This window comes from Aythya ferina (genome assembly GCF_964211825.1).
Source record: "Aythya ferina genome assembly, chromosome: W".
NCBI lineage: Eukaryota > Metazoa > Chordata > Aves > Anseriformes > Anatidae > Aythya > Aythya ferina.
In genome coordinates this window covers 15,738,038-15,810,126 of record NC_140313.1, presented here as the reverse complement: position 1 = coordinate 15,810,126, position 72,089 = coordinate 15,738,038, and the positions used below count along the sequence as shown (strand labels likewise).

At 47.2% G+C, this 72,089-nt stretch overlaps 1 protein-coding gene across 1 annotated transcript; it reads right to left on the bottom strand.

Annotated features, from left to right (window-relative positions):
* Nucleotides 1–30,166: 30,166 nt before the first annotated feature.
* On the bottom strand, nucleotides 30,167–70,752 carry LOC311426303 (very low-density lipoprotein receptor-like). The gene is made up of 2 exons (XM_084502658.1): nucleotides 69,268–70,752; nucleotides 30,167–30,555 (listed from the first exon to the last, which is right to left on the bottom strand). Exons 1-2 carry the CDS (start codon nucleotides 70,726–70,728, stop codon nucleotides 30,463–30,465), a joined length of 1,554 nt encoding a protein of 517 aa, XP_084358784.1. The 5' UTR covers nucleotides 70,729–70,752; the 3' UTR covers nucleotides 30,167–30,462.
* Between the last annotated feature and the right edge of the window lie 1,337 nt (nucleotides 70,753–72,089).

The window sequence follows — 72,089 nt, the reverse complement described above, 5'->3', positions numbered from 1 at the left end:
CACAATTCTGTCACAGACACTTCTCAAATACAGCACTAATATACTGAGGACAAAACCAAAAGAAACCATGCAACTTTCCACCATGAAGCTTCCCAAGTCTGTTAATTATAGCATATCAGTAACTATCAGTCACGCAGGTATTGTTGCAAGTCAAAAAGTGTGATGAGCTTAAAATTATTTACATACACGTGTATATACATATTCATTCCTATATAACTCCTATATAACATTTACAGGCATAATTTTGTGCATGCACAAGTGAGTGAGGAATAGAGAGAAAGCATGTGTGATATATTACTTATTTAGAAATTAAGTAAACAGTTTTAGGAACTGCACTACAGTTACTGATATGACTGTGACCACATCTCACCTGCCCTCAGTACAAGCATAGCAGATAAGTTCTTTTTCTCTGACCTCAGAAGGACTTTGGTAGACCTGATAAAACTGCCAGTGTTTTATCCAACTCATTTCTCTGCATTTCCCAAATAAAAGTTGTGCTTTTCTTCAGCATATAGAATAATTTTCCTATATCTAAACTGAAATTTTTCAGTACTTTCTCATATATAGGCCCAGTCAGCTGCCTGACTATAATAACGACAGCAGCAAATTATCATAGCAGTGGAGCAACAATAATTTACGTCATCTGATCATTTTTCACTGAACCTTAATATTGCAATATATCCTAGATACGGTCTAGAAAGTAATGAAAATTTACTGAAGTTTCTACTCTGCCTCCTAATGAACCAATTTCATTAAATTAAGAACATACACTTTAATTCACCCAAAAGATCCTGTAAATGCTAGGAATGTTTGTCTTGCATAGTCACAGCTAACCTCCAGGGTCAATGGAACAAGAACTGGCCTTTCATATGCATGAGGCAGCACAGTGCGTGTGTCCCTTACATTCCTAAGTATTCCTAAGTATTAAGTATTCCTAAGTAATTAGAACCAGTGATTGTTCCAAAGGAGAAGAAAAGGAGGAAAAAAAATGACTCCTTTCTCCAATACTTTGTCCCCACCCCCACTTTCTCAGCATTACTCAAAGCACGCTGTATGGTAGAGCAGAGATACCAGCTGGCTGTCAGGTCAGCTTTCCCTGCCCAGGAGAAAGCAGCATCCAGCGAGAGGGAGGCAGCAGAAGGGGAGAGCGGATGTTGCCAAGTCTTTTGCCTTGTGGAGGGGGGCTAAGTGGATACAACCCTAAGCAGGAATGACTCGAGCACAAAGGTTAGTCGCGCTATTTTCAATGTCCTTCTGTGAGGCACCAATAACCATGGATCCCATACTAGTTTTACTCTACTTACTCCAAACAACTCACCTTTATTCATCCATCCCATTACTGTAAACTCAAAATAGACTTGCTGTCTCCAGTTGATGAATACAGGCCAAATATGGTGGCTGTGCTCTTTGGCTGCAGTTTGAATGTTGAGAGCAAGAACATTTCATTCAGTGTAGGATCGCCAAGTGCTTGTTGCAGGAAGTTTGTTATCACTCTCTTGTTGGAATATGAAAGAAGATCAATAACTGAAAAATAAAGTTTCAACAGCAGCTTAAATACAATAATGAGCAGAGAAGAACTCTGCCTGAAGGTTGTTCATCCCCATGCCACCCTGTAGAAGATTGCACATTCTTCTCTATTTCCATATAGATACTCTAAAATTACACAAAATGTCCTTCCTAAAATAAGGAATATAAAAACAGAAGTGAATAATATGAAAATATTACATAGATTTTGTTGCAACTGACTACCTTTCTGTGACTCTTTTTTTTAAAGGAATTATTGATAATTTAGAAAAACAGAAATAGTCTTCAATTTGATGTTCTCAAATACTTCCAGGTAGGTCTCCAAGATTCATGTCTTTTGCGATGCACCTCAACAGAAAGCTTTTCAAACTATTTCTGCTTTCATAAATTCAAATGAATATTTTCATTACATTCAGAATCCAGCATCAACATTTTCAGACAGATTTCCAGTGTGCTTATCCTAAGAAATATTTCGATGACATTTGCAGGGCATCAATTAAAATGCTAAAGAGCCAGGTAAGTAATAAGATATTAATAGCCTCCGTCTCACTTCACTGACTTCTGAGAAGACATAATATATAAATAAGACTCATCTTTCCCTTCTGGCACAGATAACAAAGAAAGACAGGCCTGACAAAAAAAAATAACCCTGAAGGCATAGTGAAAGCTGTTTCCAATTTTTCTTTTTAATTTTCGCACAATATATCAGCAAAGAGTCTAAGTATTATAAGTATGCCAGCTATCCCCCTCATAGCACTGAAACAACAAGCTGGGTTATTCCTCGGTGTTCCTAAATCTATGATGTCTCCAAACTCAAACTATTACATGAGGCTTCTTGGTAAACTCCTATTCCAGCCTGCTGCCATCAGAGCAGTATATACATTATATCCTTCCAATGAAGACTGATAAATGACTATACACAAGCACTATTTAAGTATACAGGTATATTTAGTAGTTGCATACCACTGCCACTCCAACAGGCCTATCAGAGCTGGGACATCCTTTTCCCTCAGAGACGGACCATCACCTACAAAGCTGGGACCATCCCACTAACCCAGTGTTTCCATACTGAAAATGAGCTGAAGGGCACTCAAGAGTGCTCAGAGGACAATCATATGGGCACATGGTCCTACCCACAGCCATATGGTAAACCTTATTCCCTTAAATTAGAGCCCATCTTTATGCTGCTTCCATTGCTCTTTCTGAAGCATCCATTCATTTGGACACTGATGTCATTTCCAAAAAAGAAGTGAAGATGTTTTTCCATTCATCTCATAAAAGAATGTAGATCTTAGCTCAAGTCTATACCCATACTGAGTTCAAGGATTCTACAATTCTACTGAGAGTTTTCATAGAATCACAGAATCATTAAGGTTGGAAAAAACCTTCAAGATCATCTGGTCCAACCATCTCCCTACTGTTATAAATGGCTCAGGATTCAAATTAGGATTAAAATAAAAATAGGATTTATTGAAAGAATATAAAGGAATAGAGGTAAGCAAACAGCGCTGGGTGCACCGGGAGTCTCCGCTCCACCAGGACGCACACCAGTTACATCAAGCAGCTGATTTTTATGCTCCTAGACTAATACATATTCATTACTACTTCTAAAAAAAATAGATTATTAAAATTAGCTTCCGGGGTGCAGTCCCTCCTACTGGAGCATGCGCAGTCTCCTCTGGGGTCTCTTCTGGGGGTCTCTAGGGGTCTTTCATGCTGAAGGCTCGTAGTCTTCCTCTCCACCTTTGTACTTACTGGGCACCATACCAAGTTTACGGAACATCTTCTTCAAGTCTTGTCTCCCAGCCGCCCTTCAGCTTCTTTCTCCTTCCTCTTTATCTCTTGCCCCCCCCCTAACCAGATACCAAAGATCCACATAGTATCCCATAACAGTCACTAGTTGTTATCAGTTGTTCTGAAACTCCCAGACACACGAGTAATTAAAACATTCTTCCCCAGCCATTCACAGACACATCTATAGCAGTGTTAGAAATAGAAGTCCGGAATAACAACAGCAAACAGGTTCATAAATTTAAGAAGTGATAAATTGACTAGAATGAGGGGGAGACTGGGACACACTGCATCTGTGGTTCAAGAATTAAATTGCCAGTGCAGGGCCCAGAGGCAGACAGGATTCAAACAGAATTGTTCTTTATGGACACGAATTGTTAAAACATTCCTCACACTACCACCAATGTCGCCCACTAAACCACGTCCCTAAGCACCACATCCAACCTTTCCTTGAACACCCCCAGGGATAGTGACTCCACCACCTCCCTGGGCAACCTGTTCCAATGCCTGACTACTCTTTCTGAGAAGAAATGTCTCTTTGTTTCCAACCTGAACATCCCCTGGCACAACTTGAGGCCATTCCCTCTAGTCCTATCGCTAGTTATCTGCGAGAAGAGGCCAACCCCCAGCTCCCCACACCTCCCTTTCAGGTAGTTGTAGAGAGCAATAAGGTCTCCCCTGAGCCTCCTCTTCCCCAAACTAAACAACCCCAGTTCCCTCAGCTGCTCCCCATAGGACTTGTGTTTCAGGCCCTTCACCAGCTTCGTAGCCCTTCTCTGTACACGCTCCAGGGCCTTGATGTCCTTCTTGCACTGAGGGGCCCAAAGCTGAACACAGTACTCGAGGGGCGGCCTCACCAGAGCAGAGTACAGGGGGACGATCACCTCCCTTTTCCTTTTGGCTACACTGTTCCTGATATAAGCCAGGATGCCGTTGGACTTCTTGGCTACCTACACACACTGCTGGCTCATGTTCAGGTGAGCATCGACTAGCACAGCCAGGTCCTTTCCTCTGCACAGCTTTCCAGCCACTCTGCCCCAGGCCTGTAGCATTGCATGAGGTTGTTGTGGCCAAAGTGCAGGACCCGACACTTGACCATGTTGAACCTCATCCCACTGCCCATTGACCCAACCTGTCCAGGTCTCTCTTCAGGGCCTTTCTACCCTCCAGCAGATTGACACTTCCCCCCCAGCATGGTGTCATCTGCAAACTTACTGCGGGTACACTCAATTTCCTCACCCAAATCACCCTACGCAAAAGGGATTGGGCCCTTGGCCTGCATGTCCTTGTATATTGTTGTTAAACAAGTAAGAAACATACCTAAGATGAATTGGACAAATTCTCTCCCTTTCACTCAGTTCAGATTTACAGCACCCCAGGACAATCATGGCTCCCACTGAAACCAGTGATCCAGACAGCGGCGGCGAAAGGCCGGGTATTTCAGCACATTTGGTCCACAGAAAGCAAAACAGTTCCTCAAACAAAAGACTGAAATGCAACTCACTACTCTGTACAACACCATTTTTCAGGCAATAACCATTACTATACAGCTGTGTCCTCAAATGGAGCACTGGAAAACAGCACTTAAGACTGACAGGAAAAAAGTTAGCTATCACATTTTGTTCAGTCCTTCTAGTTCTATTGGTTGATTTCATACAAAACACAGGAGTATTATAAAAGTAATGATTAGACACCAGCAAACTTCTGTCTAATCTTACAGAAAATTTTAATTGATTTCTTTAAATTTGTATATTTAAATGAATGCTCAAATTAGTCTGCTTGATAGTTGCATTCCATAAAGCATGCTGCCTGATCTAGATCCTTCGGCAGCATGTTACTGAACCCTCTCTCGGGGTATCTTCACTAATAGCATGTAGAGGTGTGAGAATCTATCCTTTGCTTTAACTTACACGTGTGCTAGCAAAAGTGGCTAGCAGAAGAACAGTGGGATTAAGAAAACCTCATTCTCCACCCTAAGTAGAGCTGGCAGGCTCAGCACCAGGACTGCTGTTTAACGGGGAGGGGCGTCGGCAGGCCTATTGGTTGGGCTGCCCCGGGCTGAGGGGGTGGGAAGGGGCAGGGCCTGGCCGCTGTGGGGCGGAGGGGGTCAGGGTGCAAGGTGGGAAAGGGTCCGCCCGCGGGGCCCCAGCCGGGGATAGCAGGCGGCTGGGTGTGTGTTGGGGGGCGACAGTCTGGGTATGGCCTGTGGCATTTTCAGTAATTTCTAATGTGTCTGAGATATTTACAACAGCTTTTTCTAATTGGTGGTTGATGGAATCCTGTGAGTCTCATCACGAGGGGCTTATTCGAAACAGTATGTGTTTGTCTCCATAAGGTCCGGACTATTCCCAGAGGTGGTTCAGTGAATATACCCCCTCGAGGGCTAAGATAGCCCCCAATACAGTGACCCTTCCAATTTAAGGGTAAGCTTTTTCTAGCATGCCCATCTCCACATAGCCAATAGAATCCTTTTTGTAGCTTGCAAATTTGCATGAGAGAATTGAGGCCGTGAGATCCTGAGTTCGTATCCTTTTTATCAGCACATATTGTGACTCCTACACCATTATCTCTAATTTTAGTAACATTTCTGCCATACTACAGTTGTCAGGTTCCAGGGCTAAATAACTAAGTGGACCTGTACCTACGCATGGGGTTTTATCGTTTAAGCATCTGGTGTATATGTTAACATTTTTGTGTGGGAGTAGTTCAAATCTCTCTCCTAGATGTTCACGATCATCCTTGCCAAATGGACATGTTCCATTTCTTAGGTGCGCAAAGGTCAATGTCCAATTCATAATTCTAGGTTGCCTCTAGGCAGCACTGTGCATACCCAACAGTCAGGAAGGTTGAAACTATTACTCACTGCCTGAGTGAGTTTCACATAGGTATTGTGCACCCACTGTTCAGTTTCCTTGACCAATGATACCATTAAGACCGTGAGAAATGTAACCTTCCAGGTCACACCTGAGTAACCTTCCATGGGGTCTTGTGTGCCTTTTTCACTCTGGTGTAATGGATCCAGGCATTCTGCTCCTTGATTCTGATCGCTGTGACCTGGAACGGTCCTTCCCACTGTGGTTTCAAGGTCTTCTCTGCAAGAGACTTTATATACACATAATCTCCAGGTTGTCTATTGTGCACCGGTCCATCTAACCCTCTACCCGGAGTCCCACTCACATGCTTTCCAATTTCATTAAGCTGTTTACCTAAAACCACCATATAGGAGGTCATAATTTCATCCCCAGCTTGCATGGATATTCCTCTTTGTATGCCATAGGGTCGCCCATATAATATTTCAAAGGAGCTTAGCCCTTCCTTTGCCCTTGGTCTAGTTCGTATATGCAAAAGGGCTAAAGGAAGATACTGAGGCCAGGCCAAATTTGCGTCTTGTCCTAATTTCACACTTTGTTGTTTGATTAAGTGGTTCATTTTTACTACTTGGCCACTCGACTGAGGACGATATGTGGTGTGAAGTAATTTGTTGTACCACTTTTGCCCCTGTCAGAGGATATAGTTGCTGAAACCACAAAATGAGATATTATTTCTTGTATCTTAATTACCTCCCCAGCCTTGGCTGTTCTAGTCGGGAATGCTTCTGGCCATCCTGAAAATGTGTCAGTTAATACCGACAAATACTGATACTCCCCTTTTCTTGGGAGTTCAAAAAAAATTAATTTACCACTGTTTGGAGCTTGATTACTTTTATACCTGTCTAACAATGGTATACAAATTAGGCCCTATTCATTTTCTATTTAAAAACTCTTATACTACTTCAGCTCCCCAGAATGCTTTATTATGTTTTCCAATCACCATTCAATTTAAAATGGTATCACAATTCTCCCATCATTTATTTACATTAAACCTGCAGGTAACATTTTCTGTTTACATCTTAGAATATTATACTTCATTTTCTAAAGCTTTTGTTAATGCCTGGTTTTCTGTTCTCGGTACTAGTGCCAAAATTTGACTTTCAGATGCCTGTTCTGCCACCCCTTTGGCTCCTGCATCAGCCAATCTATTCCCCCTTTCAATATCAGTATCCCCTGCTTGATGTCCTTTAGTGTCAACTTTAGTAGGCAGGTATACTGCTCAGAGCAATTTCAGTATCTCTTCTGCATGTTTAAAAGTCCTCTCTCCTTCCAAATTGCCCTGTGTGCATCCACCACACCCAAGGCATATTTCAAATCTGTCCAAATGTTTGGCAGTTCAAAAGCTCTTATCAAGGTGATGATTTCCACCTTTTGGGATGATGTTTGTTCGCCTCCTGTGAGGCGAAGTCCCTGGCAGATGAAGCTGCTTCCATCTATATACCAATCCTCCACGTCTTCTAGGGGTGTATCCTTTAAGTCTGGTCAGCTGGAGCATACCATGTCCATGGTCTTGATGCAATCATGAATGGGTAATCTGGAAACTCTGTTACTGAGGAAAGAGGCTGGGTTCACAGTATTAGTGCCGAAAAAAAAAAAGTAAACTAATAGTCCATTATACACATTCCTTTTCTTCAGTAGCTATCATTTGCGTATTGCAACAGTGTCCCCTTTTCCCGAAGGGGCCTTTCAAGCTTCAAGATCACAGTTCCCGAATATGGTGAGGCTATTCTTGAACCCCTGTGGTAACACTGTCCAAGTAAGCTGTTTTCCATCCTCTATTAGGATTTTCCCATTCAAAGGCAAAGAGTTTCTGGCTTTCAGTTGCCACAGGCAGGCAGAAAAAGGCATCCTTTAAATCTATTACCATGAACCAAACTTGACTGTTTTTCACATTTTGTAATTCCAATCATTTTTTCCAATTTAAATTTCAAGCATTGCAAAAAATGCCTTTTCCTGTAGTGTCTTCCAAAGACACTAAGTAGCATCCTAGTTTAATGCCGTCAGCGCTGTAATAAATGGCTAAGTCCCAAATAGGGTTACAATTAAAGTTTACAATTTATTAAATGCACAGAGGTAAGCAAACAGCGCTGGGTCCTCCAGGAGTCTCTGCTCCACCAAGACGCACACCAGTTACATTGAGATGCTGATTTTTATGCTCCTAGGCTGATACATATTCATTACTACTTCTAAAAAAAACAGGGTTATTATAATTAGTTTCCAGAATCCAAACCCTCCCACTGGAGCATGCGTATCAGTCTCTGGTGGTCCCTCTGGGGGTCTCTCGTGCTGATAGTCTTTCTCCCTCTTGTCCTTCTCCTTTGTCCAACTTGGCTGTGTGTCAGAGACTTGTGCAGCATCCCCTGCAAGCTTTGTCTTTTAGTTGTTCTTCAGCTTTCCCCTTCTCCTTAATCTCCTGGCCAGATATCAGAGACTTGCATAGTGTCCCATGCAATAGTCATAATAGCAGTTATTCTGAACCCCCCCCAGATATCATAGACTTCAAGGAAAAGCCTACAAAAACATTGCCCTTCAAGCTCTCTATTGACACAAAATGCTCAAACATTCCTTTGTAAGATACAAGAACTATATACATTAACCACTCTGTTTTTCTTAGACTTGTGGTTATACAAGGGTATGTAAGACAGAAGGTCACATTCATCATACCATGCGGCCCTAGCATTGTTCCATATTGACACGAATCAGATGAACACATTTCATAGCACTCTATTGCTACTTAAGATTCTCCTAACTCCCTCTCTCAGGGTGACCGCCAGGTGCTTCTGCCAGTCAGGAGCACACAGTGAACTAACAGCACGCAGTGAACTTCCCAACCTGCTGTGCTCCCCTCCTCATCGCATGTGTCCCTGTGTGCCCCCAGCCCCGCAGACAAACCTCTGCCACATCAGAAGAAACCTTTGAATCCATAGCTGCTCCCCTGCCAGCTTGCTGCCCAGCACACAGTTGGAATAGCTGGAGCTGTCTGATGCTATTTACATCACAAGAACAAGAGCAACAATGGGGGGAAAATATTATGTTAAAGAGCAAAGTAGTGTTGATTAGTGTTCAGCCACATCCGGTGGTGCGTACAGCTAACAAGCACTGAAGAGAACAGCCCTCAGGGGGCTCATTGTGTGCAAGGCAAGACACAGCACGCTGCGCAGGGAAGGGTCTGCCTGCATGGCTGTGCAGGGCACAGGTGTGGGCTCCTCTCCAATGCATGCAGTAGGATTTTCAAACACCTTCAGCTGGCCTATATTCCACCTACCATTTAGTGGCCCTCACATGTGGCGTATACCCTATACCGTTGAACACGCTGTACTCCTTAGCCTATTCGTGTAAGCATTGACCCACTCCTTCAGTTGCCTGTTTCTTTCCCTGTGTGTTTCAAGGCTGGAGAGCACTTCCCCACATATCCAATGTGTCCCAGCACAATGTGCTCCCACATCCTCACCCCACTACTCTTACGTGTATGTCTCCATGCAATAAGAAGTGCCTCGGTTTCACTCCCACCATTCCTGCCCATGTGGTGGAAGTGAGAGCATGATGTGGTGGTACCAGCAGGCTGTCAGAGAGCAGCACAGCAGAGTGAGAAAAACAGAGCAGTGGGAGCAGAGCGTTACAGAGCAGGAAGAAAGGAGTAGGGCTGGAGGTAAAGACATGGAACAACAACAACAACAAAAAAAAAAAAAAAACAAGTGAGGACTTACAGTGCCACAAGCTTCCTAGAAGAAAGTTCCAGTCCAGGACTTGTCCCTGAGCAAGAGGATGGAGATAGCACAGAATTTTTGGAGAGGCTAATACCTGGACCTAGAGCAGCATTGATATTGCTCTACATTCTATGAGCATGAAGGAGAAACCCTTAGTCACCAAAAAGCGTTCTTCGAAAACACAGGTTTAAACACCCAACACATAAACATCTTGAAGATCTGCAAAATCATCACAGCTGCATATTAAAGTATTCAGTGACAACAGCTGACAGAAACAAAAAATGCTAAAAGGATGGTAAAGTTTTGCTTTCACCTATCTAAGGGAAGACTATCAATTATTTACAACCATTTACTCTATAATTTCTTTATCAGAATGTAGGAAACATTTTCTTGAAAAGTTCCCTTCTCTATCAAAAATATCTAATACATCATTTTAACTTATTTTCCACTTCTGATTTAGTTACCGTAGAGTGTTTTGGACTGATACAAATCAACTCTATGGGAAGAAGATCTTGTTTGTAGCATTATATACTCATTAGTATTAGATTAGTGAGAGCCAAATTCTGTTGTTGCTCTACCTGCTTTCTGGTTGTGCTTATTCACCAAGAATACCCATTGAAGCAAAATGTGGCAAACAGAGCATGCTGCATAACAAAACAAAGCAGAGTAAGTTCACAATGTCTTTGTTTAACTCCATGTTTAAATGAACCTAGCCAGTACATAAAAAGGTCACTGCAAGTTTTCAAGTTTTCATTTCTACGTTCAGTTTCATTACTAGAGTATGTTACAGTCCGAAGGAGATTTTGTGTTCAAGCACAACCTTCTTTAAGGGATTTCACAAAGTATAATGTTTATCTGCTGTCTGGATGGGACAATTTGACCTTCTAACAATCATTTTCAATAACAACAATAGAATATTATCTATTGCTTTTTCACTCTTATGTATTCCCTGAAGAACAAACTCCAGCTTACCTTACTGGATGTTAATATTTTGGACAAGAAACAGAAAGTGGTTATTGGGCATGGGTTGAGATAAGTAGGAATGCTAGTTGTGGGAGGTTTAGTCCAATGGTAACTATTATTAGTCTGAGTTGGCTGGGTGTTGAGAAAGCAATAATTTTTTTAATGTCATTTTGGGTTAGGGCACACATGGCAGCGAACAGGGTTGATAGGGCACCTAAGCATAGGCAGGTAGTTAGGGCTGTTTGGTTGGTGGCTAGTATGGGGTGTATGCGAATGAGTAGGAAGATTCCTGCTACTACTGTTGTGCTAGAGGGCAATAGGGCTGACACGAGGGTGGGACCTTCTATCACTGCAGGTAAGTTATGTGTGAAGTCCGAATTGGGTGGACTTTCCTGTGGCAGCGAGGATTAGTCTCATGAGGGAGAGGGTTGGGGTTTGGTGTGGGTACATGGTTTGGTGGATTTCTCAGGTGCTGAAGGTTGAGGCCAGTCATGCTGTCCTGGTTTCAGTTAGAACAGAATTAATTTTCTTCCTAGTAGCTGGTGGAATGCTGTGTTTTGGCTTAGGATGAGAAGAGTGCTGATAACACCCCGATGTTTTAATTGTTGCAGAGCAGTGCTTATACCGAGCCAAGGACATCTCAGCCTTTTGCTCTGTCCTGCCAACAGGCAGGCTGGGGGTGCAGTAAGAGCTGGAAGGGGACAGACCCAGGACAGGTGACCCAAACTAGCCAAAGGGGTATTCCATCCCATCTGACGTCATGCTAAACAATATATAGGGGTGGCTAGCCGGGGGGAGGGGGCCGGACTGCTCGGGGTTAGGCTGGGCATCGGTCAGCAGGTGGTGAGCAATTGCATTGTGCAGCACTTGTTTGTACATATTAGTAGTAGTAGTACTATTATCACCATTGTATTATTATTATTGTTATTGTTATTGTTATTATTATTTTCCTGTCTTATTAAACTGTTTTTATCTCAACTCACGGGCTTCACTTTCCATTTCTCTCCCCCGTCCCAGAGAGGGAGGGGGAGGGTGAGCGAACAGCTGCGTGGTGTTTAGTTTGAATCTACTTCAATCTTAGCAGCCTGATCCACCTGCTGGTTGTTTTGATGTTCTTCAGTAGCCCGATTCTTGGGCACATGAGCATCTACATGGCATACCTTTACAGCCAGGTTCTCCACCCGAGCAGCAATATCTTGCCACAATGCAGCAGCCCAGATGGATTTGCATCTGCGCTGCCAGTTGTTCTGCTTCCATTGCTGTAACCATCCCCACAGGGCATTTGCTACCATCCTTGAATCGGTGTAGAGATAGAGAACAGGCCATTTTTCTCGTTCAGCAATGTCTAAAGCCAGCTGAATGGCCTTCACTTCTGCAAACTGACTCGATTCACCTTCTCCCTCAGCAGCTTCTGCAACTCATCGTGTAGGACTCCATACAGCAGCCTTCCATCTCCGATGCTTCCCCACAATACGACAGGACCCATCAGTGAACAGGGCATATTTCTTTTCATTCTCTGGTAACTGGTTGTACAGTGGGGCTTCTTCAGCACGACCCACCTCCTCCTCTGATGATATCCCAAAATATTTGCCTTCTGGCCAGTCCATAATCACTTCCAAGATTCCTGGGTGACTGGGGTTTCCTATTCGAGCCCGCTGAGTAATCAGTGCAACCCACTTGCTCCATGTAGCATCAGTTGCATGATGTGTAGAGGAGACCCTTCCTTTGAACATCCAGCCTAGTACAAGCAATCGGGGTGCTAGGAGGAGCTGCGCTTCAGCACTGACCACCTCCGAAGCAGATCAAACTCCTTCGTATGCTGCCAATATCTCCTTTTCAGTTGGAGTATAGTGGGCTTCAGATCCTCTGTATCCCCGACTCCAAAACCCCAGGGGCCGACCTCGAGTTTCCCCAGGCTCTTTCTGCCAGAGGCTCCAGGTGGGGCCGTTCTCCCCGGCTGCAGTGTAGAGCACATTCTTTACATCTGGTCCTGTTCGAACTGGCCCAAGGGCTACTGCATGAACTATTTCCTGCTTGATTTGTTCAAAGGCTTGTCGTTGCTCAGGGCCCCATTCAAACTCATTCTTCTTACGGGTTACTTGGTAGAGCGGGTTTACAATCAGACTGTAATTTGGGATGTGCATTCTCCAAAACCCCACAACACCTAGGAAAGTCTGTGTTTCTTTTTTGCTAGTTGGTGGAGACATAGCTGTTATTTTGTTGATCACATCCATTGGGATTTGACGACGTCCATCTTGCCATTATATTCCTATAAACTGGATCTCTCGTGCAGGTCCTTTGACTTTATTTTGTTTTATGGCAAAACCGGCTTTCAGAAGGATTTGGACTATTTTCTTCCCTTTCTCGAAAACTTCCTCTGCTGTGTCACCCCACACAATAATGTCATCGATGTACTGCAGGTGTTCAGGAGCTTCCCCCTGCTCTAGTGCAGACTGGATCAGCCCATGGCAAATGGTAGGGCTTTGTTTTCACCCCTGGGGCAGCTGATTCCAAGTATATTGGACTCCCCTCCAAGTGAAAGCAAATTGTGGCCTGCACTCTGCTGCTAGAGGGATGGAGAAAAATGCATTAGCGATATCAATTGTGGCGTACCACTTGGCTGCCTTCGATTCCAGTTCGTACTGGAGTTTCAGCATGTCCGGCACTGCAGCACTCAGTGGTGGCGTGACTTTGTTCAGGCCACGATAGTCCACTGTAAGTCTCCACTCAACATTAGACTTTCGCACTGGCCATATGGGACTACTGAAAGGTGAATGAGTCTTGCTGATCACTCCTTGGCTCTCCAATTGACGAATTAGCTTATGGATGGGAATCAGGGAGTCTCGGTTATTGCGATATTGCTGCCGGTGCACAGTTGTGGTAGCGAATGGCACTTGCTGTTCTTCGACCCTCAACAACCCCACAACAGAGGGGTCCTCTGAGAGACCAGGCAAGGTAGATAATTGTTTAATGCCCTCTGTCTCTAAGGCAGCTATACCAAAAGCCCACTGGAAGCCTTTTGGGTCCTTGCAATATCCTCTTCTAAGGTAGTCTATGCCAAGGATACATGGAGCATCCGGGCCAGTCACAATGCGGTGCTTTTCCCACTCATTCCCAGTCAGACTCACTTCAGCCTCCAAAACAGTCAACTGCTGAGATCCCCCTGTCACTCCACAAATACAGATGGGCTCTGGTCCTTTATAGCTCGATGGCATTATAGTACATTGTGCACTGGTGTCTACCAAAGCCTTATACTTCTGTGCGTCTGATGTGCCAGGCCATCGAATCCACACAGTCCAATAAACTCGATTGTCCCTTTCCTCCCCCTGGCTGGAGGCAGGGCCCCCCTAATCCTGGTCAGAATCTTCTTCGTTTGTGTGTTTGAAGGACTGTCTGCTGGAAGTTGGAGCAGCAAACTTTTCAGAGAATCCCTTTTTCCTGATTGTTTTCTTTTCCAACTCACGTACCCGTGCCTCTAGGGTCGCGGTAGATTTTCCATCCCATTTTCTCATGTCCTCTCCATGGTCTCGTAAGTAAAACCACAGGTGGCACGGGGTGAGTACCCACCATATCGTCTTCCTTGTGTGGATGAACGCCTACCCCTGATAGCTGAGACACTGCTTTGTACAGGTGCGGAGGAGAATAATCTCTCTTCAAGTTGGTGAACCTTTTCAGAAAGTTTCTCCCAAGTGTTCTCTTTTGGTCGGTGGACACTGGTTGGTTCAGGTGGGGAGGAAGATAGATTCTCTTCAAATTGGTGAAACTTTTCAGAAAGTTTCTCCACAGCTGAGACGCAGGCCTGTAAGGAAGAGGAGAGACTTTCTTCGTACTGCCGGAGTTGTTTAGCCACTTCATCCACTGTGGGTTCCTCATCCTCTTTCCAGGCCATTATTGCCAATGAGCTGGCATATGATGATGATGCACTCCATACAAACTTCCTCCACATGGGTCGTGTACACCTGACTTCATCTGGATCTTTGGATGTTTGTCCGAGGTCTGGATCCTCATAAATCACTTCCCGTACGGCTAATTCCCTCAGGTACTGGATTCCTTTCTCCATAGTGGTCCACTTGCCTGGTAGACATAAAAGTTCTTCCTTGAGGGGATACCTTTCCCTCACAGCTGAGAGGAGACGCCTCCAGAGGCTGTTAGATTGTGCTCCATCTGCAATTGCTTTGTCAATGCCGGCGTATCGAGCAAGGGATCCCAGCCACCTGGCTTCCCTGCCATCTAATTCCACACAATTGGCTCCAGAGTCCCAGCACCGGAGCAGCCAGGTGACAAGCTGCTCACCTATACAACGACCAAAATCTTTTCGCACATCTTGTAGCTCGCGCTCGTTTAGGCTTCGGGTAGTTACTGTTGATTTTTCGGCATCCTCATCTTCCTCCTCCTGAATCCTTGATGGCCCAGCGTCATCTTCGTCTCTATACCTAGATTTCGCAGAAGACTCCCTGCGTTCTAAACGACCTGAATCTCTATACCTTTTTTTCACCTTCTCTACAGGGGCAACTTGCACTGCTACTGCTCGTTTCTCTGACCTTGTTACAGGGTCTGCCACAGAGGTTGGAATACCCTCTGCAGGGTCAACTTGCACTACTACAGCTCATTTCTCTGACCCTGTTACAGGGTCTGCCACAGAGGTTGGAATACCCTCTGCAGGGTCAACCTGCACTGCTACAGCTCGTTTCTCTGACCCCGTTACAGGGTCTGCCACAGGGGTTGGAATACCCTCTGCAGGGTCAACCTGCATTGCTACAGCTCTTTTCTCTGACCCAGCCACAGGAGCTGGAGCAGCTGCAGGAACCGGAGCTGGAGTGGCTGCAGGAACTGGAGTTGGAGCAGTTGCAGGAGCTGGGACTGGAGCGGCTGCAGGAGCTAGAACTGAAGCAGCTGCAGAGTCCACCGTAGGGGTCACAGTGGCCGTTGGATCTGTCACAGTGGCCGCAGGGTCTGTCACTAAGTTGATAGCAGTATCCATGGCAGCTCGATAGGCATGAGCCAGGCCCCAGCACGTTACAATGATTTGTGTTACTTTGGAACTGCCAGAATCATGACACCTTTTTTTCAAGCATTCTGCCAGTTTTTGAGGATTTTGCAGTTGTTCAGGGGTGAATTTCCAAAACATTGGGGGTGCCAACTGCTCTAGATGCCTGCCCATATCCTCCCATACTCCTTGCCACCCACAACTATACTGCCTCCGGGCAGATCTCCGGATGAGCTTCCTAAGTAGTTGTTTAACTTTAAGCAAAACCTGAAGCACATTCAGGAGACATAACAACAAGACCATGCTGGTCTGAGTATCCCAAGGATATTCAATATCTTGGAGAGCTATTGTAACAAGCTCGGAGGATAAGAGGGTGGTGAAGGAGAAAGGGAGAATGATCCAGGAGGATACAGGGGTGGTGAAGGAGAAAGGGAGAGTGAACGAGTAAGAAAAAATATCTTCCCCTTTCCCCTCCACAGACTGGCTCCCTGATGAAAAAAGGCAATAGGTGTAATTGCTAATAGTTTCCAAGATACAGTTTCCAAAGTACAGAGTCGACGATGTTACTGAGTACAAATACCAAGTTAGAGTCATGACCAGATATCTCATCGTCTCGTAAGCCATTGCTACAACACACAGTACCATAATGATCTTAAACCAGGGCCCGGAAAAAATAAACAACATGACAGAGAGCACATACGGAAAATAATGTGCTATAATACTCAATTTGGAAAACAGGCACAGCAGAGTTGAGATTAAAGCAATCAGCATTATGACAAGTGACTATTAAGCAGGTCTAATACTTACACCAATTTTAGTTTAACACACTCTGGTCAGATCTGCCGTTATCTCAACCCTTTGAGCCCCACATTGGGCGCCAAAAAGACTGTCGTTGTTTAACCCGGCCGGCAGCTAAACACCACGCAGCTGTTCGCTCCCCCTCCCCCTCCCTCTCTGGGATGGGGGAGAGAAATGGAAAGTGAAGCCCGTGAGTTGAGATAAAGACAGTTTAATAAGACAGGAAAATAATATTAACAATAACAATACAATGGTGATAATAGTACTACTACTACTAATATGTACAAACAAGTGATGCACAATGCAATTGCTCACCACACGCTGACTGATGCCCAGCCTAACCCCGAGCAGTCCGGCCCCCTCCCCCCGGCTAGCCACCCCTATATATTGTTTAGCATGACGTCAGATGGGATGGAATACCCCTTTGGCTAGTTTGGGTCACCTGTCCTGGGTCTGTCCCCTTCCAGCTCTTACTGCACCCCCAGCCTGCCTGTTGGCAGGACAGAGCAAAAGGCTGAGATGTCCTTGGCTCGGTATAAGCACTGCTCTGCAACAATTAAAACATCGGGGTGTTATCAGCACTCTTCTCATCCTAAGCCAAAACACAGCATTCCACCAGCTACTAGGAAGAAAATTCTATTCTAACTGAAACAAGGACACTTGTGCTATAGTGTCCATGGTCAGGTCCACCCCTTGATCATGAGACCACCTGTATGTTGCATCTCTTCTTTGGTGGCCTGAGGTGTCATGGGCCCATCGGGCTATATATAATTCACCTTTATGTTGCCAGTCCAGGTCCACCTGAGCCACTTCAATCTTAGCAGCCTGATCCACCTGCTGGTTGTTTTGATGTTCTCCAGTCGCCCGTTTCTTGGGCACATGAGCATCCATGTGGCATACCTTTACAACCAGGTTCTCCACCCGAGCAGCAATATCTTGTCACAGTGCAGCAGCCCAGATGGATTTGCATCTGCGCTGCCAGTTGTTTTGCTTCCATTGCTGTAACCATCCCCACAGGGCATTTGCTACCATCCTTGAATCAGTGTAGAGATAGAGAACTGGCCACTTTTCTCGTTCAGCAATGTCTAAATTGGCCATTTGCCGAGGCGATCGGCTCCGGGGCAGATGCGTTCTGCAGCGGAGCGGAGGATCGGGCCAGGCAGGGCTAATTTTTCCGGCATCGAGCCTACTTGAGGGAGCCGCCAGGACCCGGCAGCCCTCGTGAGGGAGGCTGACGAGGCGAAGGCGGAGCCAGCAGCGCCCCCTCCCCGGCCGTTCAAAAGCTGCCCCTAGGGAGCGCGAGCGACCAGGAGCGCGGCGAACAGGGCGGGCAAACAGGGCGTGGCGCGTCAGAAGGGCGTGGCGCGTCAGAAGGGCGTGGCGCGTCAGAAGGGCGTGGCGCGTCAGAAGGGCGTGGCGCGGCAGTTAGCGCAGGCAGGGCGCGCAGGAAGGGCAGAGCGCTCCCCCTACACACAAACAACACCTCCTTAACAACAGCCGTAGCTAGGTGATAATGGTCTCCACCAGGCACGGCGCGCTCTCCAGGAAGTCGGTACACACCCAGACCGACTACCCGTTAAAAAATGCCGCAGTTCAGGTCACCGGATGCAAGGAGTGTCTGAGCCTGTTGCTGCCATCGGTGGGAGGCAGAGAAACTGCGTGCGTGAGGTGCGAGCAGGTGGATGACCTGGTCCGCATGGTGGCGGAGCTCAAGGAGGAGGTGGAGAGGTTGAGGGATATCAGGGAGTGTGAGCGGGAGATAGACTGGTGGAGTAACTCCCTGCAGGGCCTCAAGGGGAGGTACCAAGGTGAGACTCCTCAAATGGGGGTGGACCCCCTGCCCTGTCCCCGTCGGGCAGAGGGAGGGGATCTGGGAGCTGAGGAGGAATGGAAACAGGTCCCTGCTCGACATCGCAGGCGACGCCCTCCCCTTCCGGCCCCACCTTCCCAGGTGCCCTTACACAACAGGTTTGAGGCCCTAGAGATTGAGAGGCCGGTGTGTGAGGAAGAGGTAGCAAGTGTTCCCGGGAGGATGCCTAGGGCGAGGAGGTTGACTCCACGCCTCAGGACTGACTCCACCAGGAAAGACAGGAGGGTTATTGTTGTAGGAGACTCGATTCTTAGGGGAACAGAGGGCCCTATTTGTCGGCCTGACCCTACCTGTAGGGAAGTCTGCTGTCTCCCTGGGGCCAGGGTCAGGGACGTTGCCAGGAAGCTTCCCAACCTGGTACGCCCCTCTGACTATTACCCTCTTTTGATAGTCCAGGCGGGCAGTGACGACATTGAAGAGAGAAGCCTGAAGGCTATCAAACGAGACTTTAGGGGGCTGGGATGGTTAGTGGATGGAGCGGGAGTGCAGGTGGTGTTTTCATCCATCCCTATGGTGGCAGGGAGGGGTTCAGAGAGGACACGGAAAGCCCACCTGTTAAACACGTGGCTCCGGGGCTGGTGCCAACGCAGAAATCTTGGGTTTTTTGATCATGGGGCACTTTACTCAGCACCTGGCCTGATGGCCGCAGACGGGTCCCTATCTTTTAGGGGAAAAAGGATCCTGGGCCAGGAGCTGGCAGGGCTCATTGAGAGGGCTTTAAACTAGGTAGGAAGGGGGATGGGGCTGAAGCTAGGATTGTTGGGGCTGTGCCAGGGGGAACGATGGCAAGGCCGAAGGATAAGGCAATGGCCCAGCTGAAGTGCATCTACACCAATGCACGCAGCATGGGTAACAAACAGGAGGAGCTGGAAGCCATCGTGCAGCAGGCAGGCTACGACTTGGTTGCCATCACGGAGACGTGGTGGGACCACTCTCATGACTGGAGTGCTGCAATGCCTGGCTATAAGCTCTTCAGAAGGGACAGGCAGCACAGAAGGGGTGGTGGTGTGGCTCTCTATATTAGAGAGTCTTTCGAGGTTGTAGAACTCGAGGCTGGGAATGACAAGGTCGAGTCCCTTTGGGTTAGGATCGGCAGGGACAACAAGGCTAGTGTCCTGGTCGGGGTCTGCTATAGACCGCCGAACCAGGATGAGGAGACGGATGAGGAACTCTACAGGCAGCTGACAGAAGTTGCAAAATCGTCAGCTCTTGTACTCGTGGGGGACTTCAACTTCCCTGACATATCCTGGAAGCACAACACAGCCCTGAGAAAGCAGTCTAGGAGGTTTCTGGAGAGCGTGGAAGATAGCTTCCTGACGCAGCTGGTTAGTGAGCCTACCAGGGGTGGTGCCCCGCTAGACCTTCTCTTCACAAACAGAGAAGGACTGGTGGAGGATGTGATTGTCGGGAGCTGTCTTGGACAGAGTGACCACGCAATAGTGGAGTTCACTATTCTTGGCGAGGCCAGGAAGGGGACCAGTAAAACCGCTGTATTGGACTTCCGGAGGGCTGACTTTGAACTGCTCACGACACTGGCTGGTGGAGTCCCTTGGGAGGCGGTTCTGAAGGGCAGAGGGGTCCAGGAAGGCTGGGCGCTCTTCAAGAGGGAAATCTTAATGGCGCAGGAACGGTCTGTCCCCACGTGCCCAAAGATGAGCTGGCGGGGAAGAAGACCGGCCTGGCTCAACAGAGAATTGTGGCTTAATCTTAGGAGAAAAAAGAGGGTTTATAATCTTTGGAAAAGTGGGCAGGCCACTAGGGAGGACTTTAAGGATGTAGCGAGGCTGTGCAGGGACAAAATTAGGAAGGCTAAAGCTCATCTGGAGCTCAATCTGGCTACTGCCGTTAAAGAAAACAAAAAACGTTTCTATAAATACATCAACACAAAAAGGAGGACTAAGGAGAATCTCCATCCTTTACTGGATGCGGGGGGAAACTTAGTTACAAGAGATGAGGAAAAGGCGGAGGTGCTCAATGCCTTCTTTGCCTCAGTCTTTAGCGGCAATACCGGTTGTTCTCTGTATACTCAGTACCCTGAGCTGGTGGAAGGGGATGGGGAGCAGGATGTGGCCCTCACTATCCATGAAGAAATGGTTGGTGACCTGCTACGGCACTTGGATGTGCACAAGTCGATGGGGCCGGATGGGATCCACCCAAGGGTACTGAGAGAACTGGCAGAGGAGCTGGCCAAGCCACTATCCATCATCTATCAGCAGTCCTGGCTATCGGGGGAGGTCCCAGTTGACTGGTGGCTAGCAAATGTGACGCCCATCTACAAGAAGGGCCGGAGGACTGACCCGGGAAACTACAGGCCTGTCAGTTTGACCTCAGTGCCAGGGAAGCTCATGGAGCAGATCCTCCTGAGAGTCATCATGCAGCACTTGAAGGGGAAGCAGGCGATCAGGCCCAGTCAGCATGGGTTTATGAAAGGCAGATCCTGCTTGACGAACCTGATCTCCTTCTATGACAAAGTGATGCGCTGGGTGGATGAGGGAAAGGCTGTGGATGTGGTCTACCTTGACTTCAGCAAGGCTTTTGACACCGTCTCCCACAGCATTCTCCTCAAGAAACTGGCTGCCCTAGGCTTGGACTGGCGCACGCTTCATTGGGTTAGAAACTGGCTGGATAGCCGGGCCCAAAGAGTCGTGGTGAATGGAGCCAAGTCCAGTTGGAGGCCAGTCACTAGTGGCGTCCCCCAGGGCTCGGTGCTGGGGCCGGTCCTCTTTAATATCTTCATCAATGATCTGGACAAGGGCATTGAGTGCACCCTCAGTAAGTTTGCAGATGACACCAAGCTATGCGCATGTGTCGATCTGCTCGAGGGTAGGAAAGCTCTGCAGGAGGATCTGGATAGGCTGCACCGATGGGCTGAGGTCAACTGCATGAAGTTCAACAAGGCCAAGTGCCGGGTCCTGCACCTGGGGCGCAATAACCCCAAGCACAGCTACAGGCTGGGAGAGGAATGGTTGGAGAGCTCCCAGGCAGAGAAGGACCTGGGAGTGATGGTTGATAGTCGGCTAAATATGAGCCAGCAGTGTGCTCAGGTGGCCAAGAAGGCCAACGGCATCCTGGCTTGTATCAGGAACAGTGTGACCAGCAGGGCTAGGGAGGTGATCGTCCCCCTGTACTCAGCTCTGGTGAGGCCGCACCTCGAGTACTGTGTTCAGTTTTGGGCCCCTCGCTACAAGAAGGACATCGAGGTGCTTGAGCGGGTGCAGAGAAGGGCGACGAAGCTGGTGAGGGGCCTGGAGAACAAGTCCTACGAGGAGCGGCTGAGGGAGCTGGGCTTGTTCAGCCTGGAGAAAAGGAGGCTCAGGGGCGACCTTATCACTCTCTATAGGTACCTCAAGGGAGGCTGTAGCGAGGTGGGGGTTGGTCTGTTCTCCCACGTGCCTGGTGACAGGACGAGGGGGAATGGGCTTAAGTTGCGCCAGGGGAGTTTTAGGTTAGATGTTGGGAAGAACTTCTTCACTGAAAGGTTTGTGAGGCACTGGAACAGGCTGCCCAGGGAAGTGGTGGAGTCACCATCCCTGGAAGTCTTTAAAAGACGTTTAGATGTAGAGCTTAGGGATATGGTTTAGTGGGGACTGCTAGCGTTAGGTCAGAGGTTGGACTCGATGATCTTGAGGTCTCTTCCAACCTAGAAATTCTGTGATTCTGTGATTCTGTGATAAAGCCAGCTGAATGGCCTTCACTTCTGCAAACTGACTCGATTCACCTTCTCCCTCAGCAGCTTCTGCAACTCATCGTGTAGGACTCCATACAGCAACCTTCCATCTCCGATGCTTCCCCACAATATGACACGACCCATCAGTGAACAGGGCATATTTCTTCTCATTCTCTTGTAGCTTGTTGTACAGCGGGGATTCTTCAGCATGACCCACCTCCTCCTCTGATGATATGCCGAAGTATTTGCCTTCTGGCCAGTCCATAATCATTTCCAAGATTCATGGGTGACTGGGGTTTCCTATTCGAGCCCGCTGAGTAATCAGTGCAACCCACTTGCTCCATGTAGCATCAGTTGCATGATATGTAGAGGGAACCCTTCCTTTGAACATCCAGCCCAGTACCGGCAGTCGGGGTGCTAGGAGGAGCTGCGCTTCAGTACCGACCACCTCCGAAGCAGATCGAACTCCTTCATATGCTGCCAATACCTCCTTTTCGGTTGGTGTGTAGCAGGCCTCAGATCCTCTGTATCCCCGACTTCAAAACCCCAGGGGTCGACCTCAAGTTTCCCCAGGTTCTTTCTGCCAGAGGCTCCAGGTGGGGCCAATTTCCCCAGCTGCAGTGTAGAGCACATTCTTTATATCTGGTCCTGTTCGAACTGGCCCAAGGGTTACTGCATGAACTATTTCCTGCTCAATTTGTTCAAGGCTTGTCGTTGCTCAGGGCCCCATTCAAACTCATTCTTCTTACGGGTTACTTGGTAGAACAGGTTTGCATTCAGACTGTAATTTGGGATGTGCATTCTCCAAAACCCCACAACACCTAGGAAAGTCTGTGTTTCTTTTTTGCTAGTTGGTGGAGACATAGCTGTTATTTTGTTGATCACATCCATTGGGATTTGACGACGTCCATCTTGCCATTTTATTCCTAAAAACTGGATCTCTCGTGCAGGTCCTTTGACTTTATTTTGTTTTATGGCAAAACCGGCTTTCAGAAGGATTTGGACTATTTTCTTCCCTTTCTCAAAAACTTCCTCTGCTGCGTCACCCCACACAATAATGTCATCGATGTGTTCAGGAGCTTCCCCCTGCTCCAGCGCAGACTGGATCAGTTCATGGCAAATAGTAGGGCTGTGTTTCTGCCCCTGTGGCAGCCGATTCCAAGTATATTGGACTCCCCTCCAAGTGAAAGCAAATTGTGGCCTGCACTCTGCTGCTAGAGGGATGGAGAAAAATGCATTAGCGATATCAGTTGTGGCGTACCACTTGGCTGCCTTCGATTCCAGTTCATACTGGAGTTTCAGCATGTTCGGCACTGCAGCACTCAGTGGTGGCATGACTTCGTTCAGGCCATGATAGTCCACTGTAAGTCTCCACTCAACATTAGACTTTCGCACTGGCCATATGGGACTACTGAAAGGTGAATGAGTCTTGCTGATCACTCCTTGGCTCTCCAATTGACGAATTAGCTTATGGATGGGAATCAGGGAGTCGTGGCTGGTGCGATATTGCCACCACTGCACAGTTGTGGTAGTGATTGGCACTTGCTGTTCTTCGACCCTCATCAACCCCACAACAGAAGGGTCCTCCGAGAGACCGGGCAAGGTAGATAATTGTTTAATGCCCTCTGTCTCTAAGGCAACTATGACAAAAGCCCACTGGAACCCTTTTGGGTCCTTGCAATATCCTCTTCTAAGGTAGTCTATGCCAAGGATACACGGAGCATCTGGGACAGTCACAATACGGTGCTTTTCCCACTCATTCCCAGTCAGACTCACTTCAGCCTCCAATACAGTCAACTGCTGAGATCCCCCTGTCACTCCATAAATACAGATTGGCTCTGGCCCTTTATAGCTTGATGGCATTAGAGTACATTGTGCACCAGTGTCTACTGAAGCCTTATACTTCTGTGTGTCTGACGTGCCAGGCCATCCTCTCCCTGGCTGGAGGCAGAGCCCCTCTAATCCTGGTCAGAATGTTCTTCGTTTCTGTGTTTGAAGGACTGCCTGCTGGAAGTTGGAGCAGCAAACTTTTCAGAGAATCCCTTTTATCCGACTGTTTCCTTTGCAACTCACAAACCCATGCCTCTAGGGTTGCGGTAGATTTTCCATCCCATTTTCTCATGTCTTCTCCATGATCACGTAGGTAAAACCTAAGGCTGGCATGGGGTGTATACCCACCTTATTGTCTTCCTTGCCCGGATGAATGCTTACCCCTGATAGCTGAGACACTGCTTTGTACAGGTGCGGAGGAGAATAATATCTCTTCAAGTTGGTGAACCTTTTCAGAAAGTTTCTCCAACGTATTGTCTTTTAGTTGGTGAACACTGTTTTGTACAGGTGGGGAGGAAGATAGATTCTCTTTAAGTTGGTGGAATTCTTCAGAAAGTTTCTTCATAGTTGAGATGCAGGCCTTTAAGGAAGAGGAGAGACTTTCTTCGTACTGCCGGAGTTGTTTAGCCACTTCATCCACTGTGGGTTCCTCATCCTCTTTCCAGGCCATTATTGCCAATGAGCTGGCATATGATGATGGTGCACTCCGTACAAACTTCCTCCACATGGGTCGTGTACACCTGACTTCATCTGGATCTGTGGATGTTTGTCCGAGGTCTGGGTCCTCATAAATCACCTCCCGTACGGCTAATTCCCTCAGGTACTGGATTCCCTTCTCCATAGTGGTCCACTTGCCTGGTAGACATAAAAGTTCTTCCTTGAAAGGATACCTTTCCCTCACAGCTGAGAGGAGACTCCTCCAGAGGCTGTAAGATCGTGCTCCATCTCTAATTGCTTTGCCAATGCCTGCGTTTCTAGCAAGGGATCCCAGCCACCTGGCTTCCTTGCCCTCTAATTCCACACAATTGGCTCCAGTGTCCCAGCACTAGGTTGATAGCAGCATCAATTGCGGCTCGATAGGCATGGGCCAGATCCCAGCACACTACAGTGATTTGTGTCTCTTTGGAACTGCCGGAGTCATGACTCCCTTTTCTCAAGCATTCTACCCATTTTTTAGGATTTTGGAGTTTTTCAGGGGTGAATTTCCAAAACATTGGAGGTGCCCACTGCTCTAGAAACCTGCCCATATCCTCCCATACTCCCTGCCACTCACAACTATCCCGCCTCAGGACAGATCTCTGGATGAGATTCCTAAGTAGTCGTTTAACTTTAAGCAAAACCTGAAGCACATTCAGGAGACATAACAACAAGACCATGCTGGTCTGAGTATCCCAAGGATATTCAACATCTTGGAGAACTATTGTAACAAGCTCGGAGGATAAGAGGGTGGTGAAGGAGAAAGGGAGAGTGAACAAGGAGGATAAGGGGGGTGGTGAAGGAGAAAGGGAGAGTGAATGAGTAAGAAAAAATATCTTCCCCTTTCCCCTCCACAGACTGGCTCCCTGATGAAAAAAGGCAATAGGTGTAATTGCTAATAGTTTCCAAGATACAGTTTCCAAAGTATAGAGTCGACGATGTTACTGAGTACAAATACCAAGTTAGAGTCATGACCAGAAATTTCATCGTCTCATAAGCCACTGTTACAACGCACAGTACCATAATGATCTTAAACCAGGGCCCGGAAAAAATAAACAACATGACAGAGAGCACATACGGAAAGTAACGTGCTATAATACTCAATTTGGAAAACAGGCACAGCAGACTTGAGATTAAAGCACTCAACATTGTGACTAGCAACTATTAAGCAGGTCTAATACTTATACCAATTTTAGTTTAACACACTCTGGTCAGATCTGTCGTTATCTCAACCCTTTGAGCCCCGCGTTGGGCGCCAAAAGGACTGTTGTAGTTTAACCCGGCCGGCAGCTAAACACCACACAGCCGTTCGCCTACCCTCCCCCCTCCCTCTCTGGGATGGGGGAGAGAAATGGGAAAGTGAAGCCCATGAGTTGAGATAAAGACAGTTTATTAAGACAGGAAAATAATAATAATAATAACAATAATGATGATAATAGTACTACTAACAATAAAGTGTACGAAAGAAGTGATGCAAAATGCAATTGCTCACCACCCGCTGACCGATGCCCAGCCTAACCCCGAGCAGCCCGGCCCTCCTCCCCTGGCTAGACACCCCTATATATTGTTTAGCATGACATCAGATGGTATGGAATACCCCTTTGGCTAGTTTGGGTCAGCTGTCCTGGGTCTGTCCCCTCGCAGCTCCTGCTGAACCCCAGCCTGCCCATTGGCAGGACAGAGTGAGAAGCTGAAACGTCCTTGGCTTGGTGTAAGCACTGCTCTGAACAATTAAAACATCGGCGTGTTATCAGCGCTCTTCTCATCCTAAGCCAAAACATAGCATTCTACCAGCTACTAGGAGGAAAATTAACTCTGTCCTAACTGAAACCAGGACAACACCAATAAATGAAAACAACCCACTAATTACTGCCGCACTTACTCAACTTGCCCTAGGCAGCATCACAGCAGGAATACTCATCACCTCCTTTATCGCACCGACCAAAACACCCCAATAAGCATACCTATTATCACTAAAACGGCTGCTATCCTAGTGACAATCCTAGGAATCGCCATAGCCCTAGAACTCTCAAACGGAACACATGCCTTTACTTACCCTAAACCAAACCCCCTCTTAAACTTCTCCTCCATATTAGGATACTTCAAACCCCTAGTACACCGATTCTACTCCAAAAACATACTAGAAAAAGGGCAAAAAATTGCCTTACACCTAATCGACCTCTCTTGATTCAAAAAAGTAGGACCAGAGGGCCTCGCCGACTTGCAAGTGGCTGCAAGCAAAGCTGCAACCCTAATACACACAGGACTGATTAAAACCTACCTGGGATCTTTTGCTCTCTCTATTCTAGTAATAATTCTGACGACACACAGACCCACTAATGGCCCCTAACATTTGTAAATCTCCCTCCCTACTAAAAATAATTAACAACTCACTAATTGACCCGCCCGCCCCCTCGAACATTTCTGCCTGATGAAACTTCGGATCCCTACTAGCCATCTGCCTGGCCACACAAATCCTAACAGGTCTCCTACTAGCCATACACTATACCGCAGACACCTCACTTACCTTCTCCTCAGTAGTCCATACATGCTGAAACGTCCAATACGGATGACTCATCTACAATCTCCACGCAAATGGCGCCTCCTTCTTCTTCATATGCATCTATTTACATATCAGGCGGGGCTTCTACTACAGCTCCTACCTATATAAAGAAACCTGAAACACAGGAGTAATCCTCCTACTTACCCTCATAGCAACTGCCTTCGTAGGCTACATCCTACCCTGAGGACCAATATCATTCTGAGGGGCTTCCATAATTACCAACCTATTCTCAGCCCTTCCATATGTGAGAAACACTCTGTAGCCAGTAACTTAGGCTCAGGCGAGAGTCTCAGTGAAGTAGTAATTTATTCGCAATTGCAATGGCGGGCGCCCCACAAGCAGGAGAGCACACCTACTACTTCCAAAACACAGTTTATATACTTTTTGATGACAGGACCCTCCCGTGTTTCCCCACTCAGTGGGTAATCCAGGTTCACAATCTATCTGATGCTTCACAAACAATGCGTGGCCTTCAGTTGCTGGCCTGTTAAATTTCAATTTTCTTTTGACATTTTTACTGCTTGAAGTGGTAATGTCTCTTCACTTATCTGACTTGACTTAACACCGTGATTTTCCTAAGGAGTCTGATTGTCTGCATTTTACAAGGTCGCCTGCTAAGCTTTCTTATCACTGTAAGCATATCTCAATACCACATTCCTTTCCTCTAAACAATGTAACTCTGCAAAAACAACATTTCTATTCCCACAATTCCCCCCTTTTCTTCTTTATAAACTGTTAATTTTTGCAGAACTTTTTGCTAAAGTGTAATTTGGTAGATATCTTCCTCTTCTTCACTTTCTTTGCTTTCCATTTCCTCATCACCTTATCTGAATAAGGTGGTGGCTCCACAGTCATTTGTTGCAATAGTGCAGTTTCAGTTAACCAGTGTACTAGTCCTCTTACACAGGGGATAATGCAGCAACCAACGGCTGTCAAAACTCCTGAAGCTACAATCAAGGATGTAAATATGCCTAATTTTTCTGCCAATTCACTGGCAAGGGTGGTAAGCCCTTGCAATGCTCTAGTTACTGTGCCATCTGGGGCAGTATTGTTGGGTATAAAAGTGCAACAATGGTTGCTTAGTATCACACACACTTTTCTCCGCGAACATCATATCTAATGCTATTCTGTTTTCCCAAGCCATTTTGCTGGTGGCATCTAGTTGTTCATCAATTCCTCTTATCGCATCCCTTTTATAATTTATGAATCTCTGCTGATAAATATAATTAATCCAATCCACATTCTTATTGATTGTTACCCACCAGAACAGTGACTCAAACCCTGCAGAAATTTGATTCCTCTCTTTATGTTCATCAGGAACTCCTCTAGGCACCCCAATGGAATCTATGTATACTCTATCATCAAAAGATATTCCTAAGCCTCTTTTACTTCTTCTGGGTATTTGTGATGTTTCTCTTTCAAATGCCAGGGTGAAGGGTATAGCTAATTGAACAAGTGCACAAGTGCCTCCCCAATTAGATGGTAGGGTGGACTGTAAGATCTTCCCCCCACAGTACCACCAGAGATCTGCCCTGGGGATCTCAAGTCTTGAGCAGTTTCCCATCAAGTCCTTGGTAGCACAAGGCAAATTCTCCCAGATGCCAGGTAGCACTCACACCCTGCCTTGAGAGGCAAGCTGTATGGTTACCTATAGCTGTAGAGAATGCAGGGGGAACCATGATATTGCTATCACGCAAGGAACAGGAAAGAGAGAGACTTACAGGCCTCATTTCCCCAGGCAGTCTTTTCTTGGTACAATGCAATCACACATCGCATCCCCCTGAGAATCCTTGGTCCACCCCCATGGGAAGGGCACTATCTGGGCAATCGGTCATCCCGAGGCACAAGCATAGCAATCGCTATGGTTGAGACTCTGGACAGTATATTTGACCCATTCTATCCAGGCATTCACATCCCCATACCCTGTTTGAATCTCAAATGTTTGAACTGCCGCATTTCAAAGAAGGCCTCCTGTTTTCTCTCCCGTTTTCTCCTTGAGTTTCTCCCTTTCTCTGATGGCAATAGAGGACTGTTTCTGTAATAAATGACTGAGTCCCAAATAGGACTGCAATTAAAGTTTACAATTTATTAAAGGAATAGAGGCAAGAAAACAGTGCTGGGTGCACCGGGAGTCTCCGCTCCACCAAGATGCACACCTATTATGTCAGGCGGCTGGTTTTTATGCTCCTAGGCTAATACATATTCATTACTACTTCTAGAAAAGGCAGGGTTATTATAATTAGTTCCTGGAATCCAAACCCTCACACTGGATCATGCGTATCAGTCTCTGGGGGTCTCTCGTGCTGAAGGCTCGTAGTCTTCCTCCCAGGCTTTGTCCTTCTCCTTCTCCTTTGCCCATCTTGGCCGGATATCAGAGACTTGCGCACCACAGACTTCTCCTTCTTGTGCTAGTAAATAATCCAAAGCTAGGCAATTTTGATACAAAGCAGTTCTCATCTTTATAACTCATTTAAATCAGTTCTCATCATTTATAACTATTTCTATTACAGCTAATAACCTAATTATTCTATTAAGTATATATACTGGGGTCCTATAGTCCCAGGATCTGTCTTCTGCCCACGTAGCTGGATCATAATAGGCAAACGCCTTCAGTCAAGGAGTTAGGCCCGCTTTCAGGGTCACTTCAGGCTTGTGTTACCGTTCGGCCTGTCAGGGTGATCCAGCTCCTGTAAAACGAATCACAATTTTATATAGGTTTAAAAAAAAGTTTTTTTTATGTTATTTTCTCGGGACAACCTGATCTTAGTGTGGGAGAAGTCTGGTCAAGGCCCTCTCACTCGGCAGTCAATACCCATAGGGGTTGCCTCCCTCGGTAGACCATACACACCGCAGTGGAGGGTCCTGCCCTGGTCTTGCCTTCTCCCTTTTCTCCCTTTAGGCTTGTCCCCTTTATTTAGTATCCTTCATTCATGCAGAGCCTCGTTGCCAGAATATTAGTTCTCCCTTAGCTTGAGTTTCAGTTTCCCAGGAGCGGACTCAACCCTCCAAGTTTCAGTAGTTACTGGTCCTTTTATTCTGGATGCGTGGGTCCCTTTCTGCAGTTCTCACAGCTGTTTCAGTAGTCAGTAAAACAAGGTACAGTCCCTCACATCGGGGGTTCAGTGATTCTTCCCTCCCATGGCTGCTTGTTGAAACACTTTCTTTTTTATCTTCTGACAAGTTAAATAACAGTTATCTAATTTGCTTTGCCGTATGGCCCTTTCCAGGTTCCTGTAGCAGGATTCATCTGATAGCCACGGCTACATTCACATTTGTAGCCACATTTCAGGTTGATACAGATTTGACTACAGATACCAGGGTTTTGGCATTCATCAATATCTCCGCAGGTTCTCTTGTCTACAAGCTCAAACCCAGCTGGACAGTCACATTCATAGCCAATAATGAAATCTCTGCAGATGTGGGAGCATCCACCGTTGTTCACCAAACATTCATTTATGTTGCATTCCTTCAGAGGCTCATCACCCCAGTCCTTGGAGTCTCTCTGGTGGTTACACACTTTATTGATATCTATGCATTCTCCACTTCTGCACTTGAATTTGCCAGGTCCAGAGCACTGAATAACATTGTTACAGTTTGCTTCATCAGTGCCATCCAGACAGTCTCTCACACCACTGCACTGCCTACTCCTATGGACATAGTTCCCATCTTCACATCTGAACTGGTCTGGCCTGCAGGTCCAGGAAGGGCAGTTAATTTCATCACTTCCATCCTTGCAATAAGGATCTCTGTCACATCGCCACTTCTTGTAGATACATTCACCTGAGCCGCACTGCACCTCACTCACAGAACACTTCACCGGAGGTGCAGGCTGGCAGCCACACTGCTCCAAAGATTCATCCGAGTGGTCAGAGCAGTCACCTTGACCATTGCAGACAAAGCTTTTGGAAATACATTGCCCACTACTGCATGTGAACTCTGCTGCACTACAAGTCACATTGCCACAATTCTCTTCATCTTCTCCACTGTCACAGGCTTTTTCACCATCACATTTCCATGACACTGTTCTCATATGACACAGCTCAGCACTTTCGTCAGACCCATTTTCACAGTCCGGATCCCCATCACACTGCCATCTGTTTGGCACATACTGACCACTGTTGCACACAAAATCAGATTCAGCATACATCTTCTTCACACAAGCACTCTCATCACTGCCATCTGAGCAGTCTCCACATTTTACTCTAGCACCGTCGGCAGCAGTGCACAGTCAGGCGAAGGCGAGCAGCAGGCAGAGCGCCCCGCACCGTCACCTGTGTCACTTATACTACTCCTATTACCCATGCTGTTAGTGTCAGTGGCATCCTCCTTTTCTTTTTGCCACTGACCATTTACCACAACTGGATGAGACACATGATTACTAGTTAGGAAAGAGAGTGTAACGTCTGCTATACGGCTGCAGGCAGTGCCAGCTGCAACCTTAGGTTTGTGAAAGAGCCTGCCGGTGGTCATTTGGCAGTGTAATCTGCGTCTCTGCACTCCTGCCCTGCAATAGAGCTAAGTCGTCATTAGTAATAGTTATAACACCGATCTGGGGACTAATAGTCTTTTTTGCATTGCAAGATAAACCTTTTATAAAAAGAATGCTAGAGTGAAGCAGCACAGCCGCTGCTGTCGCTGCCTCCATGGTCACATCAGACAGGCTGCAGGGTCCTGATGTCAGCCCCTCTGCTCTGCGCCGACTCGCCTCACGGTGAGAGTCGACTGCCGGTGTCCACTGACGCCTCTGATCTCCTGTAGCAACTCGATCTCGGATGTTCCGCAATTACTTCAATTTCCCCGCGTTTTGCAGCTTCTGTCAGGTCTATTCTTTGTCTCTCAGAGCCGGCCGTGGCTCTGCAGCGTCCCAGGGCTCTCTCCGTCCAGCGGTAGTCCCTCCGTAGTGTCTCGGGTCTCCCAGCGCCGCTCCAGTCTCTCAGCGCCGCTCCGGTCTCTCAGCCTGTTCAGGTCTCAGCGAGTCCAGGTCTCAGCCTGTGCGGGCCTCATATGTTGCAGGAAGCACAGCCGAAAGCACCAGTAGAGTCAGATCATGCTCCTGCCTTTTTCTTGTCACAGTCAAAACATTTAAGAGCAAAAATAGGATACACGAGATACACAAGATACACCGGGCCCATATATTAGGCACCACCACTCAAACTTGGATAAAACAGCACTTCTTTTCAGTCTGTCAAGCACTTCGTTCATCTCTGCCCACTCCCCTTGCGGAGAGTACAGAACCACGGATCGGAACTCTACACTCGCTTTGCAGCAACGCTGCGTCTCACTCACACAGCACAATCGCACACGGAGGCCTCCAGCACATCTCATTCATACCACAGGAATATAACTTAGAACCATAACCAACCAAATAAGTATTGTCTCTGACTGTGTTCTTCGTGAAGTGACTTGTAACACTTTGTTTCAAACCCTTACACTTACACAAATACTTTCAACACAAAATACGTACAATATGCAAATATTACAATATACAAAATTTCAACACAAAATACAACACAAAATACATACATAAAAACACATACAATTATTAACACTCCAGTTAGTATCCCTCCAGCAGCCGAAAACATACCATTTGTCTGCAGTTTCGGGAGATCTCTGCTCCTGCGGTGAGCAGCTGAGAGTGGAGTCCCCTCCGAGCAAAACGCTCAGGGTGCACCTAGGGGCGTCCGCGCTGCAGCCGATCCTGCAGCCGAGCAGAGTGTCTCCTGCCTGGCTCACCAAAATGACTCACAGAAAGCTGACTCCACAATCAGTAAGATTGTAAAGTAGGTATGTTTACTCAGTTCCATGCAGCATGGGGCGGGTAGTCCCACCAGAGTCGTGCACGCCTAATGTGGCAAATTGCTCTAGTAAAGAGTTACATATACATGAACATTCCTATACATATACATATTCCTAACCTGTCCCTTTGTGAACAGTCGTCCTTATCTCAGACCCCTTGATTAAAGTCCGAACTGTGAGGTTGTTTTTGATCTGGTTCTCGGGGTCCGAGAGGCTCCTGTTATCTGGTGGTATAAGTGCAGCACAGGCACAAATGTAGCACATATTCATTCTTAATCAATTGCTCTCTAATTTCTAATTCCAATGTTTCAGCTTGCTCTTTTCCGGATCCACAGGTATTCTACTATTAATGTTCAAAGCCTGACAGACCCCGTCCTCCGTGGATCAAAATACATGGGGTCTTAAGGGTTCTTTTGGTCATTCTATCATATAATACTGGATCATTTTTAATTTACTCTTTAATTTTCTGGGGCCCCTATTGATCCAATTTCTAATCATTATTCATAATGGACTTTTTGGTCATATATCTGGTAATTTGCTCCCTTTCTGGTCCTTGGTCTTCGATTTTATCTGACCCATCCGGGAATTTTACTAGTGGCAATTCCCACAGCCCTTGGTTGCCCCCAGTGAGAGTGTCTTGCAGGGGGTTTAGGACCTATCACCCACCCACGTATCACTCCATTCACCAGCCCAGCCCCCCCCGACAGGAGATTAGAACCGGTGAGAAAACAAAAAGACCTCCACGCTGACTTTAGAAGTCTCAGTTACACTCTCACACACAAACACGGGCAACCGTACCTTTACCCAACCGGACGGTATCTTACGAATCAGTCGTCTTCGTCCAGAGTCCAACCGGACGGTATCCACAAGCGTCTTCGTCTGGGATCGAACCAGACGGTATCCAAACGACTGTCGTCTTCATTCGGTTCGATTCCGGACACCGGAATCCAACCGAACGGTATCCAAACGACCCTGTCGTCTTCGTCCGGATCTTCACGCGCAGAATTACGGGCAAAAAACAGCCGGCAAGGGAGCTCAAAAAAAATCAAATTCTTTGCTTACCTTTATTCAGGTTCAGGATGGCATTAGTCCTGATCTGACTCAAACAGGAGCCACCAAATGCTGGGGCGCCTCTCCTAGATTAAATCAGAATTCAGGAACTATAGCCATCCCGGACGAGCCCCCAAATTGTTATAAATGGCTCAGGATTCAAACCAGGATTAAATAAAAAAATAGGATTTATTGAAAGAATACAAAGGAATAGAGGTAAGCAAACAGCGCTGGGTGCACCGGGAGTCTCCACTCCACCAGGACGCACACACCAGTTACATCAAGCAGCTGATTTTTATGCTCCTAGACTAATACATATTCATTACTACTTCTAAAAAAAATAGATTATTAAAATTAGCTTCCGGGGTGCAGTCCCTCCTACTGGAGCATGCGCAGTCTCCTCTGGGGTCTCTTCTGGGGGTCTCTAGGGGTCTTTCATGCTGAAGGCTCGTAGTCTTCCTCTCCACCTTTGTACTTACTGGGCACCATACCAAGTTTACGGAACATCTTCTTCAAGTCTTGTCTCCCAGCCGCCCTTCAGCTTCTTTCTCCTTCCTCTTTATCTCTTGGCCCCCCCTAACCAGATACCAAAGATCCACATAGTATCCCATAACAGTCACTAGTTGTTATCAGTTGTTCTGAAACTCCCAGACACACGAATAATTAAAACATTCTTCCCCAGCCATTCACAGACACATCTATAGCAGTGTTAGAAATAGAAGTCCGGAATAACAACAGCAAACAGGTTCATAAATTTAAGAAGTGATAAATTGACTAGAATGAGGGGGAGACTGGGACACACTGCATCTGTGGTTCAAGAATTAAATTGCCAGTGCAGGGCCCAGAGGCAGACAGGATTCAAACAGAATTGTTCTTTATGGACACGAATTGTTAAAACATTCCTCACACATGCAAGTTTTGTCTTTTAGTCATCCTTCAGCTTTCCCCTTCTTAATCTCTTGGCCAGATATCAGAAACTTGTGCTCTCTTCTTATCTGGTAGTCTCTGGGCCGGATGCCAGAGACTCGCAGTAGTCAGCAGGTTTTTTTTTTTAAAACCCCTTTATTCTCTTATCCCCTAGACCCAGGCCTCAATGTTAATCCTTCAAATCCCCTATTGACAAGAATTGCTGGACCATTCCTTTGCAAGATACAAGAACTATATACATTAACCACTCTGTTTTTCTTAGACTTGTGGTTATACAAGGATATGTAAGACAGAAGGTCACATTTCATCATGCGGCCCTAGCATTGTTCCATATTGACACGAATCAGATGAACACATTTCACACCTTAAATACTTGATTTCTTTTTCTAAATATTGTAATTTATTTTTCAAAACTCTCAAGACCTGCTTTCCCAGAAAGTTGAATAGCTTGTTAGTAGCTTCCTTCATAACTCTTTTCTCCTGTCCTGACAATAAAAAATGATCCACGTATTTGTAACAGTAATACCTCCTAGGGAGGTTACAATTGCTCCAAAATCTGTTCTAGAACTTGACCAAATAAATAGGTGGCCCTGTAAACCCCTGAGGTAAAACTGTCCACCTGTATTGTTGCTTCTGCCCCCATTTCAGGGTCTTCCAGTCAGAGGTGAATATATCTTTGCTCTCAAGGCCTGAGAGCGCTCCATTAATAACACTGTTATTCCAGCCTAACAATTTACTATTTGAATGCCCAATTTCATCATCAAATCCCTTCCCAACAAGTTAGTCCCTGACTTGGGTACATACAATAATTGCCCAGTGATCATTTTATCCCCTAGTCTCAGCTTGGTATCCCCCAAAAGTGTCACTGTTATCCCAGCCCCTTCTACCCCCACCACTTTTTAGGGTTTCATTAGTTAATTTAATCCCTGATACGCCTGCTAAGTTTTCTTATCACTGCAAGCATATCTCAATATCACACTCCTTACCTTTAAACAATGTAACTCTGCAAAACCAACATTTTTTTCCCACAAGACCCATACCTGGAGCACCAAAAAAAACATTTTTCACCGCCTGTGGAGAAACCCACACAGGAGCAGCCAAGGAAAGAATTAAAAAGTTTTAAGAGAAAGATTTTTTTTTAAGAAATCAGGAGCCATCCTCACGAGAGGGACCCCACACCAGAGCAGGGGCAAGAGTGACCGTGAAGGAGCAGGGGAAATGGAGCACCACGGTCTGACAGCAGCCTCCACTGCCGGCCCCCCTGAGCCACTGAGGGTAGGGAAAACATGGAAGAGAGTGAACGGAGGAAGGTGCCCCCAGCTTGTTTCTCCATTTCTTACCACTCCAGCCCATCAGCAATAGGTAATAAATTTTATTAATCTTCCTATGCTAAGTCTGTTTTGCCCGCAACAATAACTGTAGAGTGATCCCCATTGAGGTACACTCGAGGAACCCTTGAGGTGCACTTTTTCATTTATCAGGGATAAATGGTTAGGAAGCACGGCCGAAAGCACGACAGACACCAGTTGAGTCAGATCATGCTGCTCCATTTTATTGCCCGAATAGCCTAACTTTTATAGTGAACTTTACAGGGGCGGACAGTGTCTCACACAAGATTATTGGTCAAAAGCACTCAGACAAACAACTATAAGAAAACAACCCCACCTGCAAGAAAAGAACCCCCCTTGTGATTAGCAGTCAGGAAAACAACCCCCCTTGTGATTAGCGGTCACGTAGACCTTGTCCTTGAGGCCAGCTGCTGGTAACAATATTTTTCTGAGTTCCTTAATTGGGCGATGTGGGAGTCATTGCCATGGGAGCTTCTCACAGTTACCCTGGTAGCTTGGTTTGCTCAGCTACAGCAGGCCATGAGATTTTCTAAGGCCTACTCCTGGTTGCTTAAGGCAAGCTCAGATTGAACAATTGTTCCATGGACACATGTCCAGGCCCTGTATGCCAATTCCCAACAGGAACTAGCTTTCTGAGAATCCCCAACTCCCCTATTCTGAATTTATAACAGCAATCTCTCCTCCTTCTTCCACTCCAGATACTCCTTTTTGAAGTGGCCAGCCTGGCCACACTTAAAACAGCTTCTCAAAGCCTGTCACAGCTAGGATTTAGGCTGCAACACAGGTAGCTTTCTTTGCCTGCCATTCCTTTGTCTCTCTTCCTCTCCTTTCCAGCCTGGAACCGACTCCTCCCGAAAGTCCCTCTATCTCTAGCCCTCTGCCTCACTACCCAGTACACTGTGAATACCATTTATTTTGCTCTCTACTTTTCCTTCTCATCTCCCCTCCTGGCATACACCTTCATACTACCTACACTGTTCACTCCATCCTCACGCCTTCTGGAGCTTTTTCTGCATATCTTGTAAGGCTTTGATCACAAAATGAGGACTCCACACTTGCTTCGCACTAAAAACACATCTAATTCATGCTCCACACAAGAGTCTCCCTGAATCCAACCCGAGACAATATACGGTAAAGTTTCCCTTACCTCGGTCCGTGCACGGCTTCCTGGTCCAGGTTATCAGCAGTAATCCCTGTGCCTGTACCATGTCTGTGCTGTGTCTGGGCTGTGTCTGTGGTCTGTCAGTGCTGGCCTCCATTCTCCCCAGTGCTTTGCAGAGCCTGTCTTCAGATTAACAATAGATCCTTTGCTGGCTGTATGGAGACAACGCACCACCCCCGACAGGACCGCTGAAATCAGCAGGGTGCAACTTCCTGTCTGTGATGGCAAGAAATCTTTGGCAGGTGACAAGATCCCGGACGAGCCCTCAGATTGTGAGAAAAATCTCAAATAATTTTCTTCAGACAGGATCTTCTGTGCAGCTATTTTATTCGTGATTGCAATGGCAGGCGTCCTGCCAATTAGGAGTGCATTTTAGTAAACATATCATAACCTTTTATTCCCTATTAACCGACACCTGATCACCTCCCCTGTTTCCTCATTAGCTGAGTACTACAGGTTCACAAGCTACTTGACACTCCTCTATACCATGTATGTACAATTTTTCTTTTTTTCAACCCTTTAATTTCTCCTTTTTCCCCCCTTTTTTTTTCCTTTCTTATGTTTTGAGAATTTGTGATTTTTTTTTACTGTTCTCACACTGCTCATCCTGTTTTTCTCAAGCTGCTACCTTATTTTGGAACAGTGAGGCCTTCTACTGTCCAATTATCTACTTAGCATTTCTCCTTGTCATGACTACACAGCTACCTTTGAATACAGAAAATTAGTTCTCTACTGCAAAAACACAACTTAGCTTCTCACAGTGGACTAGGGTAATTCCTGCGATTAGGAGAGGCAGTAGGAAGTGAATGGCGAAGAACCGGGTTAGGGTTGGATTGTCTACTGAGAATCCCCCTCAAGCTCATTCTACCACGCTTTGTCGGATATACATGTGGGAATAGAAATGTTGTTTTTGCAGAGTTACATTGTTTAGAGGAAAGGAATGTGGTATTGAGATATGCTTACAGTGATAAGAAAGCTTAGCAGGCGACCTTGTAAAATGCAGACAACCAGACTCCTTAGGACAATTAGGTGAAAATCGCGGTGTCAAGTCAAGTCAGATAAGTGAAGAAACATTACCACTTCAAGCAGTAAAAATGTCAAAAGAAATTTTAAATTTAACAGGCCAGCAACTGAAGGCCATGCATTGTCTGTGAAGCATCAGATTGATTGTGAACCTGGATTACCCACTGAGTGGGGAAACACGGGAGGGTCCTGTCATCAAAAAGTATATAAACTGTGTTTTGGAAGTAGTAGGTGTGCTCTCCTGCTTGTGGGGCGCCCGCCATTGCAATCGCGAATATATTACTACTTCACTGAGATTCTCGCCTGAGCCTAAGTTACTGGCTACAGAGTGTTTCTCACAATTTGGGGGATCGTCTGGGATCCAGTCACCTACCGGGGAGCCCCACCGCTGCAGCAGCAGGAAGGCATACACCGCTGATATCAGCGGTCCTGTGCATCGACGGTGGCGGTTCTGCGGAGAGCTGACAGAGGGCCTGAGACTGATTAAAGAGGTAGGAACCTTGAAGTAGTGGGGAAAGGAAGAAGGTAGGCACTCAGGGTTTTAATAATTGATCCAGTAACTCTGTGCACAGACCAAGGTAAGAAATATTAAGTATTGCCTTGGGGGTCGAGTGAGACTCTGTGTGATGTGTGATTGAGACGTACTTTTGTACGAAGTCAGTGTGGAGTCCTGATCCACGGTTCCGTAGCTCCACGAGGGGCGCAGCTGGAGACAGACAAAGCATGAGATAAGGGAGAGACAAGAAGAGTCTCAGGAAATTTGGTGTACAGTAAGCCCTTGCACAGTGAAGTGCTTGGCAGTACACCCCCATTTTCCAGAATCGTAGCATTAGTGTGTGGTACCCTGCAGGAGGGAAATTTCTGTAGCAGCACATTGACAAAGGCTAGGAAAAATGGGAAATATGAGATCCAGGGGACAGGGAGATATCCCTGGGGAAGTGCCTATCATAGAATCATAAAATCATAGAATATCCTGAGTTGGAAGGGACCCATAAGGATCATCAAGTCCAACTCCTGGCACCGCACAGGTCTGCCCAAAAGTTTAGACCATGTGACTAAGTGCACAGTCCAATCGCTTTTTAAAGTCAGACAGGCGTGGTGCAGGGACTACGCCCCTGGGGAGCCTGTTCCAGTGTGCAACCACCCTCTTGGTGAAGAACCTCTTCCTAATGTCCAGCCTAAACTTCCCCTGCCTCGGCTTAACACCATTCCCTCGGGTCCTATCACTGGTGTTTACAGAGAATAGGTCAGAGAATAGTAGCTGGTGGAATGCTGTGTTTTGGCTTAGGATGAGAAGAGTGCTGATAACACCCCGATGTTTTAATTGTTGCAGAGCAGTGCTTATACCAAGTCAAGGACATCTCAGCCTTTTCCTCTGTCCTGCCAACAGGCAGGCTGGGGGTGCAGTAAGAGCTGGGAGGGGACAGACCCAGGACAGGTGACCCAAACTAAAACCCAAAGGGGTATTCCATACCATCTGACGTCATGCTAAACAATATATAGGGGTGGCTAGCCAGGGGGAGGGGGCCGGACTGCTCGGGGTTAGGCTGGGCATCGGTCAGCAGGTGGTGAGCAATTGCATTGTGCGTCACGTGTTTGTACATATTATTATTATTTTCCTATTATCACCATTGTATTATTATTATTATTATTGTTATTATTTTGTTATTATTATTTTCCTGTCTTATTAAACTGTCTTTATCCCAACTCACAAGCTTCACTTTCCATTTCTCTCCCCCATCCCAGAGAGGGAGGGGGAGGGTGAGAGAACGGCTGCGTGGTGTTTAGCTGCCGGCCGGGTTAAACCACGACAGTCTTTTTGGCGCCCAATGTGGGGCTCGAAAGGTTGAGATAACGGCAGATCTGACCAGAGTGTGTTAAACTAAAATTGGTGTAAGTATTAGACCTGCTTAATAGTCACTTGTCATAATGCTGATTGCTTTAATCTCAACTCTGCTGTGCCTGTTTTCCAAATTGAGTATTATAGTACATTATTTTCCGTACTTGCTCTCTGTCATGTTGTTTATCCTCTCTGGGCCCTGGTTTAAGATCATTATGGTACTGTGTGTTGTAGCAATGGCTTACGAGACGATGAGATATCTGGTCATGACTCTAACTTGGTATTTGTACTCAGTAACATCGTCGACTCTGTACTTTGGAAACTGTATCTTGGAAACTATTAGCAATTATACCTATTGTTTTTTTCCATTAGGGAGTCAATCTGTGGAGGGGAAAGGGGAAGATATTTTTTCTTACTTGATTACTCTCCCTTTCTCCTTCACCACCCCTGTATCCTCCTGGATCATTCTCCCTTTCTCCTTCACCACCCTCTTATCCTCCGAGCTTGTTACAATAGCTCTCCAAGATATTGAATATCCTTGGGATACTCAGACCAGCATAGTCTTGTTGTTCTGCCTCCTGAATGCACTTCAGGTTCTGCTTAAAGTTAAACAACTACTTAGGAAGCTCATCCGGAGATCTGCCCGGAGGCAGTATAGTTGTGGGTGGCAGGGAGTATGGGAGGATATGGGCAGGCATCTAGAGCAGTTGGCACCCCCAGTGTTTTGGAAATTCACCCCTGAACAACTGCAAAATCCTCAAAAACTGGCAGAATGCTTGAGAAAAAGGTGTCATGATTCTGGCAGTTCCAAAGTAACACAAATAATTGTAACGTGCTGGGGCCTGGCTCATGCCTATCGAGCTGCCATTGAAACTGCTATCAACTTAGTGACAAACCCTGCGGCCACTCCAAGCCCTGTGACAGATCCAATGGCCACTGAGACCCCTACAGTGGACTCTGCCGCTACTACAGTCCCAGCTCCTGCAGCCGCTCCAGTCCCAGCTCCTGCTACTACTCCAGTCCCAGCTCCTGCAACTGCTCCAACTCCAGCTCCTGCAGCCGCTCCAGCTCCTGTGGCTGGGTCAGAGAAAAGAGCTGTAGCAGTGCAAGTTGACCCTGCAGAGGGTATTCCAACCCCTGTGGCAGACCCTGTAACAAGGTCAGAGAAACGAGCTGTAGCAGTGCAGGTTGACCCTGCAGAGGGTATTCCAACCTCTGTGGCAGACCCTGTAACAAGGTCAGAGAAACGAGCTGTAGCAGTGCAAGTCAACCCTGCAGAGGGTATTCCAACCTCTGTGGCAGACCCTGTAACAAGGTCAGAGAAACGAGCAGTAGCACTGTAAGCTGCCCCTGTAGAGAAGGAGAAAAAATGGTATAGAGATTCAGGTCGTTTAGAACGCAGAGAGTCTTCTGCCAAATCTAGGTATAGAGACGACGGAGATGACGACGACGCTGGGCCATCAAGGATTCAGGAGGAGGAAGATGAGGATGCTGAAAAATCAACAGTAACTACCCGAAGCCTAAAGGAGTGTGAGTTATGATATGTGCGAAAAGATTTTGGTCGATGTATAGGTGAGCAGCTTGTCACCTGGCTGCTCCGATGCTGGGACTCTGGAGCCAATTGTGTGGAATTAGATGACAGGGAAGCTAGGCGGCTGGGATCCCTTGCTCGATACGCCGGCATTGACAAAGCAATTGCAGATGGAGCACAATCTCACAGCCTCTGGAGGCGTCTCCTTTCAGCTGTGAGGGAAAGGTATCCCTTCAAGGAAGAACTTTTATGTCTACCAGGCAAGTGGACCACTATGGAGAAGGGAATCCAGTACCTGAGGGAATTAGCCGTACGGGAAGTGATTTATGAGGATCCAGACCTCAGAAAAACATCCAAAGATCCAGATGAAGTCAGGTGTACACGACCCATGTGGAGGAAGTTTGTATGGAGTGCACCATCATCATATGCCAGCTCATTGGCAATAATGGCCTGGAAAGAGGATGAGGAACCCACAGTGGATGAAGTGGCTAAACAACTCCGGCAGTACGAAGAAAGTCTCTCCTCTTCCTTAAAGGCCTGCTTCTCAGCTGTGGAGAAACTTTCTGAAAAGGTTCACCAATTTGAAGAGAATCTATCGTCCTCCCCACCTGAACCAACCAGTGTCCACCGACCAAAAGAGAACACTTGGGAGAAACTTTCTGAAAAGGTTCACCAACTTGAAGAGAGATTATTCTCCTCCGCACCTGTACAAAGCAGTGTCTCAGCTATCAGGGGTAGGCGTTCATCCACACAAGGAAGACAATATGGTGGGTACTCACCCCGTGCCACCCTGTGGTTTTACTTACGAGACCATGGAGAGGACATGAGAAAATGGGATGGAAAATCTACCGCGACCCTAGAGGCACGAGTATGTGAGTTGGAAAAGAAAACAATCAGGAAAAAGGGATTCTCTGAAAAGTTTGCTGCTCCAACTTCCAGCAGACAGTCCTTCAAACACAGAAATGAAGAAGATTCTGACCAGGATTAGGGGGGCCCTGCCTCCAGCCAGGGGGAGGAAAGGGACAATCGAGTTTATTGGACTGTGTGGATTCGATGGCCTGGCACGTCAGACGCACAGAAGTATAAGGCTTTAGTAGACACCGGTGCACAATGTACTATAATGCCATCAAGCTATAAAGGACCAGAGCCCATCTGTATTTGTGGAGTGACAGGGGGATCTGTCGGCCGGGTTAAACCCTGCCGGCTGGGTTAAACCACGACACTGTGCTTGATGCATCCCAGGATACAGTTTGCCTTCCTGGCTGCCAGGGCACACTGCTGGCTCATATTCAACTTGCAGTCGATCACAACCCCCAGATCCCTCTCTGTGGGGATGCCCTCCAGCATCTCATCTCACAGTCTGTACATATAGCCAGGGTTGCCCCATCCCAGGTGCAGGACCTGGCACTTGCTTTATTAAACTTCATACGGTTGGTGATCGCCCAGCTCTCCAATCTGTCCAGATCTCTCTGCAAGGCCTTTCCACCCTCATCAGAGTCCACAACTCCTCCAAGTTTGGTGTTGTCGGCAAATTTGCTCAAAACACCTTCTCGTCCTACATCCAAATCATTTATAAAGACATTGAAGAGGACTGGCCCTAAGATGGAGCCTTGAGGGACCCCACTAGTGACCGTCCGCCAGCCTGATGTGGCCTCGTTTACCACAACCCTTTGAGCCCTGCCCGTCAGCCAATTGCTCACCCATCGTATGATGTTTTTGTTAAGTTGTATGCTGGATATTTTGTCCAGTAGGATCCTATAGGAAACCGTGTCAAAAGCCTTGCTGAAAAAAGATCTTGTCCAAAAGATCTTGTCCAAAAAGATCTTGTCCAAAAAGATCACATCAGCTGGTTTCCCTTGGTCAACTAGATGGGTGATCTTATCATAAAAGGAAATCAAATTTGTTAGGCAGGACCTACCCATCATGAACCCATGTTGGCTGGGACCAATGACTGCATTGTCCCCCAGGTGTGCCTCAATAACTTCAAGAATCATCTTCACCATAATTTTACAGTCACTGACGTGAGACTGACAGGCCTGTAATTGTTAGGGTCTTCTTTCTTACCCTTCTTGAAAATTGGCACAACGTTTGCCAGCTTCTAGTCTACTGGGATCTCTCCAGATTCCCAAGATCGTTGAAAAATAATTGAGAGAGGTCCCGCGATGACGTCAGCCAGCTCTTTAAGCACCCTGGGATGGATCCCATCCAGACCCATGGACTTGTATGGATCCAGGTGGAGCAGCAAATCCCGCACACATTCAGGGTCGGTTGGGAGTCTGTCATTCCCACCATCATGGTCCTCCCACTCAGGGCACCCAGGGTCCTGAAGCCCATCATCAGCATTGAAGACAGAGGTGAAGAAGGCATTAAATGTCTCTGCCTTGCCTATGTCATTGTCTGTGAGGAGACCTTCCCCATCAAGTAGCGGACCTATGTTTTCTTTGTTTCTCCTTTTTCTGTTCACATATCTAAAAAAACCTTTTTTATTGTCTCTCACAGACATGGCCAGCTTCAACTCTAGTTGGGCTTTGGCCACCTGAATTTTCTCCCTACAAACACGAACAGCATCCCTGTATTCCTTCCTTATCGCCTGACCTTCCTTCCATCAGCCGTACACTTTCTTTTTCGCCCAAGCTCCAGAAGAAGATCCCTGGTCAGCCAGGACGGCCTTCTGCCCTGCCTGCCTGCCTTCCAATATTTTGGAATTGCCTGATCTTGTGCTTTTAGGAGGCAGTGCTTAAAGACTGACCAGCACTGATGGACGCCAATGCCTTCAAAAGCAGCTTCCCAGGGGACCTTGCTAACCAGTTCCCTGAGCAGCCTGAAGTCTGCTTTCCCCATATCCAGGGCTGAAGTTTTGGTGGCAGTTTTCCTGCTGTCGCCATAAATTCTAAACTCAACCACTTCATGGTCACTATGACCGAGACGACCGCCAATTGCCATGTCTCCCACAAGACCCTCTCTGTTTTCCAGCAACAGATCTAGGAGGGCACCTTTCCTAGTTGACTCCCTTAGCACCTGCATCAAGAAGTTATCATCTAGGTGCTTTATGAACCTCCTGGACTTGCTCGTGTCAGCTGTGTGGTGATCCCATTGGACGTCTGGCAAGTTGAAATCCCCCATAAGGACAAGGGGAGTTGATCTCGAGGCATCTCTTAGTTCTGCAAAGAATAATTCATTGGTGTTGTTGTCCTGGCCGAATGGTCTGTAATAGATTCCCACAACGACATCCCCTTTATTTGTTCATCCCTTAATCCTTACCCAGAGGCTCTCAACTTTGCCATCTCCAACTTGAAGTTCCACGCAGTCCAGCCCATGCTTCACATATATTGCCACCCCGCCACCTCGCCTACCCTGCCTGTCCCTCCTGAAGAGCCTGTAACCATCTATTGCAGCACACCAGCCACAGGACTCATCCCACCAGGTTTCGCTTATGCCGATGATGTCGTAGCTGTGGGACTGGGACAAGACTTCTAGCTCGTCCATTTTATTCCTCATACTGCATGTGTTTGTGTAGAAGCACTTCAAATGCACTTCCCTACACGCAGCACCTTGTGGATCCGACCGAAGGACCTCACTGACACACAGTCTCTCTGATTCTAGCGCACCATCCCTTAGTTCATCACCGGTGTGCCTGATTTTATCCCCTTCCCCCTTCAACTCTAGTTTAAAGCCCTATCTATCAGCCCTGCCAACTCCTGAGCCAAAATCCTTACCCCTCTCTGAGAGAGGTGCATCCCATTTGGTGACAGCAGGCCTGGTGTCACGTAGACCTTCCCATGATTGAAAAACCCAAAGTTCTGTCAGTTGCCCCAGTCCCGAAGCCACGTGTTAATGTGGTGATCCCGCTTGTCAGCATCAATCCCCCCTATCAGAAGGACAGAGGCAAACACAACCTGTGCCCCTGATCCTTTAAGTAGTTGCCCCAAAGCCCTGAAGTCCCTTTTGATCTCTCTCAGACTTCTCGTTGCTACCTTGTCATTACCAGCCTGAAAGACCAGTAGCGGGTAGTAGTTGGTGGGCCGTACCAGGCGCTTGACTTTCTTAGCGAAGTCTCTCACCTGAGCCCCGGGGAGAAAACAGACTTCCCTGTGGGTTGGGTCCAGTCGGCATATCGGGCCCTTTGTCCCTTTCAAAAGGGAGTCACAATAACCCATGACAATAACCCTTCTGTCTTTCTTGACAGACAGTGTAGCAATGTGGGGGGTAGGTTGCCTTGCCTTAGGCACCCTCTTCAACTGGGACAGGCTTTCGTCTCCTTCATTGTTCTGACTATGGTGTTCTAGAGCCTCATACCTGTTACATAAGGGTAGATGGGAAGGTGAGGTGGGCAGGGACAGGGCTCACCTACTACCCCGAACAGAAACTTGCCTCCATTCTCCCCCATAGCCTACACCCCCTCTTACTGCCTGGTGGGATGAGGGGACTTTTGTCTTCTGTGCAGCAGGAGACACCTGTGCTGTGGCAGGCTCTTGAGTCTGTCTCAGAGAAGTTAGAGTACACCTCAACCAGTCAATTTCCTTCTCTGACTCCCTGATGCTCCTGAACCTGCTCACCTCCTCCCAAAGCTCCTCTACCTGTTTGAGCAGCTCTTCAACCTGGGCACACCTCCCACAGGCATACCCCTTGCTGCTGCTGTCAGATATGGACACAAGACTCGGGAACACCCTGCAGCCCAAGACCTGGACAGCAGTGTGTGTTTCCCCGAGCCCTCCATCTGAGTAGCCACATCGGTGACGGTGGCTAGAGAAACCGCAAGAGATATGGAGGCCATGGTTTTCTGCCTGGTTGATACCATGGCCAGGTTTCTCACAAGCAGGCTACCAGTACCAGTACTGAAGGGAAAGACGACAGTTCTTCTGACAGTTCTTCCTGAAGAATGATGAGAAATTGGAAAAATAATCTCAAAATTAGAGGAGATGATAAAAGAAAAAAAAAAAAAAAGGCTAAATACTGTGTATCTGTCTGGACAAAAGAACCAATTAAAGAAACAGCAGTATTTTGGCCAAAATACGGGTCTGCTGAAAATTCAGGCTTTAATTTTATATGTAAAAAATAAGATTCCTTTTTTGGAGAAGGAGCCAAGTTATGCTCCCTATAATCCTAATATTTCACCGGTGGCAGCAGCAGTCACTCCAGGGAGACAGGGACTGCAATTAACACTGTCCCTAGAGAAGGAGCGTACTCTAGGCTCTGGCAAGAATTAGAACACAGTAGAAGAGATATTGAGAATTTTGCCTTTCCTGATACTAACAGTACTAACTGTGCATCCTCTTAGGTGAACTCCCCCCCCCCTCCTTACCAGCAGAGAGGTTAGGACTTTTAAGAAGGAGATGAAGTCTTTATTCGAGGACCCCAACAGCCTAGCTGAACAATTAGACCAGTTCCTGCAACCTAAATTACACTCATGTGGGGGGAATTATGTCTATAAATATGTTGTTTACAGGGAAAGAAATGGGAATGATCAGGAGGAGAGCTGGTATACAAGAATGGGAAAGATCTCATCCTCCAGGACCAGGGGTAATACCAACAGGGCAGAAATACCCACTTGCTGTTCCTGGCTGGAATAATAATAGTGTGCAACACAGAAATCATATGAGAGACTTGGGGTCAGAATGAGAAAGTACTTGGGGATGAGTCCTGAGGACCCAGTATCCCAAGGGCTCTGGAAAGTTCATTTTGTGATTAAAGCCTGGCAAGATATGCAGAAAATGCTCCAGAAGATGAGGGGATGTAGTGAACAGTTACTGGGGGGCCCTCCTGTGGGAGGCCCTGAAGCTGCCCTGAAATGGAGGGGAGATGAGAAGGAAAAGCAGAGAGTGAAACTAATGGTATTGACAGTGCAGCAGGTAGTGAGGCAGAGGGTTGGAGAAAGAGGAAGAAAATCTTCAGGAGGAGTCAGGGCCAGGATGGAAAGGAGAGGAAGAGAGATGAAGGAATGGCAGGCAAGGAAGGCTGCCTGTGTTGTGGCCTGAATCCTAGCAGGGACAGACTTTGATAAGATGTTTTACATGTGGCCAGGCTGGCCACTTCAAATAGTAGTATCCGGAGTGGAAGAAGGAGGAAAGAAGGAAAATGGGATGAAACATGGCATTATTGATATGTTGTTTCAGCATCTTGGAGGGAGAAAGGTATGGAATTAAGTTGGCCAATGACTGAGACTTTGGTGAAAGTACAGGCTGGAGAAAGATAAAGGAAGTGTTAAAAGGGTTGTTGAAGGTGTTAAAGGTGTGGTATGTAGCGTTTGACAGAGCTGTTTGAAGTTGAATGAGCAGGGAAAGTGGATGTAGGCATTATCTAAGTAACAGTCTAGAAGTTTTGGTATATTTGCTGTGGTGTTTGGTCAGTTTTCCAAGTATCAGGAAGGGGGGAGGATGGGGGGGACAGCCTGCTCCACCAGGGGCCTCTCCACAGGCCGCAGGGGGCTTTGGATCCAGTGCCTGGAGCGCCTCCTCCCCCTCCTTCTGTGCTGAATTGGGTGCCCTCGGGGAGGTTTCTCGCTCCTCGCTCTCCCATCTGCTGTTGAGTATAAAAAGTCGTTCGGTTTTTATACCGCACAGCGTGTTAAGCACTGCATGCCAGGTTGTACATAGATCTTTATCGAACTTTCCACTTGTGATGGTTGTATCCCTTAAATGATCTCCTACGAGCCGCCATTCATCTGGGCTAAAAATTAGAAGGATTTCCTTTAGAAAACCCTCCTTCTGGGCCCAGTGTACCAAGGATTTGATCTTTTTTACATTGCAAGATACGCCTCTCTTAGAGAGAATGCTAGAGAGAAGCTGCACAGTCGCTTCCTCCTCCATGGTCAGACGGGCTGCAGGGTCGTGATCTCCACCCCTCTGCTATATGCCAGCTCGCCACACGGTGGCGGTCGTCTGCCGTTGTTCACTGACGCCTCTGGTCTCCCGTAGCAACTCGATCCCGGATGCCCCGCGTCTCACCGCGATGACGTCACTTTCCCGCGTCTCACCGCGATTTCTCCCCGCCTCTCACCGTGATTTCTGTGTCCGGGTCGGTGCTTGGAGTTTCTCAATGTCTCTCAGGTGTTTCGGCTTCTGTCAGGTCTCTCCGTGTCTCTCAGGGCTGTCCGTGTCTCTGAAGCGTCTCTCAGGGCTCTCTGTGTCTCTGAAGTCTCTCTGTGTCTCTAAGCGTCTCTCAGCTTCTCTCAGCGTCTGTCAGGTCTCTCAGCGTCTCTCAGCATCTGCGGGTCTCAGCCTGTTCGGGCGCCATATGTTGCAGGAAGAACGGCCGAAAACACGACAGACACTAGTATGGTCAGATCATGCTCCATTTATTACCTGAATAGCCTGACTTTTATAGTAAACTTAACAGGGGCGGATAGTGTCTCACACAAGATTATTGGTCAAAAGCACTTAGACAAACAACTGCAAGAAAACAACGCAACCTAGGTACCTAGTGTGTGGCAGGGTACCACACACTAATGTTCCAATAATGGAAAATGGGGGTGTACTACCAAGCACTTCACTGTGCAAGGGGTACCGCACACCTATGAGTTTACCAGATTCCCTGTTGTACTGCCAAGCACTTCCCCGTGCAAGAGCTTACCATACACCAAATTTCCTGAGACATCCTTTCTCTGCCTTATCTCGTGCTTCATCCGTCTCCGGCTGCGCCCCTCGCGGAGATGCAGAACTGTGGATCAGGACTCCACACTGACTTCGTACAAAAGTACGTCTCAATCACACATCATACAGAGTCTCACTCGACCCCCAAGGCAATACTTAATATTTCTTACCTTGGTCTGTGCACAGTTACCGGATCAATTCTTAAAACCCTGAGTGCCTACCTTCTTCCTGTGTTGAGCTAAGCTGGTGCTGGTGTCAAGAAAACCAACTTCGCCTGCCCTGAGTGACCACATTGACAGATGAAGCTGAAACCATCAACAGTTTTTATGAGCATTTTGGGAAAAGACCTATGGAATAAAGGGAAGTACAGACATATAAATGTTTCAATGGACAGAAAACAATGGTGATGAGAACATCTATATACTAAACTGTACCTGATTGTGACACAAATGTTATGGAATAAGGGGTGGAAGTTGCGTTGGGTCTGAGCTGGAGTCACCTTTTCCCTGCAGCAGCCCACACAGTGCTGTACTCTGCACTCGTAGCTGGAACAGCACTGATATCACTCCAGTGTTGTGTCTATTGCTGTGTAGTGCTGGCACAGCATCAGGACTCCTTCCAAGCCCCCAAGAGCCAGCAGGCTGGGGGTGGGCAAGTGATGGGGAGGGGACATTGCCGGGGCAGCTGACCTAAACCAACCAAAGGGATATTCCATAACACCTGATGTCACACTCAGCAATAAAAGGGGGGGCTCTCGTGGGGGAGGGGGCTGTTCCTCCTGAACAACCACTACGCGTTTGAGGCCCTGCTTCCCAGGACGTGGCCGAACACCGCTCGTTGATGGGAAGTAGAGAATAATTTTTTTTTCCCTCCCTGTGCTTCCGCATGGACTGATTGTTTCTTTTGTTTCTTTTTTTCCTCCCCATTCCCTTTCCCTTTAATTAAACCTTTCTCATCTCAAACCTCGAGTTCTCTGTGTTGTATTTTCTCCCCCTTCCTCTTTGAGGAGAGGGGGAATGAGAGAGCAGTTGTGGTGGAGCTCGGCTGCCCACCTGAGTAAAACCACCACACCCACTACTTCACAGATCCTGACTCTTCAATCAGTCTCAGGCCCTCTGTCAGCTCTCTGCAGAACCGCCACCGTCCATGCACAGGACCACTGAAATCAGCAGGGCATGCCTTCCTGCTGCTGCAGCGGTGGGGCTCCCCAGCAGATGACTGGATCCTGGATGAGCCCCCAAATTGTGAGAAACAATATGTAGCCAATAACTTAGGCTCAGGCAAGGATCTCAGTGAAGTAGTAATTTATTTGCGATTGCAATGGCAGGTGCCCAACAAGCAGGAGAGCACACCTACTAGTTCCAAAACAGAGTTTATATACTTTTTGATGACAGAACCCTCCCGTGTTTCCCCACTGAGTGGGTAATCCAGGTTCACAATCTATCTGATGCTTCACAGACAATGCATGGCCTTCGGGCCTTATGTATACCGTTCTTCCCAGGTCGAAGAAAAGCATATCCATCTCCCTTTCAAGGCCAATAGGGCCTGGGTTAAAAGGCACGTCCAGGTCAGCAGGGGGTGGAACACCAAAAGCCTTCCATGGCTGTAGCAGCAGAGGGGCCGATGGCATAGCAGTCGGAACAATCCCGCAGCTCCCTTACTATCTGGCAAACCACATGTTTCTGACTGTGAACCCACATGGCTCTTTAAGGCCTCAGAGATTGCTCGCCAGGTGCCGAGCAATCCCACTGCAACCTTGTCATTTTTAGTTGCAGAGTCCCACACCTTGACATCAATTTGGTCCCATGTTTCAGGATCATAAACTGTCTCATTGTTGATAAGGAGAATAAGCTGTAAGGTTACCAGGACAGTCTTTGTTTCTAAGGACGTATGATTCCCCATAATGCTCAAATGCATACCAGTGAGGGGCAGTTGTGTGCGCGGGTCCGCTTCTCTCAGCTTGAGCTTCTTTCCAGCTCCAGTGTGCTTATTTCCAGTGACTTTCTGTACAAGCTTCTCTGAGCAGTTTGCTGAGTTTGGCCGAACCTATCTTCATGAGTCGATCAATGTACCTGTTCCCATCCTAGTCTCCATTTTGCTAGCCTGTCCCTATTCATTCCTTCTTTCTACTTCATCACTGATGACATAACTTCATCACATCGTGTTGCCTTTTTTTTTCTTTCCATCTTGAGGACAGGCTCCCCTTTTATACCCTTCTCCTCGCAGCGGTTCTTTTCAAAAACAACTTTTCATTGGTCAAACAACTTTGCAAATAACAGCAACAGCAAACACCCAGCAACTTCCATGCCTCAATGGCTGGAGAACAAGCAACCCTGAGACTGCATGGAGTCTCCTGAAGCACCCTTCATTGTTTCCTCTAAACTCTTTTACATTCCTGATGGCCTCATCTTTAAAAGTCTGCCCACATCTCCCCCTTCTTTATTAATATCAACCATCTTCTTGACGCGAATTATTACTCCATATATCACACAACCTCTTCAATTCTGTGATTCTGTGAAAATAGGATGAAATGTATACTGATATGTTGTTTCAGCATCTTGTAGGGAAAAGGTATGGAATTAAGTTGGTCCCTGACTTAGCCTTTGGTATTGGCATTAGAAAAGTACAGTCTGGAGAAAGATAAAGGAAGTGTTAAAAGGGTTGTTGAAGGTGTTAAAGGTGTGGCATGTAGTATTTGACAGAGCTGTTTGAAGTTGAATGAGCAGGGAAAGAGGATGTAGGAATGTTAATAGTTCTGCCTCAACAGGAGGCTGTGATCTCAAAATCACGGGTGTGAGCCCTCTGGGACAGAGGGACCATGATGGGTCCAAGAGAGTTGTCATGGAAACAGAAAAGCAGTTAACTCTTAAATACAACCCGAGTTCATGTGTGAGCTCAGATTTTTAATGGGACTGCTCAGAGAACTTTCAAAGAGAAAAAATAATTAAAAAATAAATTAAAAAATTGGACCTGGCTTCAGAAAACAAACAGAGGCAATTGATTAGCCTCTTTCTAGGGCAATCAGCCCCTGATATCGGAAAGAAATTTTCTTAGGTTGCAGGATAAACTTACAACAGTCAGGAATGATGGGGACCTGGGGCATCTAGCCTAGCAGGTCCACTGGTTGAAATAAAGCTAGGGAATGAAGAAGTGAAGCTTGAATTTTTTGTTGGTTACGGGAGCTTCTTTCTCCGTGTTAATTAGTCTGTAAATGTAATAGGAGCAAGTGGCCAACAGGAAAAGGAATCTTTTTGGAATGCTTGAAATTTAAATTGGGAAAATGATTGGAATTACAAAATGAGAAAAATAGTCAAGTTTGGTTCATGGTAATAGATTTAAAGGATGCCTTTTTCTGCCTGCCTGTGGCAACTGAAAGCCAGAGACTCTTTGCCTTTGAGTGGGAAAATAATAATAGAGGACGGAAAACTCAGCTTACTTGGACAGTGTTACCACAGGGGTTCAAGAATAGCCCCACCATATTTGGGAACTGTGATCTTGAAGCTTGAAAGACCCCTTCAGGAAAAGAGGACACTGTTGCAATACGCAAATGATAGCTACTGAAGAAGAAAAGGAATGTGTATAATGGACTGTTAGTTCACTACATTTTTTCAACACTAATACTGTGAACCCAGCCTCTTTCCTTAGTAACAGAGTTTCCAGATCACCCATTCATGATTACATCAAGACAATGGACACAGTATACTCCAGCTGACCAGACTTAAAAGATACACCCCTAGAAGATGCAGAGGATTGGTATATAGATGGAAGCAGCTTCGTCCACCAGGGATTTTGCCTCACAGGATATGTGGTAACAAACATCAGCCCAAAAGGTGGAAATCATCGCCTTGATAAGAGCTCTTGAGCTGGCAAACATTTGGACAGATTTGAAATATAGATGTCCTGGTTTCAGTTAGAACAGAGTTAATTTTCTTCCTAGTAGCTGGTAGAACGCTATGTTTTGGCTTAGGATGAGAAGAGTGCTGATAACACCCCGATGTTTTAATTGTTGCAGAGCAGTGCTTATACCAAGCCAAGGACATCTCAGCCTTTTGCTCTGTCCTGCCAACGGGCAGGCTGGGGGTGCAGCAAGAGCTGGGAGGGGACAGACCCAGGATTGTGCATCACTTGTTTGTACAAATTATTATTAGTAGTACTATTACCATCATTGTATCATTATTATTATTGTTGTTGTTGTTGTTATTATTATTTTCCTGTCTTATTAAACTGTCTTTATCTCAACTCACGGGCTTCACTTTCCATTTCTCTCCCCTGTCCCAGAGAGGGAGGGGGGTGAGCGAATGGCTGTGTGGAGTTTAGCTGCCGGCCAGGTTAAACCACGACAGACTTTTTGGTGCCCAATGTTGGGCCCGAAAGGTTGTGATAACGGCAGATCTGACCAGAGTGTGTTAAACTAAAATTGGTATAAGTGTTAGACCTGCTTAATAGTCACGTGTCATAATACTGATTGCTTTAATCTCAAGTCTGCTGTGCCTGTTTTCCAAATTGAGTATTATAGCACGTTATTTTCCGTATGTGCTCTCTGTCAGGTTGTTTATTTTTTCCGGGCCCTGGTTTAAGATCATTATGGTACTGTGCGTTGTAACAGTGGCTTATGAGACGATGAAATATCTGGTCATGACTCTAACTTGGTATTTGTACTCAGTAACATCATCGACTCTATACTTTGGAAACTGTATCTTGGAAACTATTAACAATTATACCTGTTGCCTTTTTTTCATTAGGGAGTCAATCTGTGGAGGGGAAAGGGGAAGATATTTTTTCTTACTTGATCACTCTCCCTTTCTCCTTCACCACCCTCTTATCCTCCGAGCTTGTTACAATAGCTCTCCAAGATATTGAATATCCTTGGGATACTCAGACCAGCATGGTCTTGTTGTTATGTCTCCTGAATGTGCTTCAGGTTTTGCTTAAAGTTAAACAACTACTTAGGAAGCTCATCCGGAGATCTGCCCGGAGGCAGTATAGTTGTGGGTGGCAGGGAGTATGGGAGGATATGGGCAGGCATCTAGAGCAGTTGGCACCCCCAGTGTTTTGGAAATTCACCCCTGAACAATGGCAAAATCCTCAAAAACTGGCAGAATGCTTGAAAAAAATGTGTCATGATTCTGGCAGTTCCAAAGTAACACAAATCATTGTAACGTGCTGGGGCCTGGCTCATGCCTATCGAGCTGCAATTGATACTGCTATCAACTTAGTGACAGACCCTGTGGCCACTCCAAGCCCTGTGACAGATCCAATGGCCACTGAGACCCCTACGGTGGACTCTGCAGCCGCTCCAGTTCCAGCTCCTGCAGCCACTCCAGTTCCAGTTCCTGTAGCTGCTCCAGTCCCAGCTCCTGCAGATGCTCCAGTTCCGGCTCCTGCAGCTGCTTCAGCTCCTGAAGCTGCTCCAGCTGCTGTGGCTGGGTCAGAGAAACGAGCTGTAGCAGTGCAAGTTGACCCTGCAGAGGGTATTCCAACCCCTGTGGAAGACCCTGTAACGGGGTCAGAGAAACGAGCAGTAGCAGTGCAAGTTGCCCCTGTAGAGAAGGTGAAAAAATGGTATAGAGATTCAGGTCGTTTAGAACGCAGGGAGTCTTCTGCGAAATCTAGGTATAGAGACGAAGATGACGCTGGGCCATCAAGGATTCAGGAGGAGGAAGATGAGGATGCCGAAAAATCAACAGTAACTACCCGAAGCCTAAACGAGCGCGAGCTACAAGATGTGCGAAAAGATTTTGGTCGTTGTATAGGTGAGCAGCTTGTCACCTGGCTGCTCCGGTGCTGGGACTCTGGAGCCAATTGTGTGGAATTAGATGGCAGGGAAGCCAGGTGGCTGGGATCCCTTGCTCGATACGCCGGCATTGACAAAGCAATTGCAGATGGAGCACAATCTAACAGCCTCTGGAGGCGTCTCCTCTCAGCTGTGAGGGAAAGGTATCCCCTCAAGGAAGAACTTTTATGTCTACCAGGCAAGTGGACCACTATGGAGAAAGGAATCCAGTACCTGAGGGAATTAGCCGTACGGGAAGTGATTTATGAGGATCCAGACCTCGGACAAACATCCAAAGATCCAGATGAAGTCAGGTGTACACGACCCATGTGGAGGAAGTCTGTATGGAGTGCATCATCATCATATGCCAGCTCATTGGCAATAATGGCCTGGAAAGAGGATGAGGAACCCACAGTGGATGAAGTGGCTAAACAACTCCGGCAGTACGAAGAAAGTCTCTCCTCTTCCTTACAGGCCTGCGTCTCAGCTGTGGAGAAACTTTCTGAAAAGTTTCACCAATTTGAAGAGAATCTATCTTCCTCCCCACCTGAACCAACCAGTGTCCACCGACCAAAAGAGAACACTTGGGAGAAACTTTCTGAAAAGGTTCACCAACTTGAAGAGAGATTATTCTCCTCCGCACCTGTACAAAGCAGTGTCTCAGCTATCAGGGGTAGGCGTTCATCCACACAAGGAAGACGATATGGTGGGTACTCACCCCGTGCCACCTGTGGTTTTACTTATGAGACCATGGAGAGGACATGAGAAAATGGGATGGAAAATCTACTGCGACCCTAGAGGCACGGGTACGTGAGTTGCAAAAGAAAACAATCAGGAAAAAGGGATTCTCTGAAAAGTTTGCTGCTCCAACTTCCAGCAGACAGTCCTTCAAACACAGAAACGAAGAAGATTCTGACCAGGATTAGGGGATCCCTGCCTCCAGCCAGGGGGAGGAAAGGGACAATCGAGTTTGTTGGACTGTGTGGATTCGATGGCCTGGCACGTCAGACGCACAAAAGTATAAGGCTTTAGTAGACACCGGTGCACAATGTACTCTATTGCCATCGAGCTATAAAGGACCAGAGCCCATCTGTATTTGTGGAGTGACAGGGGGATCTCAGCAGTTGACTGTATTGGAGGCTGAACTGAGTCTGACTGGGAATGAGTGAGAAAAGCACCATATAGTGACTGTCCCAGATGCTCCATGTATCCTTGGCATAGACTACCTTAGAAGAGGATATTGCAAGGACCCAAAAGGGTTCCAGTGGGCTTTTGGCATAGCTGCCTTAGAGACAGAGAGCATTAAACAATTATCTACCTTGCCTGGTCTCTCAGAGGATCCCTCTGTTGTGGGGTTGATGAGGGTTGAAGAACAGCAAGTGCCAATCGCTACCACAACTGTGCACCGGCGGCAATATCGCACTAACCGAGACTCCCTGATTCCTATCCATAAGCTAATTCGTCAAATGGAGAGCTAAGGAGTGATCAGCAAGACTCATTCACCTTTCAATAGTCCCATATGGCCAGTGCGAAAGTCTAATGGTGAGTGGAGACTAACAGTGGACTATCGTGGCCTGAACGAAGTGACGCCACCACTGAGTGCTGCAGTGCCGGACATGCTGAAACTCCAGTACGAACTTGAATCGAAGGCAGCCAAGTGGTACGCCACAATTGATATCGCTAATGCATTTTTCTCCATCCCTCTAGCAGCAGAGTGCAGGCCACAATTTGCCTTCACTTGGAGGGGAGTCCAATATACTTGGAATCGGCTGCCCCAGGGGTGGAAACACAGCCCTACTATTTGCCATGAACTGATCCAGTCTGCGCTGGAGCAGGGGGAAGCTCCTGAACACCTGCAGTACATCGATGACATTATTGTGTGGGGTGACGCAGCAGAGGAAGTTTTCGAGAAAGGGAAGAAAATAGTCCAAATCCTTCTGAAAGCTGGTTTTGCCATAAAGCAAAATAAAGTCAAAGGACCTGCACGAGAGATCCAGTTTTTAGGAATAAAATGGCAAGATGGATGTCGTCAAATCCCAATGGATGTGATCAACAAAATAACAGCTATGTCTCCACCAACTAACAAAAAAGAAACACAGACTTTCCTAGTTGTTGTGGGGTTTTGGGGAATGCACATCCCAAATTACAGTCTGATTGTAAACCCGCTCTACCAAGTAACCCGTAAGAAGAATGAGTTTGAATGGGGCCCTGAACAACGACAAGCCTTTGAACAAATCAAGCAGGAAATAGTCCATGCAGTAGCCCTTGGGCCAGTTCGAACAGGACCAGGTGTAAAGAATGTGCTCTACACCGCAGCCGGGGAGAACGGCCCCACCTGGAGCCTCTGGCAGAAAGAGCCTGGGGAAACTCGAGGTCGGCCCCTGGGGTTTTGGAGTTGGGGATACAGAGGATCTGAAGCCCGCTATACTCCAACTGAAAAGGAGATATTGGCAGCATACGAAGGAGTTCGATCTGCTTCGGAGGTGGTCAGTACTGAAGCGCAGCTCCTCCTAGCACCATGACTGCCGGTACTAGGCTGGATGTTCAAAGGAAGGGTCCCCTGTACGCATCATGCAACTGATGCTACATGGAGCAAGTGGGTTGCACTGATTACTCAGCAGGCTCGAATAGAAAACCCCAGTCGCCCAGGAATCTTGGAAGTGATTATGGACTGGCCAGAAGGCAAATACTTCGGCATATCATCAGAGGAGGAGGTGGGTCATGCTGAAGAAGCCCCACTGTACAACCAGTTACCAGAGAATGAGAAGAAATATGCCCTGTTCACTGATGGGTCGTGTCATATTGTGGGGAAGCATCGGAGATGGAAGGCTGCTGTATGGAGCCCTACACGATGAGTTGCAGAAGCTGCTGAGGGAGAAGGTGAATCGAGTCAGTTTGCAGAAGTGGAGGCCATTCAGCTGGCTTTAGATATTGCTGAACGAGAAAAGTGGCCAGTTCTCTATCTCTACACTGATTCAAGGATGGTAGCAAATGCCCTGTGGGGGTGGTTACAGCAATGGAAGCAGAACAACTGGCAGCGCAGATGCAAATCCATCTGGGCTGCTGCACTGTGACAAGATATTGCTGCTCGAGTGGAGAACCTGGTTGTAAAGGTACGCCATGTAGATACTCATGTGCCCAAGAATCGGGCAACTGAAGAACATCAGAACAACCAGCAGGTGGATCAGGCTGCTAAGATTGAAGTAGCTCAGGTGGACCTGGATTGGCAGCATAAAGGTGAATTATTTATAGCCCGATGGGCCCATGACACCTCAGGCCATCAAGGTAGAGATGCAACATACAGATGGGCTCGTGATTGAGGGGTGGACCTGACCATGGACGCTATAGCGCAGGTTATTCATGACTGTGAAACGTGTGCTGCAATCAAGCAAGCCAAATGGTCAAAGCCTCTTTGGTATGGAGGACGATGGCTGAAATATAAATATGGAGAGGCCTGGCAGATTGATTACATCACACTCCCTCAAACTCGCAATGGCAAGCGCCATGTAATTATGGTGGAAGCAACTACCGGATGGCTGGAAACATATCCTGTGCCTCATGCCACCACTCGGAACACTATCCTGGGCCTTGAAAAGCAAGTCCTATGGTGACATGGCACCCCAGAAAGAATAGAGTCAGACAATGGAACTCGTTTCAGAAACAACCTTATAGACACTTGGCCAAAGAACATGGTATTGAGTGGGTGTATCACATCCCCTATCATGCACCATCCTCAGGGAAATTGAACGATGCAATGGACTCTTAAAGACTACATTGAAAGCAATGGGCGCTGGGACGTTCAAAAACTGGGATACGCATTTGGCCAAGGCCACCTGGTTAGTCAATACTAAGGGATCTGTCAACCGAGCTGGACCTGCCCAATCAAACCTGTTACCTACTGTGGAAGGGGATAAAGTTCCTGTAGTGCATGTAAGAAATATGCTGGGTAAAACAGTCTGGGCTACTCCTGCCTCAGGAAAAGGCAAACCCATTTGTGGGATTGCTTTTGCTCAGGGACCTGGATACACTTGGTGGGTGATGCAAAAGAACGGAGAGGTCCTGCGTGTACCTCAAGGGGATTTAATACTGGGTGAGAATAGCCCATGAATTGAATTGTACCACATTAATTACTATATAATACTGTATGTTATCACTACCATGACTACTATATACCCTAGTTGAAAATGGTGACTAATTAGAATGTATGGAAAAGAGTGTAACCTGAGCATGACATAAATGGTATGGAATAAGGGGTGGATAGATGTCCTGGTTTCAGTTAGAACGCCTACACTGGGTGAGGCCACCCATATTGTGCGGCAACACCCGGAATTTAATCAGCTCTGTGGTTGAACACACCCGAAGCCTGCAGTATGTCCCCTTCCTGCTGGTCAGCAGCACAAGGAGTCCAGTGCTGGTGAAAGTAGCTTCAGCCATGTCCTCAGGGCCAATGGCTTGACGTGGAACTTTGTGCTGTTGAATGAGACCTTTGAACCCTGTTCTGGTTTCAGCTAGGACAGAGTTAATTTCCCTCCTAGTAGCTGGTAGGGTGCTATGTTTTGGCTTAGGATGAGAAGAGTGCTGATAACACCCCGATGTTTTAATTGTTGCAGAGCAGTGCTTATACTAAGCCAAGGACATCTCAGCCTTTTTCTCTGTCCTGCCAACGGGCAGGCTGGGGGTGCAGCAAGAGCTGGGAGGGGACAGACCCAGGACAGGTGACCCAAACTAGCCAAAGGGGTATTCCATCCCATCTGATGTCATGCTGAACAATATATAGGGGTGGCTAGCCGGGGGAGGGGGGCCGGACTGCTCGGGGTTAGGCTGGGCATCAGTCAGCGGGTGGTGAGCAATTGCATTGTGCATCACTTGTTTGTACAAATTATTAGTAGTAGTACTATTATCATCATTGTATCATTATTATTATTGTTGTTGTTGTTATTATTTTCCTGTCTTATTAAACTGTCTTTATCTCAACTCACGGGCTTCACTTTCCATTTCTCTCCCCCGTCCCAGAGAGGGAGGGGGGTGAGCGAACGGCTGTGTGGTGTTTAGCTGCTGGCTGGGTTAAACCACGACAATGCCTTTGGTGTGGTGCATGCCCACGGGGCAATTTGGAAGGAGAGAATCCTTTTATCTTCCTCAGTTAAACATGCAGAAGAGGCTGATAGCAGTTATTAGGGAAGAAGGAAAAAGTTGGCCCAGACAGGAACAGCCCCAGCTAGGCAAGGTGCAATGTGCCCTATGTAAGAAATTTGGGCATTGGAAAAATAAATGCCCAGAATGGAAAAGAAATGTAAAAGGGAACTGGGGAAGGGATTTGGTTATCGCATATGCAAAAGATGACTCAAGAGGACCGGGAAATCTACCCCAGCAGATCCGTTGGTTATAAAAATGAAGCTGGAGAAGGAGGGAAAAGAGGTGGAACTTATGGTAGATGCAGGGGCAACATATTCAGTTTTAAATAAAGCATTAGTATCAGTGGGGAATGATTACATTGTAGTGAAGGGGGCAACTGGCTGTTGCAGGAAGCACGGCCGAAAGCACGACAGACACCAGTAGAGTCAGATCATGCTCCATTTTATTGCCCGAATAGCCTAACTTTTATAGAGAACTTAACAGGGGTGGACAGTGTTTCACACAAGATTATTGGTCAAAAGCACTCAGACAAACAGCTACAAGAAAACAACCCCACCTGCAAGAAAACAACCCCCTTGTGATTAGCAGTCACATAGACCTTGTCCTTGAGGCCAGCTACTGGTAACAATATTTTCCTGAATTCCTCAATTGGGCGATGTGGGAACACTGTCATGGGAACTTCTCATAGTTGCCCTGGTAGCTTGGTTTGCTCAGCTACAGCAAGCCATGGGATTTTTGCTGTTTCAAGAAATCCCTCATCAATTCCCCCTTCTTCTTTTGAGCAAACCAAGCCCGACACAGCAGTTTTACAAGTAACTCTTTAGCTATACTTACAACACACAACAATGATTACCACCACCATAAACCAAATCCTTAATCCCCTTGTGATTAAACCCAGCAACCATCTACACTTTGTTTCAAACAAGTCAGTGAACCATTGATTGAAAGGATTGATACCATATTGATACCATATTGAATCTTTCTCGTGTGCTCTTTCAGGAAAGTAATGGATTTGTGAATTGACTCATTATGATCAGAAAGGTTTAAACAGTACATTCCCTTAAAGTCCTCACACCCATTCCTTTGAGCCAAAAGCAAGATGTCAATAGCAGCTTGATCCTGTAAAAGCAGATGTCGCAGACTATTTTGATCTGGTAACATCTCCTCAAGTATCTCTGTCGTGGCATATGCTTGCCTCTCGGCCCAGCATACCAATTTTTCTAAGTTGTTACGTGCGGCCGCAGATGCCACTCCAGGCACTGAAATTGCTAATGCCGCTCTAGCTGCAACCCCACACAATTCAACATTATCATTGCAATCCGATGCAAGCAATGCCCATTTATGTCTGGTGATCTCACACAACTGTAACAAGCTAGGAGCAAATACAATGAGTTTATCTAAGTAACATGGACATCTGATAGCATTTGCAGGGATACCTTGCCAGGCCCTATCCACACAAATCAGAAAAACATCAGGAGGTAAGGCCAAAGCTGTATAATTGTTCCAAACACTGTAGTTGTTACCCCTTGTCTCCATGCTATAAACCCCTAAACCCTGCTTAGCAGCGTCATTGTAATCACAGGTGTTATTTGTGGTTTTGTACCGGTATGGCCTTTTCCAGGTTCCTGTAGCAGGAATCATCTGATATCCATGGCTACGTTCACTTTTGTAGCCACCTTTCAGGTTGATTGTCGTGGTTTAACCCGGCTGGCAGCTAAATACCACGCAGCCGTTCGCTCACCCTCCCCCCTCCCTCTCTGGGACGGGGGAGAGAAATGGAAAGTGAAGCCCGTGAGTTGAGATAAAGACAGTTTAATAAGACAGGAAAATAATAATAACAAAATAATAATAACAATAATAACAATAATATTAACAATGGTGATAATAGGAAAGTAATAATAATATGTACAAACAAGTGATGCACAATGCAATTGCTCACCACCCGCTGACCGATGCCCAGCTTAACCCCGAGCAGTCCGGCCCCCTCCCCCCGGCTAGCCACCCCTATATATTGTTTAGCATGACGTCAGATGGTATGGAATACCCCTTTGGCTAGTTTGGGTCACCTGTCCTGGGTCTGTCCCCTCCCAGCTCTTACTGCACCCCCAGCCTGCCTGTTGGCAGGACAGAGCAAAAGGCTGAGATGTCCTTGGCTTGGTATAAGCACTGCTCTGCAACAATTAAAACATCGGGGTGTTATCAGCACTCTACTCATCCTAAGCCAAAACACAGCATTCCACCAGCTACTAGGAAGAAAATTAATTCTGTTCTAACTGAAACCAGGACATCTATCCACCCCTTATTCCATACCATTTATGTCATGCTCAGGTTACACTCTTTTCCATACATTCTAATTAGTCACCTAGAGTAGTCATGGTAGTGATAACATACAGTATTATATAGTAATTAACATGGTACAATTCAGTTCATGGGCTATTCTCACCCAGTATTAAATCTCCTTGAGGTACACACCGGACTTCTCCGTTCTTTTGCATCACCCACCAAGTGTATCCAGGTCCCTGAGCGAAAACAATTCCACGAATAGGTTTGCCTTTTCCTGAGGCAGGAGTAGCCCAGACTGTTTTACCCAGCATATTTCTTACATGCACTACAGGAACTTTATCCCCATCTACAGTACGTAACAGGTTTGATTGGGCAGGTCCAGCTCGGTTGACAGATCCCCTAGTATTGACTAACCAGGTGGCCTTTGCCAAATGCGTATCCCAATTTTTGAATGTTCCAGCGCCCATTGCTTTCAATGTAGTCTTTAACAGTCCGTTGTATCGTTCAACTTTCCCGGAGGCTGGTGCATGATAGGGGATGTGATACACCCACTCAATACCATGTTCTTTGGCCCAAGTGTCTATAAGGTTGTTTCGGAAATGAGTTCCATTGTCTGACTCTATTCTTTCTGGGGAACCATGTCGCCATAGTACTTGTTTTTCAAGGCCCAGGATAGTGTTCCAGGCGGTGGCATGAGGCACAGGATATGTTTCCAGCCATCCAGTGGTTGCTTCCACCATTGTAAGTACGTGGCGCTTACCATTGCGAGTTTGAGGGAGTGTGATGTAATCAATCTGCCAGGCCTCTCCATATTTATATTTCAGCCATCGTCCTCCACACCAAAGAGGCTTTGACCGTTTGGATTGCTTGATTGCAGCACATGTTTCACAGTCATGAATAACCTGTGCTATAGCGTCCATGGTCAGGTCCACCCCTCGATCACGAGCCCATCTGTATGTTGCATCTCTACCTTGATGGCCTGAGGTGTCATGGGCCCATCGGGCTATAAATAATTCACCTTTATGCTGCCAATCCAGGTCCACCTGAGCTACTTCAATCTTAGCAGCCTGATCCACCTGCTGGTTGTTTTGATGTTCTTCAGTAGCCCGATTCTTGGGCACATGAGCATCTACGTGACGTACTTTCACAGCCAGGTTCTCTACCCAAGCAGCAATGTCTTGCCACAAAGCAGCAGCCCAGATGGGTTTGCCCCTGCGCTGCCAGTTGTTTTGCTTCCATTGCTGTAACCATCCCCACAGGGCATTTGCTACCATCCATCAATCGGTGTAGAGATAGAGAACTGGCCATTTTTCTCGTTCAGCAATGTCTAAAGCCAGCTGAATGGCTTTCACTTCTGCAAACTGACTCGATTCACCTTCTCCCTCAGCAGCTTCTGCAACTCGTCGTGTAGGGCTCCATACAGCAGCCTTCCATCTCCGATGCTTCCCCACAATATGACACGACCCATCAGTGAACAGGGCATATTTCTTCTCATTCTCTGGTAACTGGTTGTACAGTGGGGCTTCTTCAGCATGACCCACCTCCTCCTCTGATGATATGCCGAAGTATTTGCCTTCTGGCCAGTCCATAATCACTTCCAAGATTCCTGGGAGACTGGGGTTTCCTATTCGAGCCTGCTGAGTAATCAGTGCAACCCACTTGCTCCATGTAGCATCAGTTGCATGATGTGTAGAGGGAACCCTTCCTTTGAACATCCAGCCTAGTACCGGCAGTCATGGTGCTAGGAGGAGCTGCGCTTCAGTACTGACCACCTCCGAAGCAGATCGAACTCCTTCATATGCTGCCAATATCTCCTTTTCAGTTGGAGTATAGCGGGCCTCAGATCCTCTGTATCCCCGACTCCAAAACCCCAGGGGCCGACCTCGAGTTTCCCCAGGTTCTTTCTGCCAGAGGCTTCAGGTGGGGCCGTTCTCCCCGGCTGCAGTGTAGAGCACATTCTTTACACCTGGTCCTGTTCGAACTGGCCCAAGGGCTACTGCATGAACTATGTCCTGCTTGATTTGTTCAAAGGCTTGTCGTTGCTCAGGGCCCCATTCAAACTCATTCTTCTTACGGGTTACTTGGTAGAGCGGGTTTACAATCAGACTGTAATTTGGGATGTGCATTCTCCAAAACCCCACAACACCTAGGAAAGTCTGTGTTTCTTTTTTGCTAGTTGGTGGAGACATAGCTGTTATTTTGTTGATCACATCCATTGGGATTTGACGACGTCCATCTTGCCATTTTATTCCTAAAAACTGGATCTCTCGTGCAGGTCCTTTGACTTTATTTTGTTTTATGGCAAAACCGGCCTTCAGAAGGATTTGGACTATTTTCTTCCCTTTCTCAAAAACTTCCTCTGCTGTGTCACCCCACACAATAATGTCATCGATGTACTGCAGGTGTTCAGGAGCTTCCCCCTGCTCTAGTGCAGACTGGATCAGTCCATGGCAAATAGTAGGGCTGTGTTTCCACCCCTGGGGCAGCCGATTCCAAGTATATTGGACTCCCCTCCAAGTGAAGGCAAATTGTGGCCTGCACTCTGCTGCTAGAGGGATGGAGAAAAATGCATTAGCGATATCAATTGTGGCGTACCACTTGGCTGCCTTCGATTCAAGTTCGTACTGAAGTTCCAGCATGTCCGGCACTGCAGCACTCAGTGGTGGCGTGACTTCGTTCAGGCCACGATAGTCCACTGTTAGTCTCCACTCGCCATTAGACTTTCGCACTGGCCATATGGGACTATTGAAAGGTGAATGAGTCTTGCTGATCACTCCTTGGCTCTCCAATTGACGAATTAGCTTATGGATGGGAATCAGGGAGTCTCGGTTAGTGCGATATTGCCGCCGGTGCACAGTTGTGGTAGCGATTGGCACTCGCTGTTCTTCGACCCTCAGCAACCCCACAACAGAGGGGTCCTCTGAGAGACCAGGCAAGGTAGATAATTGTTTAATGCCTTCTGTCTCTAAGGCAGCTATACCAAAAGCCCACTGGAACCCTTTTGGGTCCTTGCAATATCCTCTTCTGAGATAGTCTATGCCAAGGATACATGGAGCATCCGGGCCAGTTACAATGCGGTGCTTTTCCCACTCATTCCCAGTCAGACTCACTTCAGCCTCCAATACAGTCAACTGCTGAGATCCCCCTGTCACTCCACAAATACAGATGGGCTCTGGTCCTTTATAGCTCGATGGCAATAGAGTACATTGTGCACCGGTGTCTACTAAAGCCTTATACTTTTGTGCGTCTGACGTGCCAGGCCATCGAATCCACACAGTCCAACAAACTCGATTGTCCCTTTCCTCCCCCTGGCTGGAGGCAGGGATCCCCTAATCCTGGTCAGAATCTTCTTCGTTTCTGTGTTTGAAGGACTGTCTGCTGGAAGTTGGAGCAGCAAACTTTTCAGAGAATCCCTTTTTCTTGATTGTTTTCTTTTCCAACTCACGTACCCATGCCTCTAGGGTCGCAGTAGATTTTCCATCCCATTTTCTCATGTCCTCTCCATGGTCTCGTAAGTAAAACCACAGGGTGGCACGGGGTGAGTACCCACCATATCGTCTTCCTTGTGTGGATGAACGCCTACCCCTGATAGCTGAGACACTGCTCTGTACAGGTACGGAGGAGAATAATCTCTCTTCAAGTTGGTGAACCTTTTCAGAAAGTTTCTCCCAAGTGTTCTCTTTTGGTCGGTGGACACTGGTTGGTTCAGGTGGGGATGAAGATAGATTCTCTTTAAGTTGGTGGAACTCTTCAGAAAGTTTCTCCACAGCTGAGACGCAGGCCTGTAAGGAAGAGGAGAGACTTTCTTCGTACTGCCGGAGTTGTTTAGCCACTTCATCCACTGTGGGTTCCTCATCCTCTTTCCAGGCCATTATTGCCAATGAGCTGGCATATGATGATGGTGCACTCCGTACAAACTTCCTCCACATGGGTCGTGTACACCTGACTTCATCTGGATCTTTGGATGTTTGTCCGAGGTCTGGATCCTCATAAATCACTTCCCGTACGGCTAATTCCCTCAGATACTGGATTCCCTTCTCCATAGTGGTCCACTTGCCTGGTAGACATAAAAGTTCTTCCTTGAAGGGATACCTTTCCCTCACAGCTGAGAGGAGACGCCTCCAGAGGCTGTGAGATTGTGCTCCATCTGCAATTGCTTTGTCAATGCCGGCGTCTCTAGCAAGGGATCCCAGTCGCTTGGCTTCCCTGCCGTCTAATTCCACACAATTGGCTCCAGAGTCCCAGCATCGGAGCAGCCAGGTGACAAGCTGCTCACCTATACAGCGACCAAAATCTTTTCGCACATCTCATAACTCACGCTCGTTTAGGCTTCGGGTAGTTACTGTTGATTTTTCGACATCCTCATCTTCTTCCTCCTGAACACTTGATGGCCCAGCGTCGTCGTCGTCTCCGTCGTCTCTATACCTAGATTTGGCAGAAGACTCTCTGCGTTCTAAACGACCTGAATCTCTATACCATTTTTTCACCTTCTCTACAGGGGCAGCTTGCACTGCTACTGCTCGTTTCTCTGACCTTGTTACAGGGTCTGCCACAGAGGTTGGAATACCCTCTGCAGGGTCAACTTGCACTGCTACAGCTCATTTCTCTGACCCCGTTACAGAGTCTGCCACAGGGGTTGGAATACCCTCTGCAGGGTCAACTTGCACTGCTACAGCTTTCTCTGACCCAGCCACAGGAGCTGGAGCGGCTGCAGGAGCTGGAGCAGCTGCAGGAATCGGAGCTGGAGTGGCTGCAGGAACTGGAGTTGGAGCAGTTGCAGGAGCTGGGACTGGAGTAGCAGCAGGAGCTGGAACTGGAGCGGCTGCAGGAGCTGCGACTGGAGCAGCTGCAGGAGCTGGGGCTGGAGCGGCTGCAGGAGCTGGGACTGGAGTGGCTGCAGGAGCTGGAACTGGAGCAGCTACAGGAACTGGGACTGGAGCATCTGCAGAAGCTGGGACTGGAGCGGCTGCAGAGTCCACCGTAGGGGTCACAGTGGCCGTTGGATCTGTCACAGGGCTTGGAGTGGCCGCAGGGTCTGTCACTAAGTTGATAGCAGTATCAATGGCAGCTCGATAGGCATGAGCCAGGCCCCAGCATGTTACAATGATTTGTGTTACTTTGGAACTGCCAGAATCATGACACCTTTTTCTCAAGCATTCTGCCAGTTTTTGAGGATTTTGCAGTTGTTCAGGGGTGAATTTCCAAAACACTGGGGGTGCCAACTGCTCTAGATGCCTGCCCATATCCTCCCATACTCCCTGCCACCCACAACTATACTGCCTCCGGGCAGATCTCCGGATGAGCTTCCTAAGTAGTTGTTTAACTTTAAGCAGAACCTGAAGTGCATTCAGGAGGCAGAACAACAAGACTATGCTGGTCTGAGTATCCCAAGGATATTCAATATCTTGGAGAGCTATTGTAGCAAGCTCGGAGGATAAGAGGGTGGTGAAGGAGGAAGGCATAGTGATCCAGGAGGATACAGGGGTGGTGAAGGAGAAAGGGAGAGTGATCAAGTAAGAAAAAATATCTTCCCCTTTCCCCTCCACAGATTGACTCCCTAATGGAAAAAAACAATAGGTATAATTGCTAATAGTTTCCAAGATACAGTTTCCAAAATACAGAGTCGACGATGTTACTGAGTACAAATACCAAGTTAGAGTCATGACCAGATATCTCATCGTCTCATAAGCCATTGCTACAACACTCAGTACCATAATGATCTTAAAACAGGGCCCGGAGAGGATAAACAACATGACAGAGAGCAAGTACGGAAAATAATGTACTATAATACTCAATTTGGAAAACAGGCACAGCAGAGTTGAGATTAAAGCAATCAGCATTATGACAAGTGACTATTAAGCAGGTCTAATACACCAATTTTAGTTTAACACACTGTGGTCAGATCTGCCGTTATCTCAACCTTTCGTGCCCCACGTTGGGCGCCAAAAAGACTGTCGTGGTTTAACCCGGCTGGCAGCTAAATACCACGCAGCCGTTCGCTCACCCTCCCCCCTCCCTCTCTGGGACGGGGGAGAGAAATGGAAAGTGAAGCCCGTGAGTTGAGATAAAGACAGTTTAACAAGACAGGAAAATAATAATAACAAAATAATAATAATAACAATAATGTTACAATGGTGATAATAGGAAAGTAATAATAATATGTACAAACAAGTGATGCACAATGCAATTGCTCACCACCCGCTGACCGATGCCCAGCCTAACCCCGAGCAGTCCGGCCCCCTCCCCCCGGCTAACCACCCCTATATATTGTTTAGCATGACGTCAGATGGTATGGAATACCCCTTTGGCTAGTTTGGGTCACCTGTCCTGGGTCTGTCCCCTCCCAGCTCTTACTGCACCCCCAGCCTGCCTGTTGGCAGGACAGAGCAAAAGGCTGAGATGTCTTTGGCTTAGTATAAGCACTGCTCTGCAACAATTAAAACATCGGGGTGTTATCAGCACTCTTCTCATCCTAAGCCAAAACACAGCATTCCACCAGCTACTAGGAAGAAAATTAATTCTGTTCTAACTGAAACCAGGACATTGATACATATTTGACTACAGATACCAGGGTTTTGACATTCATCAATGTCTCCACAGTTTCTCTTGTCTATAAACTCAAACCCAGCTGGACAGTCACATTCCTTTATGATGCATTCCTCCAGGGGCTCATCACCCCAGTCCTTGCAGTCTCTCTGCTGGTTACACACTTTATTCATATCTATGCATTCTCCACTTCTGCACTTGAATTTGCCAGGTCCAGAGCACTGAATAACATTGTTATAGTTTGCTTCATCAGTGCCATCCAGACAGTCTCTCACACCACTGCACTGCCTACTCCCATGGACACAGTTCCCATCTTCACATCTGAACTGGTCTGGCCTGCAGGTCCGAGAAGGGCAGTTAATTTCATCACTTCCATCCTTGCAATCAGGATCTCCATCACATCGCCACTTTTTGTGGATACATTCACCTGAGCCGCACTGCACCTCACTCGTAGAACACTTCACTGGAAGTGCAGGCTGGCGGCCACACTGCTCCAAAGATTCATCCGAGTGGTCGGAGCAGTCAGCATCATCATCACACACCCAGCTGATAGGGATGCAGGTAGAACTCTTGCACTGAAACTCATGAACACCACAGGTAGGAGGTGCACACTCCAGCTCATTGCTACCATCACTGCAGTCATCTTGAACATTGCAGACAAAGCTTTTGGAAATACATTGCCCACTACTGCATGTGAATTCTGCTGCACTACAAGTCACAATGCCACAATTCTCTTCATCTTCTCCACTGTCACAGTCCTTTTCACCATCACATTTCCAGGACACCGGGATACGCTGGACTGACTGAGGACCACAGCTAATTTCATTTACCTGACATGTTCTCATATGACACAGATCAGCACTCTCATCAGACCCATTTTCACAGTCCGGATCCCCATCACACGGCCATCTATTTGGCACACACTGACCACTGTTGCAGACAAAGTCAGGTTCAGCACACGTCTTCTTCACACAAGCACTCTCATCACTGCCATCTGAGCAGTCTTCACATTTTACTCTAGCACTGTCGGCGGCAGTGCACAGGCAGGCGAGGGCGAGCAGCAGGCAGAGCTCCCCACAGAGCAGCAGCGCCTGCCACCGCTCTGCACCTGTGTCACTTATACTACTCCTATTACCCGTGCCGTCAGTGTCAGTGGCATCCTCCTGGTACCATTTCTGTCTTTGCCGCCCCTTACTCTCCCCCTTTTCTTTTTGCCACTGACCATTCACCACAACTGGATGAGACACATGATTACTAGTTAGGAAAGAGAGTGTAACGTCTGCTATACGGCTGCAGGCTGTGCCAGCTGCAACCCTAGAAGCTGTTTGTGAACAAGCCTGCCGGTGGTCATTTGGCAGTGTAATCTGCGTCTCTGCACTCCTGCCCCGCAATAGAGCTAAATTGTCACTAGTAATCTGTAGAATGTGGCAACCCCACGGAATCTTATCCAGAAACATAGTTATAACACCGATCTGGGGACGAATAGTTGTCCTGGTTTCAGTTAGCACAGAATTAATTTTCTTCCTAGTAGCTGGTGGAATGCTGTGTTTTGGCTTAGAATGAGAAGAGTGCTGATAACACCCCGATGCTTTAATTGTTGCAGAGCAGTGCTTATACTAAGCCAAGGACATCTCAGCCTTTGCTCTGTCCTGCCAACGGGCAGGCTGGGGGGTGCAGTAAGAGCTGGGAGGGGACAGACCCAGGACAGGTGACCCAAACTAGCCAAAGGGGTATTCCATACCATCTGACGTCATGCTAAACAATATATAGGGGTGGCTAGCCGGGGGGAGGGGGCCGGACTGCTCGGGGTTAGGCTGGGCATCGGTCAGCGGGTGGTGAGCAATTGCATTGTGCATCACTTGTTTGTACATACTATTATTACTTTCGTATTATCACCATTGTATCATCATTATTATTATTGTTATTATTATTTTGTTATTTTTTTTCCTGTCTTATTAAACTGTCTTTATCTCAACTCACGGGCTTCACTTTCCATTTCTCTCCCCCGTCCCAGAGAGGGAGGGGGGAGGGTGAGCGAACGGCTGCGTGGTGTTTAGCTGCCGGTTGGGTTAAACCACGACAATAGTCTTTTTTGCATTGCAAGATAAACTTCTTATAAAAAGAATGCCAGAGAGAAGCAGCACAGCCGCTGCTGCCGCTGCCTCCATGGTTACGTCAGACAGGCTGCAGGGTCCTGATGTCCGTCCCTCTGCTCTGTGCCAACTCGCCACACGGTGAGGGTCGGCTGCCGTTGTCCACTGACGCCTCTGGTCTCCCGTAGCAACTCGATCTCGGATGTCCCGTATCGCACCGCGATTACTTCAATTTCATGCGATTACTTCAAATTTCCTGCGTCTCTCTGCGATTCCTTTTTCCGCGTCTCTCTGCGATTCTGCGTCTCTCCGCGATTCCCTTTTCCGCGTCCCCCCGCATTTCCGCGTCCCACCGCGATTCCTTTTTCTGCGTCCCACCGCGATTCCGCGTCTCACCGCGATTCCGTTTTCCACGTCCCACCGCGATTCCTTTTTCCGCGTCTCTCCGCGATTCTGCGTGTCTCTGCGATTCCCTTTTCCGCGTCCCCCCGCGATTCCGCGTCCCACCGCGATTCCTTTTTCCGCGTCCCACCGCGATTCCGTGTCCCACCGCGATTCCGCGTCTCACCACGATTCCGTTTTCCGCGTCCCACCGCGATTCCGTTTCCCGCGTCTCACCGCGATTCCGCGTCCCCCCGCGTTTCCGCGTCCCACCGCGATTCCCTTTTCCGCGTCCCCCCACGATTCCGCATCCCACCGCGATTCCTTTTTCCGCGTCCCACCGT

Bases quoted from the DNA above. Each gene is read 5' to 3' on its own strand.
- LOC311426303 (XM_084502658.1), bottom strand. From the start codon at position 70,728: ATGTTTCTGGATAAGATTCCGTGGGGTTGCCACATTCTACAGATTACT. The intron at 30,556-69,267 runs GTCCTGGTTTCA...ATCTGTATCAAC, and splicing joins GTAGTCAAATATGTATCAAT to CTGAAATGTGGCTACAAATG.